Source organism: Globicephala melas, chromosome 5 (genome assembly GCF_963455315.2).
Source record: "Globicephala melas chromosome 5, mGloMel1.2, whole genome shotgun sequence".
NCBI lineage: Eukaryota > Metazoa > Chordata > Mammalia > Artiodactyla > Delphinidae > Globicephala > Globicephala melas.
In genome coordinates, this window is record NC_083318.1 from 28,463,475 (window position 1) to 28,535,563 (window position 72,089).

The following is a 72,089-nucleotide window of genomic DNA, read 5'->3' on the forward strand; positions in this document are numbered from 1 at the left end:
TCAAGTGATTAGAAGTTTGGAACTTTTAGTCCCACTCCCTAACTTCTGGGGAGGGAGAGTGGCTGAAGGTCGAATTAATTGCCAGTGGCCAGTGATTTAATAAATATGTCTATGTAATGAAGTCTCCATAGAAACTCGGAAGGTTGGGGTTTGGAGAGCTTTCTAGGTTGATGAACATGTGGGGATTGGAGGAGAGTGACATGCTCTGTGCTTCTTCCCACATACCTTGCCCTATGTATCTCTTCATCTGGCTGTTGCTTTGTATCCTTTAATATCCTTTGTAATGAGTAACTAATCTAGTAGTAAACTGGTTTCCTGAGTTCTGTGAGCTGCTCTGGCAGATTAATTGAACCCACAGAGGAGGTCCTGGGAACCTCTGATCTATAGCTGGTTTGTCAGAAGCATGATTGGCGTCTGAAGTGTGTATGGGGGAGGTGGAGGCGGGGGGCAGTACATTCTTGTAGGACTGAGCCCCTAACCTGTGGAATCTGATGCTGTCTCCGGGTAGTGACAGAATTGAGTTGAATTGTAAGACACTCAACTAGGGTCTAAGAATTGCTTGGGGGTATAGGAAAACCTTCCATATTGGAATTGTTGTGGCTAGAACCCTTACCCGCTAAACCTCACCATCCGATGCTGGATGTATTCTGTGAATGAATGCAAAAATCACATTTATTTATGAGAACTTGCGATTATTGCCACAGCATAACCTATCTAATTTAAACAAATAGAAACTCTATTACTTTATAATTATATTTAAATAAAAGTCCAGTCTGGACTCAGAATAAATATATTATGACTAAGGGCAAAAATGATTTACAACATAATGGTCAAAACATCATAGTGCCTTTTGACACTTAGCTGAGAGGTTAAGATGTTGAGTGACTGAGGCTAAATATATTCGTTTGATCTTCATTCCCCCCATCCATACACAGTGTACCCAAGATTTCACATTCTAACTAACTAATTTATAAAATTGGAAACTAGGATAATATGATATTTACTACCCTCAATGATACGAATCTTTGGAAACACCATAATGCTTTCTATAAAGCGTTCGGAAGGCAGTTCCAAATGCTGAATCCCAAAGTCATCTTTGAAATCAGCAGTGCCATTGGAATATGTGTATAGCATCTTAATAGTGTGGTGGGGAAAATATGCGTTAAGTAAATTCCAGTTGGTTTTATGACTTGTCATAACTAATGTCATATCCCATCACAAAAATATATAATGTCTACTTTGATGATATATAAAAACAATGTATTTGGTAGGAATCACTTCAAACTAACTTAAAAAGAAAGGAATTTAGTAGAATTACATGACTGCTAAGCTGTGGGCAAAAGCATGGATGTATTTGAACCTCAGAAACAGCTATAACAGAATATAATCTGGATGCTGACAAAACTTTCTCATCTTTACTTTTCTTTGGGCACTTATTTTCATCTCCTTTCTTACTATTGATTTGTTTTCTCCCGGTAGGAAACGAGCATTGGTAGTAAAAACTATGGATTTTGCAACTATCAGTCTTACATGATTATAGATAGACCAAGTCAACATTTTTTAAAAATCCCAGGAAAAGAGCTCATTGGCCCAGCTGGCGAAAGGGACCTGTACCCTCTCCTATCAGCTATAGATTTTCAAATTGGTTTTGCTTCTGTGTTTTGAGGCTCTTGTTTGCCCACTTATGTTTGAAAATGAAAGAAAAAGTAATTATTTCAGATAGCTCATGTGTGTTTTCTCTCTTTTGGGTAGGTGGGTGTGTTGCTAATGGACTCACCCATAAATGAGAGGTTGGTCTGGGAATTCTGGATACTCAGGTAGAATTGGCTGGCTGACTGGCTTCATGTTACGGTATTCAGTGGGAGAGCAGAATTGTTGACTGAGAGTCTCTTAAAAAAGGCAGAATTATCAAGGTTTTCTTGAGGCACCAACATCCCCACTTGGATCTCCTCAGGCTGATGTCTCAGTTATTCAATTGAGAAGACCACTAGTTTTTGTTTTTCAATAAAGCTACGTGGGTAGGAGTGGGTACAAAGAAGGCAACTGATATAACTGTTTCATAAATAGATCTTCATTTAAGCCCCATGGTTCAGCCTCTGTTCTTACACATTTTTTTTCAGTAATTCTTTCTCTTTTTTCTTTTTTTTTTAATTGTCAAGATGGAAGAATCTCTCCAAGATTCTTCTTGAAAGAATAGCTTCTACTTTCACTGCAAGTTCCTTATTCAAGTGGTCTGGGTTGAAGTTTCCTTCAATCTGTTTTGTCCTTCAACACAATTACATCTACTTTTCATTTTTTTAGACATGTGTTAATATCTTAACTCGTATCTACTGACCATGAATTTGATCTTCGGTTTATATTCAAAATATTTAAAACCCATATGGCATAGGGAAAATGAGACAAGGAACTGATACCAGTACTTGTAGACCAGTACTTGTATGACAGTGGACTGAATGACAGCCTTGTTTTATTCCTTTTTGTTCTATGCTGTTACTTTTGTAAAGGAGTCTTGGGAGAGAGGAAGTATGCTAAAGGCATACCAATTTAGCTTTAGAATAATTTATACATTGTTTCTCAGTCACCTGCTTCATATTTGCATTGTGTGAGGCCAAAAAAGCAACTCAAAGTTAGAGATGGGATTCTAAAATGTAAGTTTCTGACTGTTTATCCTATTTTCCCATTAGTTCTTTCTAAACTTTAAAATTTTATAGATCTGATTTTATTTTATAAAAGCATACTATTAGACTAACATGGCTTTAATAAAATTAAAATTTAGACATGGCTTAAACTGAGGGAGGACATCGCATCATAAACTGTAAGCTGTGAAGCTCATTTTTTTCAGTAAGTATGCATTTTATGGGGAAATAAGTACATGTGTTTCCAATTCATTTATCTTTAAATCATTAAATTAGTCTTATTCAGAAGCTCTTAGATGCGTCACATATATATTTCCCCTCTTTTATTCTGTCCCTCATGAGAGACAGCAATGTCTTCATACAAAGGGTTCACGTTCAGGAAGCAATTCCAAATATACACATTTGGGTTAAGACACAAATCCAATGAAAGTTATGTCTTTTCATCTCCATATTGTATTTTATCAAAATAGAATCAGTTTTTGCTTTATATTATAATGACTTTTCTTCTTTCAATTTATATTCTCAGTTGGTATAAGTTTATATTCTTAAAATATCAGGTACTCCAGGTCCCAAATCATGCAATTAATCGAAGAATGGAATTTTAATACATTCTTTTTTTTTAAGAATAAATTAATACTATATTGACTTGCTCATAGAAGACTATACAGTGATTATACTAACCACAGAAGTAAAGGAAAGGAATATTCCTTGGCACTCCATGTGCTACTGAAGTGGCAAAGAAATCAGTGCATTGACTATTTCTCTCAAAAATCCAGTTTTATTAAGTACCCTTAGGTTCTATGCCTTTACCTACTCTTTTACACTCATATTTTTGTTTACTCTAAGGATATTTTTGAAAACTTGCTTACCTCATTACACAGTATCTTTTTTTTTTTTTTTTTTTTTAGTACGCGGGCCTCTCACTGTTGTGGCCTCTCCCGTTGCGGAGCACAGGCTCCGGACGCACAGGCTCAGCGGCCATGGCTCACGGGCCCAGCCGCCCCGCGGCATGTGGGATCTTCCCGGACCGGGGCATGAACGCGTGTCCCCTGCATCGGCAGGCGGACCCTTAACCACTGCGCCACCAGGGAAGCCCCAGTATCTTTTTAATGAAGATGTAGAAAGTTTTATTTTTTAATCTTTATGCTGTGGGTAGTTGGGTTTCTGAGAAGCATTTCTTTTTTTAACTTTATGGCAACTGAGTCATGGGATTCATTAGGTTCCCACTTTGAAATGACTGTTGACAAATCCACATCTAAATTTGTTGGTTATTCCTCAGTAGACATTTAATATACTATCCTAATTCTGGCTTCATCTTAGTTGTCTTTAGTGTATTTTCCCTTTGCTCACGTTTTCTCATTTACTTTTTTTTTTTTTTAATTTTCATCCAATCTCTTCTTCTTTTTTTAAAATTATTTTTTTGGCTGCATTGGGTCTTCGTTGCTGCACACGTGCTTTCTCTAGTTGCGGCCAGAGGGGGCTACTCTTTGTTGCGATGCGTGGGCTTCTCATTTCAGTGGCTTCTCTTGTTGCGGAGCACGGGCTCTAGGCGCACGGGCTTCAGTAGTTGTGGTTCGTGGGCTCCAGAGTGCAGGCTCAGTAGTTGTGGTGCATGGACTTAGCTGCTCTGCGGCGCGTGGGATCTTCCCGGGCCAGGGCTCAAACCTGTGTCCCCTGCTTTGGCAGGTGGATTCTTAACCACTGTGCCACCAGGGAAGCCCCTCATTTACTTTTATTTATAGAATAATAATTAGCTAGGCTTTAGTATTTTCAAGTTGCGCATAATCCTTTCCAGGCAAAGTAGGTACTAAGGTGCTATTTTTATTGAAGCCCATTAGAACAATTTTTCTTGCTGCTTATCATTATAAAGATGAACTGCTTGGGAGTTACTTTTTAACTTATTATATTAGCAGCTGTACCTAGCGTTTTTCCTTGTGGAGAGAAATGTTTTTATTTCAGAAAAGACATTCTCTAGTCTGAATGGGTAGATGTCAGTCCCAGAAACAAGAAGAATGTTTTCATACACAAAACATCAGAATTCAGGGATCAATTAAACATGAGTTACAGAGAAGACTTGCTTTGTTTGTAGAAGAGAGGAAGAGTGAGAAGGGAGTAGAAGGGGAAAGAAAAGAGAATAACCATAAAAGTGGTGGAAAGCTGCATGCCCTGTGATAAGACTTCACTGTGTGCCCCTCTAAAATCTTCAGTAATATCAAAAGGGATTGCTTTCTTGTGCACACTAACAGGGGGATGACTTTCATGTCAAGGTCTATGCAGTGGCAGACAAAACAGCTGGTGGGAATGAGCAAGGCAAAAAGCAGGTGGAGCAGGGGGCAGAAGTCCCCTAGCAATTAGCTGAAGTCTGGAAAAGGACTTAAAACTTCCAGAGATCAAAGAAAACTGACAAAGCGCTACCAGAGGTCCCTGGCTCATATACCAGCCGCACTTGTTTATTCAACAATTAAATGCAGGGCTTCCCTGGTGGCGCAGCGGTTGAGAGTCCACCTGCCGATGCAGGGGACACGGGTTCGTGCCCCGGTCTGGGAAGATCCCACATGCCGCGGAGCGGCTGGGCCCGTGAGCCATGGCCGCTGGGCCTGCGCGTCCAGAGACTGTGCTCCGCAACGAGAGAGGCCACAACAACAACAACAACAAAAACACAATTAAATGCAAATACTTTTGAAGTTTACTGTATAAGTATCTTAAAGTCCCTGAGATCAGGTTATGTTGTGGGTGGATCAATATAATACGTTTTGTTTTTAGTCATCTCTAGTTGTTCCAATTTATTTATTAGGTACGTTGAGTTTTAAAAACTTTTATTTTTGTCTTCCTCAAATTTTACAACCTTTCATTAAACACATGAAGTATACAGAGAGATGTTAACATCTGGGAATATGTAACCTGTTGTGGATTATTTTATCTACTTGTTATTAAGGAAATTTATACTATCTAATAAAAATGTAGATTCTTCGTTATTTTTCTTTAACAAATCAATAGATAACCATGATTTTTATAGGGGTTAAATAAATGAATTAAATCATATTTTACTTTTTCTCAAGTTTTATTCTAATATTAATAATTCTAGTCAACCCCCCCCAATATCATACTACAAACCAAACACAGATGATATTCAATGATATGTGATAGAGATAGAGATGTACATGTTCCACAAGTATTTATTGGGTGTCTCTATGTTCCTGGCACTTTCTAAGCACTAATAAAGCAGCAAATAGAACAGACCTACATGCCCATCCTCATGGAGCTTATAGCCTACTGAGGGGAGACAGGCAATAAACATAGTTAATAATAAAATATGTAACAGATTGTAAAAAGCTCTAAGGAGAAAAGTGAAAATGGAGAAAGGGGATACAGAGGGATGTGGGGCTTAAAATTTTATTTTTTAAACTTTTATGTTGGAGAACAGTTGATTAACAATGTTGTGTTAGTTTCAGGTGTACAGCAAAGTGATTCAGTTATACATATACATGTATCTATTCTTTTTCAAATTCTTTTCCCACTTAGGTTACTACAGACTATTGAGCAGTGTTCCCTGTGCTATTCAGTAGGACCTTGTTGGTTATCTATTTTAACTATAGCAGTGTGTACATGTCAATCCCAAACTCCCATTCTATCCCTCCCCCCTCCCCACCCATCATAGAGAATGTGACATTTGGGTAGAGCCCTGAAAGAGGCAAAGGAGTGACCCACGTGGACATTTGGGATACCAGCAAACAGAGTGCAAATGCCCTGAGGGGGAGCCTGGCCACAGTGTTGGAGAAGCAGCAAAGTGACCTGTGTCACTGTAGTAAAGAGTAGTAGGAAATGATGGCCAGCTTTTGCAGTCTTGTAGACCATTATAACGGATTTGGTTGTTTATTTTTCCCTTGAGGAAGGAACACCATTGGAAAGTTTTCAGTGTAAGATTGCTGTAATCTGAAGTGTTTTAAAAAGAATCACTCTGGCTGCTCTGTTAAGAAAATATTTAAAGGGGAAAGAGTGAGAGGCTAAAGACTAATTAAGATGTGAATGCAAAAATTTTTTTAAGGACATACACTGGCTTAGACCAGAGGTGAAGAGGTGGTAAGGAGTGGTTGGATTTGAGTGTTTAGCACACAGGATCTGTTCGGGAATTGGATGTGAAATGAAAGAGAATCAACGAAGACACTGGGATGGTGTTGCTAGAAACTGGGTTAGGAATATTGCCGCAAGAGTGGTTTTGCTCAGATGATGTGCATTTCACTTTTGCTCCTTTTGAGCACCTTATCTCCACTAGAGATCCAAGTGGAGATGCCAAGCAGATTCAACATTACCCAGTGTTTTGTGTGTATGTAATTACATATTTACAAAATCCTAATGATCCAGAAACTTTGGGAAGTCCTGTTTTCAGCTGACGAAATATGTTTTCTCATCAGATGTGTCAAGCTATTTTTGCTGCTTTTGTTGTCTCCTATAGTAAGGACACTGGCTTCTACTTGATTCCCTAAAGTGCTTATTAATGCACCATTCCTACTGTAGAGATGGACGTAAGTAATCTTTCACAGAAAACAAAAATCCATGAATAACAACAAAGAGTTCCTCATATCCTCACATGATTTTCAGGAGGTCAGTAAGAAATCCAAAGAATAAAAAAAAGAGACAGGAATGTGAAATTAGCATAGGTCCACCAAAAAATAAACAACAACAAAAAAAACAAAGGAGACTTATTCTTTCGCTCAGAGTAACTGAGAGTAAATAAATGTTTGTGACTATCAAGGACCTTTTGTATTAAAGGGGATGAAAACAAGCTGGTTGTTTCTGGTGGTATTTTTAGCAGGACACTTCCTCTGAGAGTCTTGCTAGTTAAGGCTGTAAAAGGAGCAACAGATAAGCTGGAGTGCTCACAGCTTAGCAACAGCTTGGAAAGTATTGTCAATAAATGCTCCAGTCTGAAATGGGGCCAAGTGATAGGATGTGATAATATTGTACAATTGAAGCAGCACTTCAGTATCTAATCTTGGGATTAGAGAAGATCTGGGGGTTCACACCCCTGAAGCCATGTCGGGGTGGAATTTATAGCTCTTCTCCATTGATATTAATAACAGCCACAGATTAGTGGAGGCAGACTTTGATACAGTTTACTGCAACATGTCTGTGATAAAGGGTGGAAACTTGCTCTTTACACCAGGAGAAAAAAAAAAAAAAAGAACCACCTCCCAAAAGTATTGTAATAGAAACGAAAGCATCTGGTTCCCACTATCACCATGTTTTGTATAAATGTTTCCAAAGATCTAGTTCCTTGATAATGGCTCTTGGTAAATTCATTTAAGAAAAATTTGGCCCTACACCAGCATTTCCCAACACAACAATGACTTTACACGTGAGAGAGTCATTCGCCCACCCAACCTTTCATGGTTAGCATGATATTGAGATCATTTGCATTTAGTTCATAGTAGGCAAACAGGAAATCCCATGCAAGTATGTTACCACTTCACAAAGAGCTGACCAAGAAGCCAGGAGGGAAGTAAGGAGGTGACCAGGGGAGGTAGAAGAGGATGAGAGAAGAAGGGGAGCAAGGAGAGAGGTGGAGCATGAGGGAGAAGACAAATTGGAAACAGAAGCTTGAATGGGAAACTGCCATTTTAGAAAGTAATCTTTTGAATTCTGTTTCTTAAGTCGTGCCTAGAAGCTGTCCAAACTACAGCCAAATAATAAGATTAGGTCTGATTCCCCATCCTAGCACTGTCAGCCTTGGTTAGTGTGATGTCTATAATGCATTTGGTGTGGTTACTTTGTTTTGTAGCAACAGCAGGAATCGCCTACATTAGACATAAATTGTTTACAGGTTTTTTTTTGTTGTTGCCGAATTTGCGTGGAAATTTCAACGTGAACATTTATACTTTATAAATGTTTTTGGGTTTTTTTCAGCCCAACTGACAGCTATAACTACTCCAACAGAAATGAAAATCACTACACACAACCAGTAATTCTCTTTCATAAGAGTTACAGGAGACTTCATGTTTTACGGTAATTTTATATCAGCATGAGTGAAACTTTGCTCGTTTTTTCCTGCTAAAAGTATACCACTGCATTGTTTTAATAATGTTAATTAATAATAATAACCAACACCAACAAAAGAATAAGGTTGCACTTGGAAAACTTGATTTGATGCCTTCCTTGTTTTTAAAATGATTTTCTGTCCTTTTCTTCATTTTATCTCAAGAAATGTTTACTTATGGATTCAACACACATGGGTATCAGAAGAAGAAAATAGATTTATGGCTAAGGCATATGACATTGACATTAATTTTGGGGCTAAATTTCATGAACTCTTTTTAGTTTTTTTCCACTGGGGACAAAATCTTTTTATCCTTTTATTTCCTAAGAATGCTAACAGAACTAGTTAGTAAATGTTGGTGATTTCCAAATGGTCTACCCTTCAGAATGTTGCTGTTACTAGTAGTTCTAATAGTTATTGGCTTGATAGGACCATAAAGGAATGATTAGCTTATTTTATGGGCCTTATTCTTAGCAATGGGAAATTAAGTCTAAATCTTGAAAATAATTGGAGAATATAAAGTCCACACTCCTGATAGAAAAAAAGTCTTAGGTTATATGCTTTGATTTCTATCCTAGGTCCTTAAGCAATTTTTCTTTTACCATTTTTCTCTAAAAATTACACTCACATCTGGGTGTACACTCACAAACTGAGATTGCTTACACTGCCTTATGTCAGATAAGGTGCCAAATAGAAGTCATGTCAGTTATTTTTGTTGTTATCCTTACTATTGTACAAAATACATTTTGATTTAAAAAAAAAAGCAGTGAGAAAAATAAAAAGAATCAAGAGATGAAATCTTCCCGGGATTATTGTACTTGGTTACCCTCTTTAATGCAGATTTTAATTATCATCTCGAGTGTTCTGGCAGGATTTTGTAATGAATGAGCTTCGAACATTTCACTCTTCTCAAACAAAGACTCTTGGAACTTCAGTCTTCTAGCCCTGTAAATCTGCAGTGTTTCTTCTTTTGTCAACAGGCATGCAGAAAACCTTAAAAAGACACATTTATTTCATTTATGAGAAATTAAATCCAGATTTAAAGCTCTTCTCGCACCCACTACTGTTGGCTTCTTTTAGAACGATTCTGTGGTGGTGCTGGGCCCCAGGAAGCATTGTAACATGTGTTGGCAATCTTGCAAACCAAATTTAAAGTCCCTTAGATTCAATATCAGGATATTTATTAGGAGTAATGCTTGCCTTGAGCTCTTTCTGTGAGTTGATGTTAAGCCACTGGCAGTGCTTCTAGGGTTAGTTTTCTTGTTTATTCCTGATGATGTTTAATGCAAAGCTAATCCACTTCCTAGGACATCTCACTGAGGGCAAGTCACTCTATTAATAGATAGCAGTCTTGACTGTGATTTCCAGCTGGGATATAGAACTGGGGGGCATATCGTCTGGGCAGCTTTCGTTAATACAAATCAAAATTACCTTGGGACAATAGGAAAAAGATTAAATGTAAGAGTAGTTTTCTCTTGTTATTTTTCACATCTTGCTGCACTTTGTTTTAAATGTACTTAATTCTGAATTACCCTTTGAAACAATTCCTACTATTTTTAGCACAGAGCCAATCATGATTCAGAAACTGCAAAACAGAAGACCTTAGCTGCTTAACAATGTTGATTTACTTACTCCACTTTAATGTGCTTAACATGTTGATAAATGTTTAACAACGGGCTCTCCAGAAAAGACAAACAAACAAAAATGCAAAACATACTTTGTATTATTTACAAATTTCCAGGATATTAATTCTCCTGCCATAATCAAGTCCAACCTAACAGCCCATGTCAACTGGCTTTTAATATTCCTAAAAAATTAGCAGTAGGCTCTGGCAATGGCTGAATCCCACACACCACTGAAAAAATACTGTGTTATATATGTATCTTTTATGTTATTAAGTACAGTCCTCTAAATGACTGGGAATTATGCTAACCTTCAAGAGAGCATAACACTCTCTACAAGAATAGACTGTAATGACCAGCTCTTTGAGTTACATCATAAAATCCTGGAATTTGTGAGCTAGGAGGACTTTTGAGACCTCTGGTTTCATATATTCATGTTGAAGAAACTGAGACCCAGAAAACATAGAGTAATTTTTGCAAGGTTATAATGGTAGTAATAGGACTCATACTACATCTACTGGGCCTCAGCTCAATGTTCTTTCCATTAATTATCTTTATTGCTTAATTAATGACTCATAGAGATGATTTTGAGTTGCCTGCGTTTTCCTTGGCCTTGAGAGAGGTGGTTTACTGCCAAGTTGTTATAATCAATTGTTAAATATCAGGAGAATTAAGACATGAGTCAATAAATTATTTCTCATTTCTTTAGTGAACATAAATAATTATTGAGCAATCTATAGTAAATCCTGCAGAAAGATAATGTGCCCTTATAGCTACGTTTCTATTTTATCACTTCAGATTCCAGACAAACATGCAAATGAATGGCATATCTTTTAATCCAGAGTTTTAAATCCAAAATCCTTTCCCTAAACCCCTGATGACAAGGATCAAACATTGTTTGCTCATCAATATACTTAGTGCCACCACAGTGCCTGGTCCTAGCACATATGAAAAGTCATGAACTGTCTTGTGTACTCTCACATTCTCTGTAAGTGGGAGCTACTAAGATCCTCGCTTTACGCCTGGAGAAATAAATGCAAGTAACTTTCCCAAGGACTCATAGCGGGTTAGTAGCAATGCCTGGATTTGAACTCATCTTTTCAGATTGTACTTTAAGCACAATACAATACGACCTCATTGAATACTTTTGACAGTCCTAACCTAGTACGGAATGTTCTCCAGTGTTCTCCCTAAGTTTTCTCTCTCTAAGCCTCTGGGTGAGGTTTGATTTCAGGCACCCTAGTCCTCTCTTTAGGATCCAGATGGGCTCCGGAAGTCTTCTATGTCTTTGCTAAAACTGTTTCCCTTGCCCTCGTCATTTGAATTTCCCTTCTTTACCCTCGAAAACATCCTTTCTTTCAGGCTGTTAACCACCTTGACTTCTTCTCAGAGTGCTCTCTTTTCTTGAACTCTATACACTGCTTCGTACTTCGGATTGTCTTTTCTGCACGTCTGCCTTCCCCCCGCAGTTTGAATGGGGGCAATTCATTACACGTCTTTATATTATCCACTGTAATCTGTACAATACCATAAAAATTTTTATGTTTATTCAGTAGAAGTTGATGATAATTTTATTTGTCAATTATGCAGATCTTTGTAGGCATTTCACTTCACCTAGAAAGTGAAATACTGGGCAAGAGCATTGCATTTCAAAATGCCTTTGACAAGTTGAATGATGTCTGATAGAGACAATAAAGAATGGTTTGCCTGTGAGGAGAGAACTGTCCTAAGGACAGAGACTGAACACTTCAGAGTGAGGCAACAGTAGCAAAAAAATAATGGTATTAGAGTGGATAACAAGCTAAATGGGAATCAGCAGTGTGCCTTTATGAACCATGCATAAATAAAAGCACAGCAGGCATGAAGCCCGTGCTAATCCTCTTACTAGATTTTGCATAGGTCTGGCTTTCTTAGGAATAATTCACCCTATTCTGAATTGTTCTCTTTCCACTGAAGTCATGAGGAAGGGACTGTAACAGTAGGGATTTAGATGATATATTAGAAAGATGATAGAAGAGAAAGGAACATAAAATTCATTCAGTTTTCTGCCCTTTGAAAACCATTTAACCCATAGCCATGATTTTGCAAAGAACTGCTCTCAAACCAAACCAGAATGGGTATTAGCCTTGTCTCCAGTTTCTTGCAGTTCAAAAATCTCCTTTGTCAACACTGTTTTGGCTACATAAACCTGATGATCAGGAACTTCCACAGAAGACTGAGTCTCAAACTGTATTGCCTTACTGCATTCTCTGTCCAAAGGGTGGGTTCATCTGCAAGCAAGCGCCAGCCCTGGGAGCCTACAGAGCTCCTGGCTTGAGTCCATGTTTATATATACCTTAAGGAAATCCTTGTACTTTTGCCTTTGAATTGCTAAATCAAACGGTTTTTAGCCCCCTGAAGCTTGCGCACTTAATGAAAATGATTTAGTGTGGAATAGTGACCCTTTTAGTCCTATGAGGAATCCTGGTTGAGTTGCATGATGGTGATGATTAATATTAAGTATTTTGGATGCTTGTGAATTTCTTCAGTTTCACTTCTTCTAGTATGACTTATTCTTTAATATAGTTCTGTAATAAATATGTAACTAACCTTTATAGACATGGCAACATTAGAGGCATTTCACACTCATTCCTTCAGATAACAACCCTTTGAAATGGTATTATTATACTTATTTTAGTAGATAAGGAAACAGAATTAAGTACCTATCCTATGAGAAACAGCTAATAAATGCCTGACTTTATGCTCTTTCTAATGTGCACTTGAGCCACACATAAACTTTCTCTTTGACCAGGTCAGTGAATTTGATCATAAACGCTCAGATTTTTTCACAAGTTAAGACTTGTAGAAGAAACTTTCAGCCAAGAGATATGTGTCATGTGCTTACACTGATAAGTAGGCGTCTAAACAAGACAAAAATAAAATGAGCTACAGCGTTTCTTGTACTTCCATAAAATAGAAAATGCAAGGTGTTAATAAGCATGCTGGTAAAGTATCTCTATTACAGAGGTCTTTATTAGGGGAAAAACAGCATAAAGTTACAGTGAGGAATAGTTTTAGGAACCATATCTAGTGATTCAAATTTGTAAACCCTTTGAATTCCATAGTACCATTTTCATTTTTAGCACCATTACTACCATAGGTGGTTTTTGTTATTTACCTTGTTGTCATCATTTCCCATCTCCATTAATGCTCTGAAGTTTTCCTGAAGTGCTGATCATTTCACTCCAATAGGCCTAATGGTGGAGTAACTTTACACTAATCCTCCTTAAATGGCTATGCCTTGACATACTAATTTTTCACTGGCCCAAACTGCAGCCTGTTAAAAGTAAATGCATTCCTTCCAGGCTCCAATGGTGGATTCAAGCTCTAATGACCCTTTGACATGTTACAGGCATTGACAAGGTGCTGTCCCCTCTCTGGAAACAATCTAAACATTGATCCCAATGAACAGAGGAGAACCCCAGATAAGCAGGGAAAATGTATTTATAGACATTTTCAGGTAATTCAAGCTATATTACTCAAGGCTAAATACTTATACTTTCAGAGAGTAGGAGGTGGTGGAGGAGAGGATTTCTACCAAACCCAGTTAAATATTTTTTTAAAATCCCTTATTAGGGTTAGTCAGATGCAAAGCCTATTTGTTCTCTGTTAGGTGATGGTGAGGCTTATACTGACAGTGGTGGGATAACATTAGGTTGTACCAAATAAAATTCTCCTTTCACCTAGATATTTTGGCAATTTTTAAAGAAATAAGCATTAGTGTAAAAGATGTATCAGAGAACATAGACTGCGCTAGACGGTTGCTTCGGATTTGTTTAAAAATTCTAAGTCATTTTTGAAATAAAGGGCTATAATGATTCTTATTGTTAATACAAGGATTTGTTTAAAAATTCTAAGTCATTTTTGAAATAAAGGGCTATAATGATTCTTATTGTTAATACAAGGATTTGTTTAAAAATTCTAAATCATTTTTGAAATAAAGGGCTATAATGATTCTTATTGTTAATACAAGGATTTAATGCTTTACGCTCCTGCAGTGAGAACTATGGTCTGTTTATACATCTGGCAAGCTGCAGTTCTTACTCTCAGCCTCAGTAGGTATTTGCTTATTTTGATGGCTTTATATGTTCAAAATTCCAGGTAAAGTATAAATTTTCTAATGTAGAAAAACAATAGCTATATACATATGAACGTATGTTTGTTTTTTAGAATTTATTTTAGAGAGCTTAGCAGTAAGCCAGAAACTTTTCCTAGAATGTAACGTCCATTAGGATGAGGATTTTGGTCTCCTTTGGTCAATTTTTTTTGTCCCTAATGCCTGACATATGGTTGATGCTTAGTAAATATTTTTGAATGAATGAAAATTCAGTCAAGGAGTATTTTTTCAACACAGTGTAGGAAGGAGTATGCCTGGCCTGAGGACTTGCATGGCTAGGGAGTGGGTATAATCTTATTGTGGATATGGATACATGAGACTCTCTTAGATAGATACCATTATACAATCAAATCATGTAAGTAACATTCCACCCTCATCAAGCAAACTTTTGATTATAATTGGCTTCCCATGTTGATTGCCTACAGGTTAAAACCACCCTAATGTGAGGAAATCATTGTGTAGTGTTGTTGCTTTGAAAATCACTGTTCTTATTATAAGTTAGTGAACTGACTTTGATATTATAGTCAGCTATTTCTAGAGCTTGGTGACGTTAGTCCATCCTTGGGAGACAGTCTGTGTATAGAGTTGTGTGATATACTAAATACCTCATAAAGATACAAAAATATAGACTGCTGTTCTTCAAACAGGAAATCAGATTGAGGCACAAATGAGACTTAATCCTAAATAGACCATCTACTATAAATACATATCAGTGCATTTATGTGATACAAAATGTGCATATGTGAGCCAAGGAAGAATAGAAGTAAAGTCGAGGAAGGCTTCCTGGAAGAAGAAAATGAAAATAGACTGGCCTGTAAGAAAGAGGGGAATATCACAGGTAGTGAAAATGCTGTGGATAGAAGATGTAAACTGGAAGAAAAAGGTTACATGAAGGATAAGTCGGGTAACTTTGCTTAAACATAGCAAAGAGTCTGTGTTAGGAAAACTTAGATATGAGGTAGATATGACAGATATAATAAGAACCTATCATCAAGTAGAAGACAATGGAGAGAGAAACGTAAATAGCATCTCTGATTACAATGATTTTGAAGATTCATATGTAGTTTTATAACTACATGTAAATATTAGGTGCTCTGGTTATTTGTTGCTACATAACAAACCACTTAACCACGAGATGGTTTAAAATAGCAACATTTAATTATTTTTCATGTTTCTGTTGATTGAAGAAGGCTCAGCTGGATGACTCTTCCGCTGGTTTTCACTTGGGGTCACTCGTGTGGCTGTGACCAAATGATAGCCACGGCTACAACATCAAAGATGGCTTCTGGTGCCTTGTGGGGGATGACTGGAAAGTTGTGTTCAAATGGGAGGATCAGATGGCTAGGCCTCTTTATTTCTTTATAGAGTCTCCTTGGTCTCACTCTTTCTTTGTGGTCTTTCCACATGGTTTCTTTATATGGCTTTCTCTATCCGGTTAGCAGAACTTTACAACGTTGCTGAAAGGCTCCCAAAAGTGCATGAGAAGAAGCTGTCAGGCCTTTTTTAAGGCCTAGGTTCAATACTAGAATGGTGTGTCACTTCTACCACATTCTATTGGTTGAAGGCAGTCACAGGTCAGTCCAGTATTCAACGTGGAAGCAGATTACACAAAGGCATGAATAGGCTCATTGCTTATCGCTCATTGGGAGCCATCTCTGGAAATTAATTATTACAATAGGTGATTTCAAATCATCCTTCTCAACAACATCATAATGACTGCAACAACAACACAAATACAATATTTATTAGGCCCTTATTATGTACTAGGCACTATTCTTAATACTTAACCTGTGTTTATTTATATCTGGAGGAAAACAATATTATTATCCCAATTTTATAGATAAGAAAAATGAGACCCAGAGAGATTAAGTAACTTGCTTAAGATTATATAGCTTGAATTTGAACCCAAACAATCGTACTTCAAAACCTGTGCTAGTGAGTACAATACTGCATTGCTTCTCTTAATAGAGGTGTAGAATTCCATATATATATATATATATATATATATATATATATATATATATGGCACCTGAAAGTCTCTGCTAAATCATGAAGTGTCAGAAAACATTTAGAAATAACATGACAGCCCTGAATATTTTTACCACTATTCCCAAAATGCTTCAGTTTAGCTCAGCAGATTCAGCTTCATTTGATGTGCAAAGAATACGATACTAAATGTCAAGGTTGATTTTGCCAAAGTTGAAGGGTTCTGATGTTGCCCAGCTTCAGAAAGTGAGGCGCATTGTAGGTGATGTGAGTGAAATCCCCTGGAGATGTGAAGTGTGCCACTGACCACGTGGACCACATTATGCATGTGATCCCTGGCATTGTACAACGTGACCAGTGTGTCAAATTTACAGTGCATTACTTCAGACTTGGCATTTTAGGCTTAAGTTTACAAAATCAACATCTAGGCATCCATCTTTTTTTTTCTAGTCATTTTATTACTGATGTCTTTGCTTATACTAATACATGATATAGGAACTAGAAAGATATTTCTTCATCTAAGTATATACGTTATGCTTTGATTGATTGATCTGCTCAGGAGCTACATAGTTTAGTGTCAAGAGCTCTGGACTTTAAGCGAGAAGAAGGGGGATTAAGCCCTGGATGCATTCTGTTGTTAGTTGTGCTACTGTAAACAATCCCTTGATTCCTCTAAACTTGAATATAGCTGTGTAACTATGTCATTTGGTGCCGTCAACATGTTTCCCTATCTATAAAACAGGGATGATGATCCTTAGTTTCAGAGTTCTGTGAAGCTGAAATGAATATGCAAAGCTTTGTATGCTAAATAGTTTCATATAATTAAATTTATACAAATACAAGGTAGTATTAATGATAATTGAGAAAAAATATAGCTGAATTGATGTTTTATAGCAATTGATAGAAACCACTTCAATTATATCAACTGATTAGGGTAGTGATTCTTCTGGCATAGTATATATATTAAGGTAGCGCAAAAAGTTTCAGAAAATGGAAATTTTCTTTGAAAACAAACTTTACTCAGTTAATCTTAGCCATTCAAAATGTCTTTATTAGTTTATAATTATTTTCTTTAATTTTCATAGGGCATCCATTACACGCCAGGCATTATACTGGGCCAACACTGGCCAAGAGAGGTTTCTGTGATGACGGAAATGTTTTACATCTGCACTGGCCAGTAGAGCAGTTATCTACCACGTGCATCTATTGAGAGCTTGAGATGTGGCTTTTGCAACTGATGAACTGAATTTTTAGTTTAATTTAAATTAATTTAAATGTAAGTAGCACATGTGTCTGGCAGCTACTGTACTGAATGATTCAACACTAGACATTGCATCATTGTATCCCACCATCCTTCATATCCTGATTCTCTCTTGTGAGAGTGCACTAGGAGTCATTCATCTGTTGATAGTGATAGATCTTGTTTATCCCTCCTCTTTGACTTGGTTTCTTCTTTAGTTAAGGGTACATTTTTAAGGCTACTGACAAATGTTAGTGAGGCCATCTGACCTAAAGGAGTACTGGTAATAACTGCTCTCTCTAGGCATGTGGGTCTCATGAATTTCAGCCTGATTTTCCTCAAACGCCAGCCAATATAACAAAAAAGTAAAACACACTGAATGCTCAATCCCCTAATCATCGTTTGATAAAAAAGAAATAACATAGGATGGATAGCAAAGGGGCCACTCTGATAAGGACCCAGCATTAGAGTGGGAAGAACTCAGTGGCTTCTTGTATCTTACATGATTTAATTTTTTAGCTTTGGAAAAATTCAAAATTCATTTTGTTATGCTCTTTTCATTTAATTTTTAAACTCTAGGAAAATTCAATCCATATGTTTCTGATCAGTGTAGACATAACTCATCGAAATGTGTTTGGTAAAAGTTGTTTTGAAGAGGTTCCAGAAATCCTGTGAGCCTTTTGAATCAAGAGAAAGACTGCATCAGTTTCACATAAAACTCCCATCTGGCCAGAGGTGCTTTAGCAGGCAGTCCGGCCATCCACCAGGCCAGCTGAGCCCTGAGGCAATTCCCTCTTCCATAGCTAATATACGAATATATGAGTATTTAGGAATTTGTTATCTCTGTATATACAATATAGGGCTCAAAAGGGTCTGAAAATCACCTAGCTCTATCCTGTCAGTGTGAAAAATGAGGCAACTGTGGCTCAGAGAGCAAAAGCAACTTGTGCAAGGCCTTCAATGTGGCTTATGACAGAGCTGGAACTCTGGCCACCTGGTTGCTGACCATCGATAGTTTTCAACATAGCAAACAGTCCTTTCTTCTGTCTTTGAAAGTCAGAGTAGCAGGGGATTAAAAAACTACCTTGGTGTTATTAAGAACATCTTTGGTAATAACTATAAATGGAAAGTAACATTAAAAATGTGTATAAAATTTTTAAAAAATTAAAATAAAAAAAGAACAAAGACACTTGAATGAATTTTTGAATTTTTCCTTGAATTATACATGATTTATTAATATTTCAATTAAATATGTATATATGTCCAAGTTATTGTCAAAAGAAAAATTATATTTTAATTGACGTAAAAGTAGAGACACTTCTTGTGGTGAACATCTAATGGAAAATTCCTCTTTGGCAGCCAGCTGTTTTTCAATCAAAGGTAAATGAAAATAAGAGAAAAGATTCTGCTTAATCACTTTTCAGAGGAAAAGAAGTATAGCCATATACTATATGATTTGTTAACATAGAAGCTTATAGGGTGATATGATATAATCCAAGGGATGAATTGTGATTCAGTTCACACCTGATGCTATGAGATCTGATGGCTTTTTTGGGGTTTTGTTCTAGGGATTTTAGAGAAGAGGTGTCACTTAAACTCTTAAGTGCTATCAGTTTGTCTGGTGAATGTCTGTCTGAAGGAATCTTCCTGTCTCTAAATTCTTGTCTGTTGCTGTCATCAATTCAATAGCATTATAGCTCCCCTCTAAAAATTTATAAGCTAGCAAAAGGCTGAAGCTGGGAAGATAAAAAATGCTCATTGTGTTATCTATCATTTGCCTGCTTCGGAGATGTTTATACACGAAGGCTTTTTGTACAGCGGCTACTCAAGCTTCTGACAATTTACAAATGCCATCCTAAAGAGATTAAAAAAATTAACCTTAAGTAGATGGAGGATTTGGGGAATGGGGATGGGAGGTTTTGGGTACAGCCCTCTCTTTGTGTTTGATTCATGGGGTAAGATTCTGAGTATCAGGAGATCTTCGTTACAGTCCACAATCTTCTACTTGATCTGTGACTCTGAACAAATCATTTAATCTCCTGTGCTCATTCTAGTTTCTCAGTGTTTAAAGAGGAGAGGGAAATTCCACAAAAATTAAAGTTCTATTAAAATAATAATCAACATAACACATTAGAAACTATAACATCATTTATTAAAGATCAGATGTTGTTACAAGGAAAAGTTTTAAATTTAATCTTATGCAGGAAGACTAGATGCAAATTAAAAGATGAGGCTCCCAATATTTTCAAAATACAAAAATAGAAGGAACCAAAGACACTACAGATAGAACTAAGGTTAAAAAGAGGTCTCACAAAGGAGCAAAGGGAATAGGAAAGGCTACTATGGAGGAAAATATCTTAAAATAATAATAAAAGCAGGCACATTTTCTTTAATTAAAATTTAAAATATGTGATATTTTGGGAAAGAAGAAAAGATCAGTAGAAACAGAAATGTTATAGATATTCAGAATTGTATAAATGATCATAAATATACTAAGTAAATTTTCTCTGTGATTTCAATGAAATATAAAACTTTTAAAAGAAAAGTATTATATTTACTAATATTAATTATATAATCAAACATATAGAGATTATATTTGTAGTCTTGTGGTTGTAATAGATCATGTTAAAATTGATCAATTTAAAGATTATTGTGAGGGTTTTACATTTTTTATGATAGATGTGCCTAGTAGGCCAGCTTTAATCCAAATATATCTCCTCGTTTATACATCTTGTTGAATATTCATGTCATTTTCACATACTAGAGAACTGCCTTTTCACCTCTGGTAATTTTATTACCATGATTGGATTTGCTATAACCTCAACTCTAAGCAAGAAAATAAAGACTTCAATAATGTCAGATAAAATAGCATGCATGTGTAAGTGGCCTTGTAATGTACTATTATTGTTTCATAGTCACATTTAATGATAATTATTCTTTGGAGAACTTTGCATTGTGTGGTTTCTGTAGAGTTACATGTGATTTAGTGACAGTGGATTTCTTTTTAGTGGTTACAGATTTAAAGGATAGTGAACCCTTCAGATTTTAAAACAACAGAATATCCAAGAGGATTTTATTTTCAACTCTTGTTTACTTCCTAAATCATGCATTAATGTGATGTTTGGAAAATGAGCTAAATATTCCTGTGCTGAACTGGAGCCATCTAGAATGTGAGTTAGAAAAGTGAAAACAAATTGCCCATGTGTCTTGGAAATGATGTGTTATACAGAAATGCATTTACAAATAAAGCATACTAAAAATGGGAGTGTGATGTGGCGTGTACATCTGGTTAGGAAATATACCTGTTTTTTGCATGCAGGACGTGACCTTATATAGAGTAAAAGGGTTAATATATGTAAAATACATAGAACACTGCCAAGTACACAGTAAGAGCTAAACAATGTTTGCCACCATCACTTTCATCATCACTGTTATTCACCCTCCCTCCTCCTGGTCTCTGACCTGTAAACTAAGATTCCTGGCTCAACTATTTTAAGAACTGTCTTAAAACTATTCTTAGTTCTTTTGTCCTTTTGCTGTTCCCCGCAGGCAGGAGACAGTGCTCTCCCCGAGACAACTGAATCCTTCTCTTTCTTTAGAATCAGGGGCTGCTGAAGGAGAAAAAAACTCACCTCTGCTATTTAGAATGTCAGCTTTTGAAACTGAGCCTGCGGATTGTTCAGCAATCTCTAGTCAACTAGTTTCTCTGTCTCTCAAAGGGGACATTTCAAACGTTATTCCCTCCTTCAAATCTCTATCCCAACTTGATTTTTTCCTTTTAACAAATGACCTCATCTCAGTCTTTGCTGTAGAGGAAGCAAAATGATTAAACTTACACTGCGCGTGCAGACACACACGTTGTTAAAACCCGTCAACTTCTCTCATCAATGGCTTGAAAGAAACTCTGTCTTCCCCCAGCCCAGTATTTTTACCTTTCTTTTCTGCCTCATAACTGAGTGCTCATATTCTTTGCTGAGTTCTCCCTTGCTATGCTCTTCATCAAGGCCTGTTTCATTTCCCCCCAAATCTTGCTCTGTCACTCTCTGTCTAGGATATTCAAAAATATGTCCCTTTTCCTTTTGCTTCTTTCCTTTTAGACATTAAAAAAGAAGTCTATTCTCATCTTTAAAAAAAAAAAAAAAGAAAAATCCTTTCTCTCAAGCTAATCCAGTTCTTCACTGCCAGCTCTTTCATAAAAATTTGAATTTTTGCTTGTACTGCTTCACTTTCCATTGACCCTCACCCTCACCCTACCGTCTCCAAAAGGCTAATAATGCAGCAGAGAGTATCTAATTGCCTGATCCATGATTTCTTCTTGCTCATTACCCTGATTAATCTCTCTGCAGCGTTTGGTACTGATGGATGCTTCTGCTTTCTGGAAGTCACTTTCCTCGGGATACTGTTACTTTCTTCCTCGCTGTGTCTCCTGCCCTCTTTTTTGACTTCTCTGTTTTAATGTCCTTATCTCCTGTAGTACTTCCTTTTCTTGCATCTGTCCCTTATGTGGAGCCAGTTTCCCAAATGTCCATCTTTAGCTTTCTCTTGTTACTTCATATTCTCTCTCCATGAGAGATCTTGTTTCCTTCCTTTAATCTGGTGGCCTGAACTCACACACAGTTTTATATAGGAGATGAAAATCATGCATACATTTTACATACATTATGTATACTTACAATCTGCATCATAAATATATGTGGAAGTACTATGAACTCTAGCCATCTGTCTACCAATGACCTATCATCTCTGCATCATCTGTCATTGTTTCTCACTCTGTTCTCTGTCTGGAACTACAGACACATTACTTACTGGCAATATGACCTGAATATCTTGAAGACCTCTCTCTTGTCATTACTATTGGTATCCATTAATCCATCAAATTCTGTCAGTTCTGTTTTTAGAAGGCCTATTATATCCGTCCCTCCCAGAATCATTCATACTCCCAGTTTGAAAGTTCAAACTTCTTCCATTTCGTATTTGAACTATTTGAGTAATCTTGCTGTGTTTTAGTTTTTAATTTATTTCTGTTTTTGTTTTTTCTGGAGCCACCAACTCCAAATCATTTTCTTACCTTTCTAACTTAATTATTTTTCTAAAAAGTCAGATATGATTAATGTGGCTCTTTTGCTAAAAACCTAACCTGACTCTAATTTTTTTTCTCTGGGATAAAACCTAATTTTTTTTTAGTATGGCATCCAGAGAGTTCTCCCCAGACTGGCCTTAACCTGCATTTCCAGTTTTATCACTGTCGTTTCCCTGTGCACACAAACACTGAGTACACAGGACTATGAAGTTCCTTCCATCTGCCATCTCAACTCTGGGTAGAGTCTGATCTTTCTGCCAAAATACATTCTTTTACCCTTATCTATATATTGCATGGATAAAACAATAGAATAGTACACACAGTAATCACTTAATAAATATTGAATATTTTATTACATTTTGTTATTTTTTCCCTAGTTTTAATAAACTCAGTGCTACCTCTTCTATATTGTCTGATCTAATTCTGCCGAGCTGGAATTCATCCCTCTTAGTCTCCCATAGTACTTAATACACTTTACACTGTCTTATGGATAGTTGCTTATTTGTTTGCCTTTCTCACTGAAGAATACAGGCTGACATCAGAAGAACTCAGGTTCAAATCTTAGCTTTATCACTTTCCAGCTTGCTGACTTTTCCATCTACTTGGCTAAGACGTATACTGAGCATAATGCCTGACACCTAACTTAACGTTGAATGAATGTTAGTTCTTGTCCTTTTACCCCTCCTCCCTCTCCTTTTATTCTCTGTCATCTATCACAGTAGTGATTTTAAAGAAAATTTATAGGAGGATCAACTCAGATATCTTCTCTAGTAAGGCTTCAGGATTTAAGAAATCAGAATATTCACCTGATAGAATTTTGGAATTATTATTAGCTCCATTCTAACTAACATATGACAACTTTGCCTTGTTAATTATATTTACAGCATTATTGGGCACTGCCAGGAGCAGTGTCAAGTATTTTTATACATCATTCATTTCGGCCACACGTTAACCTTACGAAGTAGGTGCTGTGATCACATCCAGGGCCCTACGAAGAGCAAACAATACACTTGGAATGTAAAACTAGGTTGTCTGACTTGAGTTAAAACCCTTATCTACTGTATTATGTTAGCATCATCTCTGTTTCTGACTCAGTTCTCTCACTTCCTCTATATCAGTTGATTAATTGTAAAGGAAAATATTAGTGAGCTGAGATTGTATATTTTGCAGAACTGGAAATACAGATCCAGAGAGAGGAAATCTGAATATTGGAATATGTGGCTGATGATAGCCTTTGAAGGCATAATGGGATCAGTGTCAAGAAAGACTTGGGCCAACAGACTGGTAGACCAAAGAGCAAGAAAAGGTGTTCCATTGACCTGTATACACACTACTCAACACCAGTCCAGTGGAAAATTTCCTCATGTGTCTTGTGAAAAAGATGTGAATCAATGGAGTCATTTACCACTGTATACCTATATGACTTGATTCTGGTCGTTGGGTAGACCACCATGCATGATGACTCTAATCTAAAAGAAATGCATGCTTTACGTGCTATGCTTTGGGCAGAAAGATACATGTTTTCTTTCTTTATTTAACTAGTGTGTAGTTAAATAAATGTAAAATAATTTCTGAGTTTAGTGGTGGAATATTCTTCTTGCTATAACAAAAACTAAATTTCAGAATATCAAAAGTTATTTGAAGAAAGTTGAGCATAATATGGGAATGTACAAATATTTCTTTTCTGAGCCCAAAGAAAATGAGATTTTAGAAACAATATTTTTCTTTTTATGTAATCTATTTACAATGAGGATTATATGTGCCATTTTGAAAAAAAAAATAGAGTGTGCATTTAAAATAATTTTCACTCAGTTAAGTTCTTGAATGCTGTGTAATTTTCCCCTAAATGAGATGTTGGACTTAATCTACCAATAGAGTAGGTCATTCATACTCAAAAGCCCATGTCCAGATAGCAAAGTGGAGTACCTATTTAAGCACGAAAAGCATAGCTCATGGAGGATGATAGGGCAAAGGAAAGATTATGAAGGCTTTAAAATGTTTGTAGGAAGAAAATAGAGGACAAAGCTCATCTCAAATTTTCAGAAAACCGGGAAGATGCTGCTACACATAGGGTGTTTTTGTTTCTTGGTTTAAATATGAGATAATTACTTTGGATTTTAAGCATTAGTAGAGCCTTAGGATCTTTTAGTGTACTTTTCTCAAATAATGCTTTGTTCTTTGTTCTTTGTAACTCTAAGATGCCAGGTGTCAGTTCAAATTGTAAACCCTCTTTACTCCAATTTTCAAGGTTTTTTTTTTTTTCTCTTCTAACAAAGATACTGCTAATGATTATGTGCTCTTGTAATGCATGCTCACTTGGCTTTCTTTGAGAAGTAAACTGTTTATATGTGAAAGTTTTCATTGTTTATACCCCTCTTCTCCAAAAAGGGCAAACATGGCCTAAGCTGGCAGTTCACCGTCGGGAAACAGACTTAGGATGATAATCATGTTATACTAGAAAAATCAGGGAGGAATGACCACTTACCAAGAAATCTATAAGTGATGATTGTCATTCATCACTTTCTCTATTATAAACCTTTCCTATTTGGGGGAAAGCTGAAAGGCACTCTTCATATTCTCAGGCTCCTTTAAACTAGAGAGAAGTATAGTTTGGGTTTTGTTAAAACTTGGGGACCGGCTTTGCTTTAATTTGTGAAGTGTTGAAGTGAGGGTACTTCTCTACCTACGTTTGTGTGGGTACTGCAGCTACTATGTTAAGATCTAAAGATACTCGGAGATGCTTTGACCCACAAGGAAAATGAAAGTGTCCCTAGAGTTTAATGTTTCTGATACATTTGTCCAAAAGGTGTTGTAATTGAATATAGAATCACTTTTATACGATGGCATTATTCTATCTAATTTCAAAAATACCCTGCCATTGAGCAAGCTATCATTTAAAAGGGCCAACGCAGAAATTAGCAATGTTTTCTATCATGTGCTTTTTGTGAAAGAAAAAATATATCTTCTATCAGGAAATACTGATATTTGAGTTATTTATTGAAATAAAATTTATAGAGTTAATTTAAAACTGGCCATTGGTTCAGGTTTTCTAACCTGAAGGAGGAAAGCTATAATCATAATAACCTTTTGAAAAGTCAGAGTCTTATTTGAAGTTCAAAGTGATTAAAATGTTGTAAGTTTAGAATTAAGAAAAGTAAGATTTCCCCAGATTTCCTAATAAAATGTGTCTACTGTTTTCTACATCTTTGTTAGAAAAGTTTAGGAAATAGTGCACGAAGTGGATGCCATGGACAGTGAGTCCCCTTAGGAGACAGCCAGATAGCCTACCTTGTTGTCATAGCCTTCTGTACCATCATGGCCAAGGGCACCATTTTCCCTGTTTGGAATTTGTACAGTCGAATAATTCAAAATGTGTCTTTGCTGATTTTCCCCTTTAGCAAATTAAAGTTGACAGACTTTAACAGTAACATTTTAGTAAAAACCAAACAGTAGAAAATATCTGACCATATGTAATGCTGTTTAGTGCTGTTTCAAGTACATATTCATGTGAAACTATATTGACGTCTCTTTATCCAGCAACAAAGGAAGAGGTATTTCATACACTGTCATTTTCCTAACCACTCAAGCTTACCCCTTTGTGTGCCAAACCATCTTATCTATTTATTTTCTATTATTCTGAATTAAGTTTTTATAAACTGTATCGTGCATTTCCATGGTGTTTAACACACAAAGTATAGCACTATATTTAACCTTTTCCTGATTACCCATGTTCATCATTTTGAATGGCCATCCATTCCTATGTAGTAATAGATCTCAGTGTGTGCCTTTTTCTGTCACCTCTCTTAATGTCAACCTGTTAATTATCACTTCATTGCTGTCAGAGTAACTGACTCTAAATTTCTAGTCCCACCTCCCAGACCTTCATTCTATTTGCTATAATCTTTTGAGTGCTGGAGAGCCAAGTGACAAAGCTTTAAGAGATTTCTTAATAAAAAATAAATACACATGTATAATGGAAATAAGAAAAATAGTGGTACAGAGATGTAATATACGGCATAAGGCATTTGGTCAATAATATTGCAATAACTTTAGGGACAGATGGTTACTAAACTTATGGTGATCATTTTGCAATGTATGCAAATGTCAAATCACTTATGTAATACACTTGAAACATAAAACTATACTTCAATTAAAAAAAGAATAATAGTGGTAGAGATAGGAAATATTAATAGTTTTATGATTAGCATTTATCTAGTATCCTTTGATCTTTTTCCTACGCACCTAAAATTTGTTTAAAAATCAAGTTAATAAATCTCTGAATGAAGGTTGAAAGATCACAGTTCAGTGAAACTGTCACTTTGACTTGGGCCATGTTGTCAGGATTGGTCAGCAGAGCGGGCAGGCAGGGTCAGACCAAGAAAACCTTCAGTTCCATCCATGAGTGAGACCATTTTTGAACATCAGTGAGGAGTCAGTAGGAACGGGAGCAGACAAAGTTAAAGAACTTGTGCTGAATGTGGTAGTTAGGCAACGCTGGTGAGTTGGTTTGTTTTCAGAGTCAGAGCCAGAGATAAACATATCATGAATTCTGTATCAATGCTTCTTTTCTCTTAATTTTAAATACTGTATAACTTATAGTTCTTAGGATCCCTCTGTTTTGAGGGACAAAACCTGGATCCTTTATCCAGTGTGCAAAGGCACAAAAATATCCACCACCCCGGTTTATTGAGATATTGTCGCCATAGAGCACTGTGTAAGTTTAAGGTGTTCAACGTGATTATTTGGCATACTTACAGATTGTGAAATGACTACCAGAGTAGGGTTGGTTAACATCTATCACCTCACCTAATAAAAATCTCTCATGTGACAAATAAGCTGCAAATTTGTGAAAGCATAATTCTTTTGGAGAACTGTATTAACATGTCATTTTTGACAGTGCAGAACACCACTGATAAATATGGATCAGAAACAGAGTTTTAAATAATAAATGTACATTTCTGGACTTAAAGGCGACATTTAATGATGGCATTGACATTACTGTGTCTTTATTATTGTTAAATAGATAAAGTTTTTCAAGAATCAGATTATATGTCTGACAGATTCATAAAATTCTGGAGCTGGGAGTGTCATTAGAAATCTTCTAGGCCAGTATTTTCTATAGTTCCACTGATACTATTCTTTGAGATACTGCTTCTACACACACACACACACACACAAATAACTTAGGAGACATTGCAATCTGTACCTCCCATCTCAGAGATTCATGATGCATATCAGAATTGTAAAATTTATAATAAATCCTGCAATAGGCAAAATCTATTTAACAGTGTTTTAAATAAGCATTTCTCAAGTGTATTTGGACACTGGGTGCTTTGCTTTGTGTAGGATTTAAAATCTTATATGGAACAAACTTGTGGGAAATGCTGATCTCATCTTAATTGCTTATTTTGCATACAAAGAATTTGGCTCAGAGAAGGTCTGTGAGAGTTAGTAATGGCAGACCCAGAACCCAAATCTAGATTCTGTAACTACCATGCTGCTGCTCTGCACCCATCCCATCTATCTTTCCCTTCGAGTCTCTCTTCTTCTGACCTGCCTAATTCTACGCTCTTATTTTTCATTGCATCCAGATTCCTTTTTCCTCCTCTTCTGGCATCTCTACCCTTTGAAACTCCCTCCACACTCACTCTTGGGACACCTCATCCACTCACAGCTTCATATGTCACCTCTACATTTTATCTCCTCTATGCCCACCTCCAGCCCTACCTTCTCACTAAAGTGTCACTTCAGAGTCACCAGGCACCTGTTGGATTCATTTACTTGTATGTCTTGACTTTACTTTGAACTCAGCATGTCCAAAACCAAATTCATCTTTCGAGCAAACTGTTCTTTTAAACTTCTCTCTTTCTGGCAAGAAAATTCTCCCAGTCTTGAAGGTCTTCTTTCTTACAGTCAATTTAGAAGTATTTCTGTCTTTTATTATTTAGATCCTGTCAGATCTTAATTTCTCAAAGTATTTTTCCCTTAAAATCATCCTAATTCACCCTCTCTTCTGTCTCCATTCTCCATTTTCATTTATACCTGCAATACTATAAATTCTATAGTTCTTGTCTCTTAGACCAGTATCTTCCATTTTGTCATAATTTACATATGACTCCCAGGTTATTCACTCAAAAGCAAGTTTTATCTTGTTACTTCCCTGCCCAAGAGCCTTCAATCGGTTAATATTTCTTGATGTTCCTGTCTATTTTAGAGCCTCCATAACTTGGCCTCATGTAGTTTGGCCAGTAAACATGACTTCATGGGGGATACTATGGTGTTTCAGGTCCATTGCTCTCTCTGATGATGGAGCATGAACTATCAACAGGAACAGGCTGGTGAGGGGCTGATGTGGTGATATCTGGACACCTGGACTTGATTCAAGTAGAAAATTGCATTGTAGAAGTTTTATTTGATATGCTGTCATCATAGTTTCTGAGCAGTGGGAAATGGGGAAATTAATAGACTGTGGTTTATTGTCTTTCCCCTCATGGCCATGCTTCTCACATGCAGCAAAAGTGATGTATGAGCAGCCCTGAGTTACTGAATTCCTTATAGCCCGGTGAAGACCAGTTAGAAGGAAGGGGGAAAATAAAGGGAGGATATATTATGCTTATGATTTCTTTTTGAGAGATATAAGAAGATGGTGTCTGTTTGATTGACACAGAGAGGAGTTCTAGGTCAGGATTCCGTGAGAATGAAAATCATGGCAGGTCTCCATTTGGGCGTGGACTCGTGTGGTTCTCTTTCAGATCCGCTCTGCTCCAAATGACATTATAGTCATTCCCTTATGTTAGCTCACTGTATCTCATCAGTTCAATAAAATAGGTGCTTAAAGCGCCGAAGTCTTGGAGTAAAACATCTAGTTCATGTACTTTGCTGAGGTGGGGAGTGCTGTCTGAGGAAGCTGTTACCTTCCACAGGATCCCTCTCACTGAGGACCAATTTCTCTCCTTGTCTGCCGGGACCCAGGGAGCCTTGGTTTCAGAACCTCTTCTCATTTGATCTGTCATGATAGAGTGTTTGGCAGAATTTTCTTAGATACATTAAAGTGGCTTTGCATGCTTATTGAACAAAGTACTGAGGCAGGAGACAGATGGGCCCCCAGGGCAAATGGTTTGAGTTTGTTCCTTGTAGACCAATACCCTGAGACGGGAATAACAGGACAATTGAGAGAGGAGGCTGGGCCCCGCCCAGATAGAAGATAAGAGACCACATAGTTCTCATTCTTGAAGTCAGGAGACCTCCCAGACTACACATGCGCAGAAAGTCTCCTTGGAGGTCAAAAGGAAAGTGACGCTGATGCCAGCTGATGCTCACTACCCACAGGCCTCTTCAGTAGACTCCATCTTGGCTAAGAGATGCACGCACACATGGGAAGATCCTGAGATACACCAAATATGGACTCTAAATCAGGCAAATCAAAATGATTGGTCAAAGGAAACACGAAAGAAGTGCCCCGTATAAGTGATTTAAACTGCCACGAGGGCGCGACTCTCTCTCTCTGAGTCCGCCCGTGTGTCTATCCACACATACTGTACTTCTTTGTTCTCCTAATATATACTTTACTTGTTTCACTACTTTCCATCTTTGTGGGAATTCTTTTTCTGCAAAGCTGTAGGGCCAGGGCCTTGTCACTGACCACTGGTCTCGTGGCTGGGATTCAGCGATCTCATTGCCATGACTACAGCTCAATCTCTGGCCAGGAACTGAGACCCTGCTTGAAGCTGTTGCAGACCGAGGCCACCCAAGATCAGTACCAAATATTAAAAGAATGATGAAAACACGGTGTGGGCAACCTGGTGTGAATGTGTGGAAAGAAATCAGTGCCTTTTCAATATGTGAAAGAGGTGTAGAAACTAGCATGAGTTCATTTTGTTGGTTCAGAAATTGAAGAGATTCCTGAGATCCTGTTCTGAAGTATGTCCTGTTCTTCTCAGATGTAAGGACAGAGGATTATGTACTTTCAACCCCTTAAGTTTGGGGGTTCAGTCTGGCAAGATGATTAATTTTCCTTTATACAGATGATTTTCTCATTTAAAGAAGTTATCTCAGTTTATATATTTGGAGGTTTTATATTACGATATTTTTTAAAAAGTAGAGTGCTTGATAAAAAACAGATTTCTTCTTTACATAGTGGAGACAGGAAAAAAAAAAAGCATAAACATCACTCCCATGCTGGTACAGATAACAAAAATTGATGGTGGGAGTAGAGAAGACTATTTGACTCCATTTTCTGGATTTTCTGGAAAGAAGCACTTTTAAATAAATCACTTTATTGGGATTTGAGCAAAATTGTCAGTCTCTAGGCTTTGAGAATAAGAAAAGAGCACTTGTAAAGTTATTTACTAACAATTCTAGATGAAGGCAACTGAGCTCACAGTGTTTTATCCTAAGTGCCGTCCTTCTCCCCCTCTCCTCCTTTCAGACTTCACCCCCTTGCACTCTCCCCTTCCTCAGGTCCCTCATTTCCTCCTTCTCACATATGCATTTAATAGATATTAGCTTTTTTTTGTTATGCTTCATGTTTGAAGAACTCTTTGGGAAAAGTGAAAAATTATTCTCTCAAGATTCCCTCCTACATCAGTAGTACACACTCCCCATCCGGCATGCCTGCCCACCACCCACTCCACAGGAAAAAAAGGAAACAGAGAGAAACACTAGTTCCACATTTCCTGTTGTTGGGAGTTGACACTCAAATTCACAATTTCATTAAATACAGTTGCTGCATGGAGGAAAAAAAGCAAACTATCCTTTGACAACAATAATAAAAGAAAGTTGGATGCTGGTGCAAACTTTACATGTATATTTGAAACAAATAACCTGCACACATAAAGACAGAACCCTGGGTTGTTATACACCACCTGAATGTCCAATTAGGAGGAAAACAAGTTGCCCATAAAGGGTGGTAGATGCTGTGAGGGTAGGAGGGGCCGCTTGTTCCTGGTGTAGCAGTATGAGATTTTCAACCATGATAACTGCTCCTATTTTTGGCTTCTAACTGTAGCTAAGAAGGAAGCAGCTTATGTTGTTCTCTATGCATTTAGAAGGTGGGTGATACCAGATCCAATTATCCTCAGCTGCGTGACCACCAAAGCTGTTTTCATCTGTGAGTGATTCCTCACAGCCAGGAGACAGGACAACAGAGAAAACTCCTTTCTAAAAGGCAGGAGGAGATGGGGGGGGTGGGGAACTGAAGGAGAGAGCATAACAAGAGGGCTAATGTATTAAAGCAAAAGGAAACAGAATAGGAGGGCAGAGAATGAGGCTGATGGTGAGCTAGCATAGAATGAGAGGATTTCCAAGCCGACATCAATTACAAATACCTTTTATACAAGGCCACACCACAGCCTGCTGGGCTGATCAAAAGCCTTTAGTTATAAGCTAAACATTGTCATTGGTCTCAAAATAGATTTCACAAACATTTTTACATTTGTGTTTCTCAACCAGACAGCACTGGAGTCACATGAAAACTTTTCATCAATGCTGATGCTTAGGTTCCAGCCCAAATCAATTAAGTCAGACTCTTTTGATGTTTAAAAAGATCCCGGGCAATTCTCATATGCAGTCAGGATTGAGGGCCACTCAGAGAGGAGACACAAAAGATAGTTCTAAAGTCCTTAGTGTGCAGAATTTTTCAGGCATTTACATTTGCAATATTAGGCTGAAACAAATAAAGAGTCTCCTCTAGAGTAAGGTGATTTCTTACCCGTGCACTCCATTTTGCCCTGCGTTTCCCCCCAGCTTTATTGAGGTATAACTGATAAATAAAATTGATATATTTAAAGTGTACATCATGGTGATCTGATATCCGCATACATTGTGAAAGGATTCCCCATCTAGTTAATTTATACATCCATCACCTCACATATTGATCTTTTTTTTGTTTTGTTTTGTTTTTTTGGTGAGAACTTTTAAGTTCTACTCACTTATCAAATTTCAGTGATACAATATCAACTATAGTCACCATGTTTTGCACTAGATCCGCAGACCTTATTCATCTTATAGCTGAAAGTTTGTACCTTTTCCTGCAATTTATTTACTCAGAGTCTTAAACGGCTCCCACAGATCAAACCATATTCTTCTATAGTAATGTTTTCAAACATGCCAGTGAAATCAGCAGGGAGAAATGTTCGGCAGATGCTATGCTTTGGGGGAGTTTTCAGAGCCTTTACTATGTGTATTGGCATGTGTGTACTTACTATATGCTAATGTGAATTTTTTATCTCCAGGGAGGTTTTGTGTGTGTGTGTGTGTGTGTGTGTGTGTGTGTGTGTGTATATATACACACAGTGTTTCCTAAACTTTTTTGATCAAAGAGATATTTTGCAAAGAGAGAGAGAGTGTCTGTATAGTTTGTGTTCCACAAAACATACTTTGGAGGATATCTGTTTAGTCTCCACCACCCTACCCCCAACACACTCCCTCCCACGTTCCTATCCTGTAGCTTCTGACATTGACTGGCAAGAGTTAAGCTGGTTCTCATTATAATTCTGAATATCAGTAAAACATTGCCACAGTAAGATTTATGTAAATATATATTCTTCACTGCTTCTAAGTGGGCATAGTCTTTGCCCAGTGGGCTTTTGATAGCCCTCTACAGCCATCGAGTACATACCTAGGTTTCTTAATAAGTCCCCAAAAGTCACAAAATTTGCCTACTGCTAGCTCTTTAGCCAATATTCCTTTACGATGAAGTTTTTTGGGTGTCAGAAATTTCCATCAGTATACTATTGTACCCTGGTTTCTGTTGAGGAAGTCTGCAATGCATTGCACCCATCCCACAGATGTCAACTTGGGACCTGGGAATGGGCAAATGTACATGTGGGCTCTCAGATCATTTTATTTACTCTTTTCTCAGGTGGAGTATAGTACAGCAAGGAGAGTGTTCAGTTATGTACAGGGAGGTCAAAATTGCTCATCGTAGTAGAGCTTAAATTCTATGATGACAAATACCTATCGACAGAGATAATACTCACTTGGCTTATTTCTTGGTCAATCTCTGCCTTTTTTGTTTCCTCAGATCCTTACCAACTATTTCTGCATTTCTCTTTTTCTTTGTTTACTGTTCTTCTTGTTTTTTTTTCCTTTATAGTTGCCAAATCATTCTCTCTCTTTTTTTTTTTTTATGATTTAGTTCCATTTCATGATCTAACAAGTTACATATGCCTAATGGTCAAATAGTCGCCTATTAATTTAGCCGTACTCACTGAGAGAGGTTATCTGAAACAAAACTGTAAGGGTTTAAAGTTATTTAAGCTCAAATTTTGCAAATATGAAAACCATCATTTTTGCAAAATTACTTAGGAACTTTAGTACATTGTAATTATATTTTAATTATTAAGATTTTTGGTTATTTTAATGCAGAACAAAGCTGTAAAAATAATGACATCATAATTGTGAACTAATTTTTCTCAAGTAAAGTTGTAGAGAGATAATAAAAAACAGTGGAGTTTAAAAATCTATTTAGACATTTTCCTTGGACACTATTTAGGGTTTTCTTTGAGATTACAGATACTTTCCATCTACCAAGCCTGATAAGACAGCTTCTTGAGGCCCCCAAAAAATGGGTAAGTTTTATTACCCTTCAGGGTCTTTTTATCCTTTCATCTTCATAAGGTGAATAAATGGTTTTCTATGCGGCTTTCAATCTGTAGATCTTTTCTCTGGAGACTCAAATCTTCTTTTGCTCTTTGTAGCCATATTTTAAAAATCCTATGATATTTTCCAGAAGAGTGGGCTTTGAATATAGCCTCAATGGACTCAAATGTTAGGAATCTAAGTAAAAATCAGAAAAGTTAAGAATCTTTGCTTATCTCATTGGTGAATGGTTTGGTGGGATATTAATGTACTCCCTTGAATTTATAAAGTCCTTTATATTCTTAAAAGGAATTTTAGATCAATCATCTTATGAGAATCTGACTTTGTGCCCAGGACATATCTAGTTCTGGCACCCATTATTTCTGAAGAAGGAAAATGTCATGTTTATGAGGGTTACCTCCATTCATGGAAAGGATCATGAGAGAATCACAGCCAGAATCCATGTCTTGAATACTAGTTTTTTGTATTCAGTTGCATAGTCACTCTTATGACTCGCTTAAGGAACAATAATGGGAAAGAACAGGAAGGACTAATAGAAGTAAGGAATGAAAAGAGAGGGGCTAGCATCCTTATATCTTAGACTTTGGGTGACTGAAAGGTTTTGGAAAATGGAAAATGAAACGGTCTTGATAATGAGTCAAAGAAATATTCTAAGATAAAAAAATAATATAAAGAAGTTCATAATGAAATCTTGTTCAGTGATGCTGTCATCAACAAGTTTCTTCAGATCCATAATATCAATGCTTTCTTTCCCTCTCTTTCCTTTCGCTTCCTTTCACAATCTTCCCACCCCTTCTCTTCTTCCTTTCCCCCTTAATTTTTCATAATGTTTATGGTGTGAAGTTGGTCAAGATGGAAAGTTTAAAATTGCTATGTCTATGGAGTATTAATAATATTTTAAGCTAAACTTAGAAGTATCAGATGGCTATTAACGTTATGCTAATCTTACAAAGAGACCAGGAAATATTTTTTCCTCTTATATGTAATATTCCACAATGCCAGAAATAAGTCCATTAAACAATAGCTATTGTCAGAAAATAATTCAAGAAGAAATTGATTAGTGCCTAATAATTTCCCTGGATAGCAAATCCCATCTTCCCATTTTGCCATCCTGGTCGAAACAATTTTTCAAGTTGCAGAACAAGCAAGGTAAAGAGAAAATGCGTACATTTCACTCACATAGATTGTAACATGCTCTATGGCTCTTTATTTCGATTATACTTTGTAAAGGGCTTTGGATGAAAGATGTGACCTCTATCAGCCATTAGGTGTTAAAAAAAATTTGAATGTAATCTCAGGGAATTTTCCCCTGCCCTGACATACTATTTCTCCATCACTCCTCCCTTCGTCCCCTCCTTCCCATTCTGGCTCATTAAATGTATTAACGGGAAGGCTGTATTAATCCAGTATGTACATTTTCCATGATATCAGAAGTCCTTGGAGTTACTTCGTTTATATTAGAAAATGTATATCCAGAAACAGAGTTGTTCTGTTGCTATTGGTGTGTCCTCTGATTTTCACTTCAGTGATGAAACAAGCTTAGGTGTTTCACTTGCATGAATAAATTAGAAAGGATAGATTTAATAAGGTTATGGGCATAACATTTGGCAAATACAGTATCTGGGATAACCTCTTTACCTCTTTAAGCAGAAAACACAGTGATTTTTTCATAACTTACCACAGCTGGATGATTCTATTTATCATGTGTATGGTAGGGATTTTGAATTACACAAGGTAGGCATACATTTTGTGTGTAGAGAGAAAGCTGTATGTCAAGATTCGAAGATTCATAGACTTAAAGAATCTCATGTTTGGGATGTTTAAAGGCCCTTACTTCAACCTGCTATTTAATGCTCAAATCAACTCAAATTCCAATAGCTACCATCTGTCAGGCTCTGTAATATGTGCGTTAGACACATGCTCACATTTAACCTTCCTATCAGGTATGGATTGTTGAAATAGAAATTGCATTTCAAGGAAGTGAAATAATTTTTCCAAAGATACGGAGCTAAGAGTTGAATTCAAGATTTGAACTTCTACTTGTATGATTCCATAAATGATGTTCTTTACATTGCTGCCAGGTTATCTGAGGCTATGAAACAACTTACACTGAAGAATCTGAGAAGACTATGCTTTCTGGTTGGCCAAATTCAGATTAATCTGTTCCCTGACTGTAGTCGGAAGCAGTTTCTCTCTTAGTTCCTCAGACATCAAGCCCAAGCCTCCATAAATATTTTCTAGATGACACTGATGGCGCTAAGACTTACATTTGTAGATCCAAATCCATTTTTCTTCTCTCCCACTAAAGAGGGGAACCATCTCTATAGAGGATAATATTACCAGAAGGAGGAGAAATATCGAATTGTCTTCAAAACACGGACAACTTGAGATACAGTATTTATCTCTCATCAAAAGAAGAAAAAATTCATACTTCGGAAACAACCCACAGTTGGTCTGTACCAGTTCTTAATAGTTTATGGGACTCTGTATTCATAGTGCCTCAGGTACTATGTCCCAACAATTAATTGCTCTGAACATCAATTTCTTCACTAGTGTAACTGAACTAGAACACATCTCACATATCTTAAAAATTGCTTTGAAAAGCTTAGTATTAATCTACAGGGATTTGTTATTAGATTGCAAATCTTGGCTCTTTCCATCTTAAAGCTTGTATTTAGTATTTATTGAGTAAGCACTTGTTAAATGCTGGGAACTGCTCTAAGCATCTTACATGTCTTATCTCACTTGACCCTTATAATAACCCTATCACATATGTACTATTTTTACCTTTATTTTATAGATAAGGAACCTGTTATAGAGAGAAATTAAATACTTTGCTCTTGCTAGTAAATGGGAGAGCCAGGATTCAAACTTGAGCAGTCAGAAACCAGACAAAAACCAAAGAGGTACGCAGGAGGTAGAATGTGAGTAGTACAGGAGAAGTCGTTTGCATAGATATTAATGGTCCTTCCACTTGGCACTAGACTGGGGGAAAGATCCCAAAGCAGAAACAGTAACCAAAAGAAAAAATAATTTTGGAAAGAGTTAGCATGAATACAGTCATCCAGCCCTTTCCCCTAAAGGGATGTCTCTCCCATGTAGACTGTGGAGTTTTCCACCTTGTCTTACCCCCAAAGTTCCAACTAAAAAATCTATATGACTAATGACAATGCAAGAGGCAAAGAGCAGCTTTATTTTCAGATTCCAGATGGAGTTTATGATGTTGTCAGAGAGAAAATCATGACTCACAGCCTCAACAGAGTCAGTATGGATGCTTTTCTGAGACATAATATATGTGGAATGCTACAGCATAATTTGGGTTTTAAATATACTACTGTGTTTTTAAAAGTTAGCAGAACTTTTGAGATGGAAAACTGTAATAATAAACACGTCTTAATTATATGATAAAATCATAATGATAAAATCAAGAGCTCTGGAATCAGACCTGGGTTTAAATCCTGGTTTAGGCTCTTGGATTTGGGCATTTTTTTAAAAAAAACGTTTTGTACCTCAGTTGCTTTATCTGGAAAAGGAGGATAATAACCTTTAGGGTCATTTGGAATTAAATGAATGACTACAAGTTAAGCATTTAAAACAATGCTCAGTACACAGGAAGTAATTCAATCAAGTTAGCTCTTAAAATTCCACTTCAAATTCCTTTGGGTGATGTTAGATTGGATAAAGATAAATATTTTGACTCTGCACCCCTCTTTAGTTTTTGCTTAATTTATTGTGACTCTAAGTTTTTCCCATTAACTTATCTAATACCTGTTATATTTAGTTATACATCTTTGTCCTCTATGCCACTTCATGCTTAATATCAGACTCATTCATGAGATGGTTCCTTTTGTTGCATAAAGGAATACTCCTTTCAAGGGATAGAACGTTTTCTGCAAATAATATGTTCAAAATACCAAATTGAGTATTTTCTAACAGGGTTAACTTTAAGGGACATTTCTGGGAAAAAATTCTTTCCCCATTCCTTTCAATAGTAATTGGATGTGGGAAGCTTACAAGGCAAACTCTAGTGTCAGAGTGACTGAGTTTTATCCTTGCTTACTCACAATGAGTTTGTCTTTGGGAAAATTTCTTAACCACCGTTACCAAATCTTAATTCCCCATCTGAATAATCTGTACCTACTTTATATATACATCAAGTATAAACCTTTATTTAAAGTTGATTGTGATAATGATTATATAATTTCATGTATTTTTGTCTTAATTCTTAATCAGTTGATATTTCAACTGTTAGAAAGAGCTAAGAGTAATGAGAAGGGTGTAATAGTGAGATTAAATTCTTGCCCTACAATTTACAATATAGTAAGAACGATGAAGTTTGAAAAGTATTGTAAAATATATAGATTTTTTAATATAAATTTCAAAAAGTACAGTCACAAGTGCCCAAACAGACACAGATGTGCCTCTCTGTATTCTTATCTCCGTAGGCAAGAAAAGTATAGCATTTTGCATCTAACAGTATGAATTTATGACAGTTAGTAGGGACTACAAATACGAGATTGTACCATTTGCTTTCAGGAAGACATGCAGACAGATGGCTGTGTACAACGCAAGGATTATGAGTTAAATGTAAGGAACTCTTTTATATAGCCTTCTGCTCCTTTTTTCCGTAAATTCAAACCTTAAGATTTCTTTTGATTGAGTGCCACTGTCTCAAAGAGGGGAAAATATAACAACGATAAGACTAGTTAAGAGCAAGGGCTTTGACGCCAGAAAGAAGAGGCTTTTCAGCCTTTTCACTGACCAGCTGTGTGACCTTTGTCAGTTTTCTTACTTCCCCGAGCCTAGATTTTCTCACCTGTGAGTCAGGATTTCTAATAGTACTCAGCTCATTGACTTGTAGTGAGGACTACAGGAGATGATGCATTTAAAAGCATAGAACCCATGACTAACTGTAATGATTTGAATCTTTGCCTATTAAATAATCCTTGTATATAAAACACAAAAAAGATAGTCTGTATAATGTACGGTTTATCCAGTAGGATCAGGCTGGTCTGAGGCATGCTCTTATAAGGCACTGAAAGCAACTCAAAATCTTAGGGCCATTGACAGCCCAGTGTGTAGGGCCTATTCCCGCCCCACCTTCTTGCAGATCAAACAAAGTAGAAAGAACAATTGGAACAGCCTTTCAGGTAATAACCTCAGGTGCAGACAAAAGGCTTTTCAGATTCAGTGCTCCCCAAGGACGTAAGCTAGAGCGGAGGCTTCTCCATGAAGCTGGTGAATGGGCGTAGATGGGGGATAGAGATTACTCTAGGTGGAGGCCAACAGGTAGTGGTGGGGGGGATATGAGGAGAAAGGTGTTGAGAATTGCCACAAGCTAGGGCCTCTGGTTAACAGGACTCTCCCAAAGTTTCTGAGCAGCCAAAAGGCCCTTCTTGGAAAATAGTGGAACAGATTCCACTCAGGTACACAACCTGCTCTATCTTGCTTAGCTCAGATAAAGAAGAGATGGCATAATTGTGGGACAGGGTAAGTTAGGAGGGGACCACCTGTGAGTCATCTTTGTACCTTCAAGATAATACCTTACACTAGGAGAGTTTCTGACACAGAATAGTCAGAAATTATAACATTGTTTGGAATGGGTTAATTCTTGCCTCAGCTCTGCTGCTACTGGCTGTATAGATTTAGAGGTATTTAACTTTTAGTTTCCTTATGGCAAAAATAGGACTGACAATAGATTGCACCTTGAAATCTTCCTTTGGTGATAAAATGACATAATACATGTGAATTCTCTTAGCAAACTAAGTTGCTATCAAATATTAGAATGAAAGAAAAGAGCTGTTTTCATACTGCTATTGCTCAAGTAATTTCAGGCACTAAGATTTTAGTGTTAATCTCAGTTTTCTCAGTGGCACTTTTCTAGTAAATGAAATGTAACTTTTAAAGATAAGCATTTTCCTCATGTAATTCAGCCAATATCATTTCTTCATTTAAAAAAATGTGGCTCACAAACATTTTTGTTCTTACTGAACTGGATCTCATGCAGAAAAGTTTGTTTATTTGCTGTAAGGTTTATTGCCTCTTGGTTGCCTAATTTATGAATTTAATCCTTTTATGCAGACTTCTATGTGGGCTATGTCTACAGGTCACAAGGTAAAGAGTATGAATTTCTGTTGTGTCTGTGTTGGGGTTGGCTAATTGCTGTAACAAAAAATACCAAAAGTTTTGGAGCTTCACATAATAAAACATATTTTTCCCTCCTTTAACAGTCCATCATGGATGTTCCCAGTCAGAAAGTTTTTCTGGTGGCTTTCCTCCAAGTGGTGATTCAGGGACTAAGGCTTCTTCCATCATGTGGCTCTAATATCTCTTAAGGCCTTGGAGTCATCTCCAAGGAAATAGAGCATGGGCGTTTGCTGGTGAGAGGGTTTATTGGCTAGACCTGGGAGTGGCGTGGCATATATCACTTCCACCCATATCCCGTTGGTCAAAACTTGGTCATGTGGTTCCACCTAACAGAAATGAGTCTTGAAAATGTGGTTTAACTGCATGTTCAAGAGAAAAAGCAAAAGGGATATATTTGTCTCTGCCACAAAGGTATTTCTAAATTTCCATATGTACATCTTAATGAATCTTACAATTGCATCTCTCTATAATGTTAATTTAAAAAGTGTGACAATAAGATGAATGATCACACACTCTGAATCTCCTTTTTGTTCATATGTGTGACAAATAAACCTGGCTAAACAGTGTTTTAATACACAAAAATTGCTTCCAGAAAAACTTTTCTTAGCGAAATTTCCTTATGTTTTGTAATTCTTAAGATGTATATCTATATACATAATATAATATATATTTATTTTTAATCTATTTTAAAAGAAACCTTTGTTAGATATGAAAATATATATTTCTTTTTCAAACGGAATCACTTTTCTTCAACTTTCCTAAGACATGAAAAATGTAATCTTGCATGCAAAATATAATCTTGAAAGTTATCACTTCCCCCCCAAGTAATTTTCAATAAACTTAGTTGTGAATTTTAATTCAAGTGTTAAGTTTAAATACTGAAATTTATCATTTGGTAAGCTGACTTTGCACAGTATTTTGGAAGCTAAAATAGTCTAAAGCATGGGATACCATATGTTCCTTGAAGGCACACTAGACCTCAGGGGATAATCATACTAAGAAGTGCCTTGAATAAAAAGAATTAGGTAATAAATGATTATTATTTTTGTAAATATTTAAACAAAACGCTCCCTCGTATTCAGCGCTTCATGTTCATCATATCCAGAGATGCATTGATTCTTAAAGAGCTTCCTGTTAGTGTAACAGATTAGAGTAGACCTAAGATTTGTACCAAAAAAAAAGAGAAAGAAATATGATACATATACTAAGTTCTGAAAGACATTTAGAAAAAATAGGAGAGTTCAGAGAAAGCACTGGTTGCTTCTGGTTGTGAGGGAAATCAGGGGCTGCTTCAAAGAAGAAATGGCATTTTAATTAGTTCTTGAAGATACACTTGATGACAAAAATAAGGAAAGATCATTTTCTCCAGAGGAATAATTTATATACAAAATTAGAGAGGAAAAATGTTGAGAATCAATGGTACACAAGAAACGATGTTAAATCTGTCCCCCACGTAGAGGGCAGAGGAGATTATGAACTAATAGGGTTGTGCAAGCAGATAGGGATGGGTGAGCTTGAAATCATTGGCAAAATCACCGTAAGCATAATTCAGTGAGAAAAGATGTTGTATTCTTGCCACGCATTATTTTAGGAAAGAGAGATGGAGATAGATGGTAGATAGATAATTGATAGACGAGAGAGAGAGAGAGAGAGAGACAGAGAAGGCGAAAGAGTATTGAACGCCTTTAGATTAAGTTTGAACTCTAGTGTTCACCTGTACAGGTATACTTTGCTTTCCAAAACTTTGCCTTACACCACTTTGCTTTTACAAAAGACCTACATTAGTGCCTGTATTCTATAATGGAAAGAAATCGGAAGAGGATTTTTGCTTTCAAGAAAAAAAGGTAAAAAGAGAAAATCGTGCCTGCCAAGCAGTGAGGGTAGCACTGCCAAGCTCTTTCTCCTGGAACTATATTCAGTATCTTAGCATCAGGGCTCCATAGCTTTGAACTGAGTCTGTGAGCATCTGTGCTTTATATCAATTTATTTTGTGCGTCCCTTAGGAAGATGTGTCCTAAGGTAACTGCTTTTTCGATTTGTACCATTTTAGCTTACTAAAGGTTTCATAGAAACACTCTACTTTCAAATAGTGGGGAAAACCTGTATTATCGAATATTTGTTGCAATCTTGGTCCCTTTAGTACTTGAAGGTAGTGAGCCCTACCTTATATTACTGTGTGCTAAAAAAGAGCAAGAATGTTATTTATTTGAAAACATGACCAATACATCAATCACAAACTGAGAATCTGGAAAAGAAGATGAGGAAAAGCTTCAGAAAGATTTGTCAGTAAAAAAACCACAAAACTTAGTGAGGTTAAAAATCCATAAACCGTCAACAGTGTTATTCACAATAAAAAATTTCAACATTTTCTATAAAGTCTTCTTCTGCCTGGGATAGATTAACTGTGTTTTAGCTTTATTTTTACTCATGTATTCCAGTAGCATTTTAGAAAAGAATATGATAAATGTCATAACAATGTTATCTATTGTGAAACGAAAGTGTAAGTTAAAGAGGACAGTGCGCTGCTTCATCCCCAGGACCTGGGACCGTGCCTAACTCATAAGAGCTACTGAACATTTATTTGTCTGATGAACGAATAAGTGTTCAATCTGAATCAAAAGTACATACAGTTTAATTTCTTTTCTGCATTCTAGAAGTGTGAATAAATGTTTATGAAATTAAACTTTTCTGAACATTTGGAGTTTCAGTATTACTCTTCTTGTATTGTTGAAAACTTTTAAAAGAAATATAGGTGTTATAAGTTTCAAGCTAAAAATTTGAATTTTATGGCTGTTACATACTTGCCTTTATTCTTTAAAATTTTACTGGCATCAAAAGAAGTAAATATATACATGAAACTAGACACCTTTCATAAGGTCATTGTGAACATGTAACTAATACTCATTCATCTTCAGCCCATGTTTACCTCTCCCCTGCCCAAGCCCCAGCTCCCAACACAGACATATAGTACTAATCTTCAAAATTAGATTAATGATCAATATGTTTAATAGTCTATATTAACACAAACACAAGGACACAACTCAATAAACTTTCCTCTTTTATGTTGTATCATTCCTGATGGGCTTGGTCAAGTTAAATGTTCATGTTACAGAGCAGACCAGAAGGAAAAGTTCCTTATTTTTCAGTGAAGTTGAACAATAAGTTTTTGTTTCTTGCTATGGAGGACATTAATATCCTACTAACTTTTCCTATAGATGGACCCTTTGAGTAATCATTGGATCATGACAAAATATTAATGAAGGAAATATTTTTCAGCCTTCTTATACTTTCAAATCACAGTGCAATAGTGCTTTTCTACATGGGATTTAAATATAATGGGAGAGTTAAATGAGAAGTGGTTTCCTAAGTGGACTTCATAAATATCTTATTTGCAAGTGATTACATAGTATTATAACACATAATATTGTAATACAATATTATATGGGATATCTAGAGATTTGTTGCTTCCCAGTAGAAATAATGAATAATTTCTTATGTATGTATAATTAATATTGATATATTTACAATAAAAATGAAGGTAATTTTATTACCAATCACCCTGAATTAAAAATACCTTCTTTTGAAGTGTTCTTCAGAGGAATTAAAAAGCAAGCAGAAATTGAAATGATTTTCAGTAAGTGGGAATTTATTAACCATATCATTTAGTCAGTACAAACCCTGACCCCCAAACCCTTTTAAATGGATTCTTTCACCCACTGTAAAACTGTTTTACATTAGAATGATATACCAGCATTACTGTCATATGAATGTCATAGTTTACACAGTGCATATTAAGATTCTGGCATATAGGAGTTATGGAGAAATTATTGTGACAACTCAGTAATGTTACAAATTTTAGAGGAGTGGGATTTTCCACAGAAATTTGATTTTTCAAATTCAAACTTCATGAAAAAAATGTAAAGCGAATACTTATTTTTTAATCAAAAGAAATTATAATTAGTTTTGTTCAGAAAAATCTGCTACACCGTTTATGATGTCGGGTAATAACACACATTAAGATCAAGTTTGGAATTCAGTGCTTGCAAATTTCCTTTTGAAATCCAAACTTTTAACCAGCGAATCCAGCAGAGGGCACCGTGCCTAATTTCCAACCTTGAAGTCTTTCTTCTCCAGCCTGTGTTTGGTTTCCTTAAGTCATGCAGGGGCTCCCTCTGCTGTCCTTTTAGACCAGAGAACAGAAAGATGTCAATGCACTGACCCCAAACCTTTTATAGTTGCACAAATTTTGTGCAACTATATTCCAAAGAATAACATTGCGTAATGTTGTAGTTGTAGATCTAGTCAACTTCACTACCCACAGGCTTACAAGAAAAGATAGCAAACAAGTTGAGTAAGACTTAGTTAAATACTTCGGTAAATAAATGCTGACAAATGTTTCTTCTAAGATGACTAGGTAGGTGAATAAAAAATGCAGATAATACTTGCATATTATATAGTAAGAGGGGAGAATGACATGTAGACATTGAACCTTGATTAATTGTGATGAATTAAAACATCAGAATACCTGGGTAAATGTCTCTGTGAGGGCATAAATGTGTATGTATGTAAGTGCAGTGTGTATGTGTATGGAGGTGTATGCATGGTGTGCATGGGTGTGTGTGTTTATGCACGTGCGTGCGTGTGTGTGTGCATGTGCATGCACTAGCTGAAGAAGAGAAGGACAGGGGAAAGGGATACTACGTACTTGAACTCTGTAACTACTTTTGATCCAAGTTATTTTTCATTAGTTTTTTGATTTGTATTTTCATTTTAAATGAAGCCAGAGAATAGATTTTGGCAAACTCTTAGTTTGTCCACTTACCTAACAGGATAAAAATAAATAAGGTCGTTTGATTCTGCACATGCAAAAAGAATACATATTGAAGCAACTGTCTTGATAATTTTTTTTAAATCATTTCCAAGCTAATTGCAGGATAATTGCCAAAAAAGTCTTTCTTTTCTTGCTACCTACTGAATTCTGTCCAATTTCTGTAGCAAAGCAATTAACAAATTAATGAAATAACATCAATTTTAATTTCAAGCAAGAATTCTAATTCTTTGCTTCCTATCTGGAAGATTATATATTAATAAATGAAATTTATGAATTAATAAATGAAATAGTGTAGGCCTTTTATACCTCAAGCTAAACACAGGTAACAGTTTCAAGCAAAATTATGGATATTCTGTTAAAATTCACCAGCTTCTTTTTAGTTATAAATCTTAAGAAATGGAATATTCAGGCTTTCATGTCACAATAATGATAGAGCTCTAATTGTCCAGGTGAGTTTTTAAATTGTTAATAATAAATATTATCTATGGTGTATTAATTGAATGGATAAATGATAAGAGTAAAGGGAAATGATTTTCTGCAACATAGTAAGAAACATAGGTTGTCACATCTGCTGACATTTCTCTTGTGAGGTTGCTGTAACATGTGTAATGCTGTCTGGCTACGTGACATTACTATCTTGAAGATAGGTATTCTCTGCTCCATTGACACTACTATATTTGTGCAGTGGTTCTGAGATCACAATTTAGGAAAACTCAAGCAGCCATCACCACTAAAATAGTTTCGTTTCATTTTTATGATCACATAACTCTATTATTCCATAGACAGAGAACATTTCCAAACAAACACAATGAGACCATAATGTAATAGGAAATGGAGCTTACAATTTGGATAATTAACATTTTAGTTAAGTTAGTCCATTTGCCTCATGATTGTTTCAGGTTTGGGGGACTGGTTGAAGTGCAGAAGGTAAAATGTTAAACTTTAATGAGTGATGCAATTTTAGGTGGAGCAAAAACGAATCCTTTTTGATATTTTAGAGTAGATCTTTGGGTGTGGTATATTTCAAGGGGTAGATTTTACTCTTCCAATTTGGAACAATTTTAGCTAGAAAATTATATTTTTGAAAATTAATTTTCCTTATTCCATACTTATTTTAGTCCCAAAGTATTGTGGAAAATTTAGATCATTATCTCACCTTTAACATCACCCTAGTTGCTCTTAAAATTGATGGGAAAACCTTCTCACCTTGGTTGTGTAATTCCTATCTCCTGTCCTTACCTATTGCTTGTCAGCAATTGACAGTGCTAAAATTTCATGCCAAATTAAGTATCTTACTTAATATTATGACTAAAATTACATTTTGTTCGGAAATAAGAAACACTATGTTTTACTCAGAGTCCAATAAAGCATTACTATAGAACAGATCATTCTAATTAGGTATAAATAATTTTCAGGTGATTTTATATTAAAAGGCTTGCCCAGATATACTTATCATAAAGGTAGAATTTGGCATGTTTATGTATGTCTGAATTTTTTTCTTTAGAATTGCTACCATTAAAAAAAAATGACTCAGCTTCACACAACAGGCTTCTTTGCTGTAACTAATCCCTCCAGATCAGACTGAGCCGTTCAGGCTGTTCTTCCTGCCTGAACCCGCCGAGGTGAACTGAGGCAGAACAAAAACAAAATAAAAATTCGGCAAAAATTCATTTCATTATTTTTTAGGAATTCCAGAACTTGTCAAATTATTTAAACTTCCAAGTAGTTCCTTGTCTCTCTATCACTGTCTATGTATAAAACCCTACTCATTGTCTGCATAAAAGAGGGCACAGATCTTTTCAGGGAGCTTTTCAAGTAACCTCTGCATATTGCAGCAATAAGAAGGCACGAAGGCACTGCGGCCATGTAAAGCCAGAGCAAGTCAAACTCTTTCTCCTTGAAATAAGAATTCCTACAGAAATATGACATCTCGGGATTTTTTTTTTTTTTTTAGGAAAGCCTATAAAATAATCTGCTTCAAATATGAGGGTTTTTTCCATTCCCTATTTTTTAAAGATAAGGGGAATTAGAACTACAGATAAGTCATATGGATCAAAGTGGTTGGTTTGGTTATCTGTTGTAAGGTTTTATTTGAATCTTTTACAAAAAGATTATAGGTTAAGTTTTGTTGGGTCTCTGTTCTGCAACTCTAAGCTCTGTGTTATTTATAATATTTTAAAAGAGATTAGTGGAAGGGAGGTAAAGTGATAAACTTCCACATTTAAATAGTTTTTCTGGCAAATTTTAGTTAAAGTATCACAGACTATATTTGCACAGATGGAACACACTGATAGAACATCAGTCTACCAGTGACTCAAGTCCAGATCTCTCTTGTGGACATTTGTCCTTGGAAGATATTTCACAACAGGAAACCTTCTAGACAATGTGCCCCTCTGATCTGTTTATATTCCTAGTTCTCACATAGACCTCCCTGATTTCACTACTGGTATAATAAGAATTTTTAGAAAGTTGGACTAAAAAATGTTCAAGAATTATGGGACTCCACCATTTTGTAATTCTAAAACCCCTGGAAGATATCCTCAACCAACACATTCTTCAGGGCAATATGTTACCTTTAAAGACTGTCAATCTGGAAAGATGGACTATAGAAATTTCCTCCTTACTATAACATGATTTTCAGTCCTATAATAAACACATGCACTTTGCCCAAAAGAAATTCATTCTATATACATTTCAGTTTTTTTTTTCTCCAAGATGACCCCTCTCTGACAAAAGTTTCTGAGTCATTGTGTTTTTCCTTTACTTTTCCACTCTAGCTACATTTGGGTGGTGCTCACATCAGCTAACTTCTAGTAGAAATTTAAGTCTTATTTTCCTATCTTTAGAAGCTGAAACCATTGTGAGGGAATTCTTTCTGTGAGTACTTCATGCTGGGTGTTTTTGTTTCCCGTAGAAGAATGTAATCTGTTGCTCAACTGGTAGACTCTGATTTAGGAGAATAGCAGAGCTCATGAGTATAACGAGGATCACATAATCACATAGGACTCTTCATACTATCCACTGGTTATCTATATATCCATATACATGGCTTTTAGATTATTTTTCAATTATACTCCATCCAGACATCAACCCATGCATCTCTGTATTATTTATGTTCGACCTTGTTCCACATGTTACATTCTATGGTTGACAACAAATATGGACATCTCAAAAAATATATGCAAATACATATACATATCAGTGTCTCAGGGACTAAGGAAAAATGGAAAACAAGAGTGTAACATCCTGGAGATGAAGGACTAAGCACACAAAATGTGCCCAATAATTTGTTGAAGAAATGAATGAATAGGAAAATTATAAATGTGAGGGCAAGATTAAAAGGCAAAAATGTATAGTTTGTATTTTGGTATCTGAGTAGCCTAACACACACACAGTGATAAACCTAATAAAATCAGATTTTTGTTTTTCAAAGTTTTTTCTCTCTAAACAAGAAGCATGGTAGTTAAGGGGAGATTATGAAGTAAGTTGTTCCACCTTGTTTTGGGGGTGTATTTTCTTTTAATTCCTAAAAAGGTGCATGGATAGTATTCTCTAGAATTCAAGTGAGAGAATATACTATTAAGGGAAATGAAAAAAAAAATTTCTTATCAGTTTTCTAATGGCCCAGTTTGTCAAATAAAGTACCAGTTGTGAAGTTTTTAATAATAACTTCTTAAAATAAAATTAAACATTGAGAACCTGGAAAATATTTCTTTTCTAGATAGAAAAAAGAAATGGAAAATCCCTGACTTACATGTCACTTTAGATCAATGTAAGAACTGTCATAGAAAGTCTACCAGCCCCACTTTCTTCCAGGAAAGTAGAGCAAAAGACTATTTATCTTCCTTGATATCAACCACGAAAAGTTAGAAATAGAAAAAAGACACCCTAGTTTCTATGACTAACCTTTTGTTACTCTGCTGTCTATGAATTCATATAAACTTTAAAATTTTCATTTTCAGGATATTTTCAAGCCCTAAAATATGATTACGATATTCCCATTTATGCCCGTATATTCACTCCTGCATCCACACATAACACAATATAGATGGAGTGTATCTCTGGGTGCTTATATATACATATATGTCTATATAGTCACATATTATTATGCCTTTTTCATATCCAGGGTAACTGAACATATTTATGCATGAAAACTCACAAGTGTATGTTATTGCAGACACACCCACACGCTCTCCCAGTTGTCATCTTCGGCCTTGCACATTACTGTTTCCCAACCTTCATGGCCTCAAGCATAAACATACCTTTCCTCCCCTGTTTACTGATTTACTCTTCATCAGTTAAACACAGTCTTGTGACCGTGACCTGCCCTGTTATCCTATCTTTCTTTTCCAACTAAAGGAGCTGTGACTACCCGAGATCCCTATCAGGGGAAAATATCATTTATCAGTGGTAAAGTTTGGGACTCACACGAGGGAAACTGACACTTCTGTGCAGTCCAGTGAATCTCTGGAGCCAGCAGATGTTACTCTGCATGTTTTAAGCTTAATGACCTCTCCCACCATGTAAAGATTATAACGTTTCATTCCTCAGTAAACTTAAATGAAAACCTACTATTTGAGAAAGAATATCGTTTCTCTGGGGAAATCAAATCAATACCAGTTCTCTAGTTTCAATAGTTACAGTAAGTGCATATTTCTCATGCTTTATTCACAAAGGCATCCCTTTATACAAATAAGTTTAGATGCTTGCTAAAATCCAGCCAGGGCAGCCTGAGTCTGTAAGAACACTGACAAGTCCAGGTTTTCACACAGAGATCATGTGCACATTTTGCTTGTGCTATATTAAATTAATAATCGAGAAATATGGTTGAAAAAATATATACCATTGGCAACCACAGATGTCTATATTACACAGTATGTGGTTGGGCTAAAAGCTATTGCATGCAAAGAATGCCCGGCACCAACTTGCTCTTCTGAACGCCGTGACAGTATGAATTGTCATATATTAGAGCAAAAAATAAGACCGTTAAATCAAAAGGGCTAAATGTAACCTTTGCAGTCTAAGAAAGGTCTGACATTTTGAGTTTTATATCATTGACTAGAAAAAATACCTTAACTATTGGCATTAACCATGTTTCAAACCTTCCTCACTAGCAGGATGTCTTTTTCCTTGGTTGGAGTTAATTGTTCAGTACACTACTTTACACGCCTTTCTTTGAGTCTCCCCATTTTTAGCATGAATTTCTAGTATAACAACCCCACTACTCTCCAAAGTTTCTGGCTTTTATACTAAAATGTTTTTTGTGCTCTAATTATTGGTACTTGCAACACCACCATAGGGAAAATATTTCAATATCAACTTCTTCAGCACCAGAGTCTCAAAATGAGTTAGATAGTTCATTTTTATACATGTACCACAAATAGTGGCAAACCAAGGGAAGGTCACAGGAATTTCTTTTACATAGCACACCCGTTAGTTGTCCATGTTATTAGTTTCTGTATTACATAGTAAAGCACCCCAAGTGGATTCCGAATGTGCAGCAAATTTGTACAAACCTACCACGTTTTTTTTCCAGGCTGTGCTCACCACTTCTTTCCCTTCCTGCCTGACAATATGTTGCCATGCTGTAAAAGCCCTAATGCCCATTTTCAACGATTAGCTGTACATCAGCATTACCACCACAAATCCACAAGTTTCACATCAAGCATTAAATGGGATGAATATTGATCTGCTAAAGAGGATTTATTTATTTCTAACTCTATCCAAAGATCAACTGCTAGCAGCTTTTGGGGGATCTGTGAAGCTCTCACAGCACAAAGCTACTGCATACATGACACTGGACTTGACATTTCAGTTCTGGAAGAAAACCAAACAGTAAATTCAGTGCAATAATCCTAGATAAATGAGATGATCACTGGAAAAGCTGAGATAGTTAAGTGGTCTATCAGAGAAGTCCAACGGACGGTATTGAACAGTTGCTACGTAGAATCCTCACTCATGTCAATATGGTCCAAAGCACCATCATATCAGATGCCCATATAATCACATTAAAACAATCTCTGCCTCCTGCTTTGATTTCTCTGCCTGTGTATTTTGCTGGATTTACAAGTGATTGTAGATAATACACAATGTGACAAAAGCTGTAGCCTAACGGGTATGAACAACAATTGTTCTGAATATGTGTAAGCTGCATTATAATGTAGCATGACGTATATGAAATGCATTAAATCGAATTATGCTATCTAGCATGTGGGATGCAGCGCCACATTCTTACTGATAGCACAAGGGATGAAGGAGCAGATCTGAGTAACTTCAAGCCCATCAGTTGTAAAAAAACAAGAAAGAATCAAATTCTGTCATAAATATTGACTTGTGGAGTTCCCTCTTTCCCCCTAATTTGGAATAACTGTTCTCCTATATACCATTCAAGTACTATAATCACTTTAAAACTCACAAGCTAATATTGGCTGAACCAAATAAATATTCGGCTTTTGCATAAATTCAGTGTTGCTGAGAGCCGTGTCCTTTAACTTTAGGGTAATCAAAACTTTACTTCTATCCATATGAGTATTTAAACCACCCCCCGCCCCTTAAATCTTTGATTACCAGAAAGTGTGGACATTTGCATTCATTCAGTTTATTTAATAGAATTAAGCTAAACAACCGTTTATTTACATTTTTTCTCATCAAAAATGCAGAAAATTAAATAAATCAAAACAAACTTCTTTGTCTATAAACATGAAAAATGCTTCCATTAATTAATTATCTTGGTCCAAATCATTACAAATTCAGTAAGCTCAATGCTATACATAAAAAAATAATTTGTAATTTAGGTGGATGTATGTGTCATTTTATACCACTTCATTCATTTAAAACACATCAACTGGAACACGGTCCATTTTACTTGGTCTTGTAGAGACACTACCTTAAAAAGAAGTGTTTTTTATAAGACCACAGAGCTTGAGGGGAAAAAAAAGAGAAAAAACATCTTAACTTTTCTTGAACCTCTATGATAAAGTTTTGCTGCTTGATTGTTTACATTTGTTTTAATTATTAAACTTGTCAAACCGTACAGTGAGAGAGTCTAAACACTTCAAGAAATGAAAAAAAAAAATTAAAAAAAGAAAGAAAGTAAGAAATGGAATGGGTCGAGGTTTTGTGGTTCAAAATTACCGGAAGCAGTATCTCAATTTGTAACTTTACCCTTTTGGAAAAAAATACTTCTATATTAATCATAATGTTTCTGGAAGCTGAAAAATCATGCTTTGTTGTGGATATTTGAAACTTTTGGTAGCAGATGTTCTTGGAAAAGGTACCACTTAGCTTAATTAGGGTTTGCCTGCAGACCTGAGGGTCTAGGTAGCCCCGGCCAAGTGATGTTTATCAGTTTAAACAATGTCATTGGAAGACAGAGAAACTGGGATAAACATTGCATACTCATTCTTTTCACTCTGATTGTGCAGTTCATTGCAATTCATGTTAGTCACCCAGAAAATAGGGATTATATACAGTAATTTGTTTTAAAGATTAAAAATATATGCAAATTGCATGAAACAATAATTTGGGATAAGTTTCTGAGATTTTTCAATTACTCATTTTGAAGATCTTTTAAAAACTGAAAATTTTGTGTTTTAGTTTTTTTTTAAAGGAAAATAGAGTATTTAGTAACAGTATTATGTAACAGCTAATAATTCAGGAGATGAATTTTCCACATTTCTGAATCACATACCTTTCGGGGAAGAAAATATGCCCCCTTAAAGGAAAACTGGTGGGAGAGGTTATGACACAAAATTGTCTCTATATGTCGGGCATTTCTCAAACCATTGATCCTAGAAACTGGAAAAGTCTTGGGAGTTTCAAGGCATCCATGAATTCATAAGCTATGGAACTGCATTGTCAGTACAACCTATGAGTCATACTTTCCTTAGTTCCCCACATATGAGAACAGCTGGTTCTCTTGGGTCCCTTTACCTGTCCTCCTCAGTGTCTCATCTTCCTTCTCAGCACCTCCTCTTTGGAAGCTTTTGTGGGATAGTACTCAGTATACATTAAAAATATCTATACAACTCAGACTTGCATGATTAAGAATCTCTAATGTCAACTAGCCATTTATCTCTGTTATGCTTAAAAGTTATCAGTAGACACACAGTGGCCATCCAACAAATGTTTTTCTTTTGTGTGTGTTAAACTAAATTGAAAACCCTTTTCAGGGTTTTCTTAAACATGACTCCAGTTGAATCTGTCTTATAATTATTATTACTGAATTAATTAAGAGGAAGTCAAGCTGTTTAAAAAATTAGGAAATGTACTCATGGATGGCTTAAACAAAAATTTAAAAATTATATGCATTTAATAATCCACATACTTGGGATTCTAAAATCATTTTATATGTGTCTCAGTAGATATGATTCTAGTATTCCTAGAGCAGTCATACGAAAGCTGAGACTGCAGAATATTTGCTTCATTCTTCTTGGACATAATGCTGTTACTGAACAATAACTCCTTTCTTCAGAAACACTTCATAACATATGCCACACTGAAGTGGACTGCAATGCTTGCGGTCAGAGGAACATGGCAAGATTTCAGATAGGAAAGAAAGCATCGCTCTCTCCTCCGACTTCTAAAAAATATGATCAGTCACACCTTTTCCCTTTCTGTTGGATGTGTAAGACAATGTCTATTCTCTTTCCATGTGTCTGTTGCTGTAGATACACCAAGGCCATTTAGGTAATGTGCTGCTTTTGTCTTGATTGTTTATGCCCGCTGAGAGCAAACATATAAGAAAGGTGCTAAAGCCAAGCTTTCAAGTCATTATACAGAGACCTGGACTAGAAATTCAAGTTGAATTACTTAGTTAATCAAATGTCCCAGTGTAAAAAGCGTGTGGAAGCACTGTTTTGTAGTAGCTTATTTCAGAGACAGATCTTCTTAGATCTCTGCTACCGTTTTTCCAATTTCCTACCAAGAGTAAATTGGTTTTGCTCACATTATTGCTCTTTCTCATGTTTCACTTTGTCTTACCAGAAAAAATGGCTCAATGCTGCAGCAGTGATTTGGAAAATACCAATCCCTTGATTTAGACAACAGGTTTTTACTTCTTATCTATTCTTCTGGATGCTTTTTCTTATAGACGGACTAGAACAAAGACCTATTGTTCTTAACATGCACTGCATGTGCTAGTAACATATATGGAAAAACATAACAGGAAGGGTTTTCTTTTCCAGTAACATATTCTACTACTGCCTAACAAAAGTGCTAGCGGCATGAATGATGCAATAAACCTCTCTAACAGTAGCTGATTTGTATGCAACAATGACCATAAGGGTAACTCTTCAGCAAACCTGAATCTCATATATAATGCATAGCAGTTAATAAATCATAGTAAAATCAGATGGCTGAGAGCCAACAATACCTAACTAGTAATGGAAAGGGGTGGAAAGATTTATAGAGAGAAAGATTCTGTCTGGATTTTGCTTTTAAGATGCTCACCAACTGCAGTGGAGTATCTTACGTGGCTTCTAACTAGACGAGTATTCTGTTGATTCATTCCATCTTTGCCCCCCCCCTCCTCCGAGGGTCTTTTGCAGAAAGCAGCTACCCTTTTCCTTCTACCACCAGGTGGAATGTTTTTTACTAAACTTTTAAGGTTTTAACACTTCAGAACCAATACAAATCTTATGGGGCGTCTTTTGACGCCTTTTGAACATCTAGTTATCTACATAAGTTTTTAGTAAGGTGTTTCCCTCAATCAAATACATGCAGGTAAGTATACCTTGAAACCTCTGTTCAAAAATCTTTTTCTTTAAATAGCATTTCACATTACCTTGACAGAGAAGCAGGGTGTTGCTTTATAGTTTCTGAACAGTGTTCTTAGATGTGCTCATTGTATCTCACTGCCAGTGTTTTGCTGGCTGTAGCATGTGAATCTTAAAAACGCAGAATCTGCAAATTTGTCACATGTCAAGAGAAGGAATATTGAAGACAACATGTGCCCTACAGATCTGAGAGAAGCATTCGCTTCAAATCTGTTTCTGGTTATTAGTAGGTCTTGGCCAATTTCCGGCGCTGACATGGGCTATTGAGATGTGTGGCGAACATGTCACCTTAGAGTTAGAAACATTTGAACCTACTGAATTATGACCTTTTACAAATTCTTCACATTAAAAAAAATGAAGATAAATTGCTGACGGAGTGGGTTGTAGAAATTATTAATGCCTCTGTTTGATTGCCTACATAATTTTCTGTCCTGTGCAGACTCACGTTTTAATTTTAGATTGTTTTACATTTACTGCTGGACTTTGATGAATTGTGGAAAAGAGATCATCTTCCTGAATGTTATAATACTAACGTAAATACTTTCACTATTGAACAGTGTACATTATAGTGCCTTTTTGGTGATGTCTATTGGAGGTAAAAATGGATGAAAAATAGAGCATAAAACAACCTAGTTTGGTTTGTTTGTTTTTTGTCCAGTGCATTAGAATTATTTGCCTTCAATTATGATAGCCACAAGATGGCAGTAATTCCTTATTAAATGGTCAGTTGCCTCTGCCCTGGGGTACAGTGTCTTCTTAGAGAGAGGTAGGAAAATTAAGAGAAGGACCTCCTACGGTTAAGGGTGAAAACAAAATGGTGCAAGCATTAGAGATAAGGGTAGAGGTCTAAAGTAGAGTGAAATATGTTTTATCCTGATGTGCTTCGGTTTTCAGGTGGCAGAAGTTGCAGGCGAAATTCAGATGAAATGGTGTAACGTACATCAGAATGATCCTCTTGAAGGCAATATTATAAATGACTACTTTGGAATAGTTTTATTTCTAGTTTTATTTCTCTATGCAGTAATTAATTTCCCAGTGACTATAGAGATTTAGGCTTGTTCTGACAGCTTTAATGCTTAGCTCTCATGTGATAGTGCTGCAGAAATACACAGTGATTGTCGGCAATAGAGATGTTTCACTGTAAAAACATCCATATGTCACTGAGATAAAATACTGGTTCAAAACAAAATAACTGGAGACAAAAATACATAAAGTGACCAATGCCTGCCCCAGAACACTCTGTACTTCAGGAATTCAGGACAGCCCATATTTCACAGTGGTAGTGGTATGATCAGGAGTGTAGACAGTAAAACAAATTTGGAAATAGTACATTTTTCTGTTTATTCTCTACAAAGGGTTCCAATTGGTGAAGAGGGTGAGGTTTATTTTTGTAAATGTTAGCCAACATGGATAAGGTACTTAGAAATTGGAGATTTGGAAAAAATATAATCAATAAGAATATTTAAAAATTACGTAAATCAGATACAACTGCATAATAGTTAGCAAAAAAGCTAGGGGAAGCAATGTGTCAGAAAGCTATTTGTCACAGAGATCTGAAAGGCTACATGTGGCAAAGGTCTGAAAAATACAACATAAAATTACTATTTTTAACATCCAACGAATTAGATTAAGTTTTACACATTTAATGGAAAGGAATTTTATTCATTTTCATCAGTGGTGTGCAAAGCCTATTTCAACTCTATTTTGTGTAAATAATCTCTGATTTTCTGCTCTATATCATAAATCCGATTATAGCGTTTCAGGATTGTGATGGGTTTCCTTCATGTCTGTGCATGGAAAGAGAAGAATCAAGAGGGTTATATGGATACATCAACCTTAAAATGTTGTTACTGGTAATATCTGAATGATTAGAACAAAAGCATGTTTAGAAAAATAATACAAAATATAATACAAAATATAATAATACAAAAAATATAAAATAATACAAAAATATAATACAAAATAATACAAAATATAATAATACAAAAAATAATACAAACTCAGTTTATTTGTATTATGTATTTTACTGGCATAGATCCATTGACTGAGAAGAATACCCGTTTCTGTTCTTCCGTGTTCTGAATTATCTGAAATAGCCATTTGTAAGAGCAGTTTAATGAATTCCGTTGAATTTCTTATTTTAAATATATTTAGACAGAGTTAAATTTAGTAACTATAAATATATGATATTTAATGTCTGTTTACCACTGTCTCCATGAATATTGAAGCCGTCAGAATATTGCCTCATTTAAGCCAGGGTTGAAGCAGATGTATAATTATCATAGTAGGACGACTGGGGATTTTTGTCACATTTTATTCAAGTAGAGAGAAGTGTTTGTGTTTGAAGTAGAGAGACCATATTTAGAGAAAGAAAGAGAGGAAGAGCGTGGTTGAGCAAATTGATGTATCTTTTATCTGTCTGTTTATAAGCTTTGACTTATTCATGATATAACAATATTGTAGAAGATAACTTTGAAAATTCTGTACTAGAAAAATAAATTTCTCCTGAGAAGTGGACACTTCTGAAGCTGTGAAACTTTTAAACAGGAGAGAATAAAGACATATAATCCAGATTTTTTTCTCAAAAATCCTTCTAAGTTATAATTATCAAAGCCTTTAAAAATATGATTAGATTTAACCTGGCAGACTATGGATATTCCCTAGTCAGCTAGTAAATTATGTTCAAAACTATTACTTATTATGACATAAAGAAACTTAATAGCATATATATTTGTGTAGCCAACACTTTCACTTGAGTTAGTAACAAAATGAAATCTTGTTAAGCAATCATTTTTTGATATAAAATAGGCAGGATTATAGCTGAATGAGACATCTCTTGTTTGTGTCTCATCTCCCAACAACAATTTGGCATCCATCTACAGACACAAGAGCCTTTTGGGGAGCTGTATGGTCCATCATCATATGCTGAGGATTCTTGCTCACCCTTGTGTTCAGTAATAGGTATACAGACCTTGATCCCAGCTGTGGGCCCTGCAGTGACTCATGAACTAGCTCTGTCCTCTCTGGGCTGCAGTCTGGAAGCTGCTGGAAAAGACTGTCTTAGACAGCCACCCACAGATGAGAGAGCCTTTGTGGAAGTTCAGGTTTCCAGCTCAGAAATTGCAGCACACTGTTAGAGCAAGAAAAAGAATGAGTTTAGATGCATTGGAGAGAGCAGTTAGTAATGACCAGAGGAGATGACTGCTACTTCAAATACAAAGACAGCAACACAAAACATCAAGGAACATGAAAAATCAAGGAAACACGACACCACCAAAGGAACACAATAATCTTCCAGTAACTGATCCAAAAGACGTGGAGAGCTGTGATTTACCTGTTAAAGAATTCAAAATAGTTGTTTTATGAAAACTCAATTAGAGGACTTCCCTGGCGGTCCAGTGGTTAAGACTTCGCCTTCCAATGCAGGGGGTGTGGGTTTGATCCCTGGTCAGGGAACTAAGATCCCACATGCGTCGTGGCCAAAAAACCAAAACATAAAACAGAAGCAATATTGTAACAAATTCAATAAAGACTTTAAAAATGGTCCACATCAAAAAGTCTTTAAAAAAAAAAAACTCAATGAGCTACAGGAAAATATAGAAATCTCATCAAAAAAAAAAAAAAAACGCTAAATGTGTGACAGCTGGATGTATTAATTAACTAGATGGGAGAGTTCTTTCACATTGTATACATATATTAAATCATCATGATGTACACTTTAAATATTTTACAATTTTATATGTCAATTATACATTAATAAAGCTGATTTTTTAAATTAAAATACAGAAAAACAATTCAACAAAATCAGGAAAACAATGCACAGATAAAATGAGAAAGTTTAACAAAGAGATAGAAATCAAAAAAGGAATCAAACAAATTCTAGAGCTGAAGAACACAGTGAATGAAATGAAACATACAAGAGAGGGCATCAAAGGTAGAATGAATTGATCAGAAGAAAGGATCTGTTAGTTAGAAGACAGGAACTTTGAAATTATCCAGTCAGAGAACAAAGAAAAAGAATGAAAAAGAATGAAGAAAGCCTATATGATGCATGTAATACCAGAAAAAGAAACCATTTGCAAATTATTGGAGTTCTAGAAGGAGAAAAGAGGGAGAAGAAATATAAAGAAATAATGACTTATTTATTATTTCTTTAAATAAATTCTCAATTATAAGAAGAATAAATCCTGAGGATCTGATGTATAGTGTGGTGACTACAGTTAATAATACAGTATTGTATACTTGAAAGTTGCTGAGAGTAGATCTTAAGCATTCTCACCACACGCACACACATACACAAGAATTAACTATGTTAACTGTGTGAGGTGATGGATGTGTTAATTATCTTTTTTTAATCCCATTTATTTGTTTATTATTTTTAATTAATTTTTATTGGAGTATAGTTGCTTTACAATGTTGTGTTAACTTCTGTGTACAACAAAGTGAATCAGTTATATGTAGACATATATCCCCTCTTTTTAGATTTCCTTCCCATTTAGGTCACCACAGAGCATTGAGTAGAGTTCCCTGTGCTATACCGTAGGTTCTCATTAGCTGTCTGTTGTGTACATAGTAGTGTATATATGTCAATTCCAATCTCCCAATTCATCCTAACCCCCCTTCTCACCTTGGTATCCATAAGTTTGTTCTCTACATCTGTTTCTATTTCTGCTTTGCAAATAAGTTCATCTGTACCATTTTTCTACGTTCCACATATAAGTGATATTATATTTTTCTCTTCCTGACTTACTTTACTCTGTATGACAGTCTCTAGGTCTATCCATGTCTCTACAAATGGCACTATTTTGTTCCTTTTTATGGCTGAGTAATATTCTATTATATATATATACCACATCTTTATCCATTCCTCTGTTTAATTATCTTGATCTTGGTAATCATTCTACAATGAATATGTATATCAAATCATCACATTGTATACTTTAAACATATATAATTATATTTGTCAGTTATTCCACAATAAAAGTTTTTTTAAAGTATATTTTTCTGGCCATGAAATTTAACAAATCTAACAAATTTCAATTAAAGTGAATATTATTACATATTTCCTAAGATTTTCCAAAAATACATTATTAGAGAAAATATGTATTTGGGGAATTTTCTCATGGGAAACTATTTTTTCTAAGCTGAGAAAAATTTTCAAATTATTAGATATTTTGCTGAAATTATTTACTTTTTCTCTGTTGAATTATATGTCCATATACATATATGCTGATCCCAAGATATATACTCATACCTATACACATATGATATGAGAATAAACTTTCTGTGATGTCCTTATTTACATGGCATGCATTTTCAGAAATTCTTATCCAAAAGAAGGGATGAAATATAAACAAGCAAACAAAATTATTCTTATACTTTGACTCATCTATGTTTTTTTTTTCCCCTTAGTTCTCTAACCTGTCCTTGGAACAGGAAAATCATCACCACTTGAAGTACACACATGCGTATACATACATACACATTCACACAAACCTGAAGAGAATTATGTGGATTAGATAATAGCACTTGCTTAATTTTAGTGTCTTGTATGAAGAGTTATTTTCAGTTTATAGAATAAACTCAGTAAAATTAACTATCTGTTTTATGGTAAGATACTGGTTTGAAGGATTTAATTACAGCTAGTTAAAATAATATTTTCAGGCAAGTTCCATCTTTTATTTATTCATTCACTCTCATCGCCTGTCTTCATTAATCTCCAAATTAGTAGGCATTGAGTGTGAAATCCTGGAAAGACAATCAACCAGGTATTGAGGATGTGAGGTATACCAGACAGATCTCTCCCCCTCCTCATTTATTCATTCAATAAATATTTATCAAGCACAATCTATATATACACTCATCTAGAAACTTAGGGTATACCAGTGAACAAAATACAAAAGGTTACTGACTTTGTAGAGCATTCATTCTAATTATAGAGAACAAACAGTAAGTAATAGACATGATTAATAAGTAAATTATATAGAATGATATTAGGTGGTAAGAGCTAAGAGGAAAAATAAAAAAATAGAGCACGGTAAGGGGCATTGGAAATATGGGCATAAGAGTGCAGCCTGCAGTATTAAATAAGATGTCAGGGTAGGCTTTATTAGTTCAGGAATTAGTGGGGAAAGCATTAACATAATTGTAGAAATAATAATCATTATAGTAACTACTCAGGAGGCAAAGCACAGGGCACTGTGAGAGTGTTCATAGTCTGGAAGGTCAGGGAAAGCTTCCCTAAGTAATTGACATTTAAGCTGAGACTTGAAGGATGAGACCTGAGGTGACCTTGAGTTTTATTGTTTAGCAATCTGGTGCTCCACCCCTGTCTTGGAATACTCTGTGGCAGTAAGTAGTGGTTACTGAAAGTATCACCTGACTGCTTGCTACTTGGAAGAAGTCAGCATTATAGTTTTAGTTTTGTAACACAGAAGAGAAAAAACAAATGAAATCCCGAATCTTCCAATGCTGTTCCCCAGAAGCCATGTAGTATAGTCTGGATAACTTTGAGGCTTGGATTTGTGTTGGATTATTGCCAGGCAAATGTGGGAGAAGTTTTCTGCTTGCCATATAAAGGCTGCTTTATCCCTGTTCTCACTGGGCTGACATCAAGGGAGGGATTTGTAGGTGCTACATAGGTTCCTGAAGGGAAGGTCAAGAAGGAAGGAAGCTGGTGAACTAAGGGAATCTTTACTAACATGAATCATTCTTTTCCCTCAAACTCTGGCTTTTATCAGAGACTAATGATCAAGCAGATCATCATTCCAACTTTGCTGTAACCCATTCTCACCCTCAAACTTCCCCTCTGTATGGCAAGATGTTTAAAAAACAGAAATTGAAACAATAGTCTACACCAGGAAACAGGGCTCATATCATTTCCTTGAAGATAATGGGTAGGATAGGTGTGATGAATTCTCAAGGTTGCAGGTTCCATGTATAAATAAAAATCTTTGGAAATGAGCGTTTCAACAGAAATAGATACAGATTTCCAGACTAAATAAGAGAGGAAACCATCTAGAAGTGTGGTAAAAAGGTCCAGGAAGCACTATGAATTTGACAGGGATCTAATATGGAAGTGCTCATGAGTAGGGTCACCAAAATAAAGATGGAGAAGGAGGTTGGAGAAAACCAGCAAGGGGTTTGCGTGGAAGAAGGCGAAGCTTTTTTTTTTTTTTTCTTTTTGACAATGCCACACGGCCTGTGGGATTTTAGTTCCTCGACCAGGGACCGAACCTGCGCCCCCTGCATTGGAAGTGCAGAGTCTTAACCACTGGACTGCCAGGGAAGTCCAAAGAAGGAGATTCTTTAATCCCCCCAGGAGCAGTCTGATATCAAATGCTTCTTTCTTCTTCTGTTCATTCTATTATCCTTTTCTCCTCACTGTCCTTCTCTTCTTTTCTTTTGTCCTTTTCTAGTAGGAAAGAGTTAGAAGAAGCTAAAAGCTGTCAGCTGATGATTTAAGTGGGTTAAATGGAAGAGACCAGGTACATCAGGATAGGGTGACATTGGCTGCCATCTAACACATCTGCTTTCCATCCAGAAGGCTGATGACCTGCAGAAGCCACAGGAGAGACAGGGGGCAGACTATCCACCTAGTTAGTAGCAGTTCTAGCCACCTGGGTAATAGTGCGAAACACTTCCCCCTCAGCCTCAAATGCATTCTTTTCTGAATCTCTCTTTTATACCCTATATCCTCTTTTCTAAATTTTCATGTTCTCAATATACTTTCTGTTTTGAATGATAGGGTGACCATTCACTGTCTCTGTGACCTTGGATATATTATTTCATTTCTCTGGATCTCTGTTTCCTCACTTTAAAATGAAAGTAATGACAGCATTGTGGGAATTAAATAAAATAACCTAAATAACACCCTTTCATGGTACTAAATGCTTCAAAACTGTTAACTGCTATTATTACTATTATTATTATTTATTCATGTTGCATTTTGTCTGTATGAAATTCAAAGCATGCACTTAACTGTGTATCAGGAATAGTGTTAGACATATATATAGAATCTAAAAAAAAAAAAAGGTTCTGAAGAACCTAGGGGCAGGACAGGAATAAAGAGGCAGACGTAGAGAATGGACATGAGGTTACGGGGAGGGAGAAGGGTAAGCTGAGACGAAGTGAGAGAGTGGCATGGACATATATACACTACCAAATGTAAGGTAGATAGCTAGTGGGAAGCAGCCACATAGCACAGGGAGATCAGCTCGGTGCTTTGTGACCACCTAGAGGGGTGGGATAGGGAGGGTGGGAGGGAGACGCAAGAGGGAGGGGATATGGGGATATACGTATACGGATAGCTGATTCACTTTGTTATACAGCAGAAACTAACACACCATTGTCAAGCAGTTACACTCCAATAAAGATGTTTAAAAAAAAAAAAGGAATAGTGTTAGAGGATGCAGAGGTGACCAAGAAACAACCCCTAGCTTCAAAAATATCTTAGTGTAATACAGGAAAGCTGTGACAGAATGTAGTAATTTCTTGAATAGATGCAGTCACAGGGCATTAGGAATACAGAGTAAGAACTCCTAAATAGCCCTAATTCACTCCATACCCATCTTGTTCACCTATCCAGTCTCTTCTTATACTGTTCTCCAAGATATTACGTTTTTGCTACTTCTCACCTGGGACCTTTAAATGGCTCTCACTATTATTGGAATCCCTCTTCCTTATCTCCACAACTCCCTTACCTCCCCACACACAGACATTGCAAACTCATCTCACAACTCAAATTCCCAAGTAGGGATTTCCTCATCTCCAGTCGACAGCAGTTGATCATTTTCTTATTTGCACCACAGTTAGTAATATGTCTGCTATTATTCTATCTTACAAATTAGATTGCAATTATTTGTTTACCTCCTTGTGTCCCCCCCCCACTAGATGGAAAGCTTAAAAATGGATCTTAGGCCTTATTTATTCTTGCATACTTAGAATATAGCACAAAACCTGTTACGTGGTAAGCTTTCAATGATGCTTCAAAATTAACTAAAAGTTGAAATTACTCTCCCTTGAAATACAGCATACTTTATAAGTGACTTATTCTTATCTTTCTCTACTCCACATTCAGAACCCCCATTTATTGGTAATGAGCTCTCATTTCATTAATTGTGACTATGTATTAATGACTAACAAGATTTCTCATTATAGCATATGCAGATATTGAAACCCAATCCCTTTGTGAAAAATGTGTTCAGAGATTGGGAACCTATATGCCATTGTTTCAGATGAGAACTCGCAATGCATTTAAAGCCCTAAAACACTCAACTTCTTACATAATAATATCTCATAGTTTTCTGCATAATATAAAACATATAAAAGACCTATTACCAAAATTATTTAACACTTAATAAACTCATTAATGCATATGTTTTGTGTAATATACAGTAAAGCTATATAGTATTAGATGTGAATTATGTTTTACTTCTGCCTTGCAATAAACAAGGAATCAAATAAATAATTGAATCACCATTTTCAAATAACTTTTTTTATTTCCAACTTATATAAAATACAGTCATTTCTGGATTTCTTAAGTGAACTGAATTTGTTTTCAGCTACAGTGAGTGCTATATTTGTGCTCTGCCCAGATCCCCTCTGCTAGTGGGAATATCTGCTGCTGACAGTCGTGACTGTACCACTCCCTGGGAATTGCCAGAGGTCACAGGGGACCAGTCGACCAATCTCTTACCAGGTTATACCCTTTCCAGAGTTCAGCCTGCATCTAGTCACTGGCTGATATGGGAATAAGAAAGTCTGGACCACTTTGTTCAATTTGAGACAACTCTGAATGATCATCTCAGCTCCAGCACTTAATGCTTTAAGTGCATTGCGAGTTCTCATTTAAAACAATGGCATGTAGGTTCCCAGTCTCTGAACACATTTTTCACAAATGGATTGGGTTTCAATCATCTCAGTTGCAGGATTGGTTGAAACCTGTTTTTTGAAACACTACGTACTTTAGTCCACCATTGGTGGTGAACCAAGATGGAATACCGAGAAGGACATTGCACTAGCTGGTGAGGTCTGAGAAAAATGGTAATTATTATTAGGAATATGAGGCTACAAGGATGTTGTAGAGAACTGAGAGGGATAATGATAGGCTGGGGCTGATTAATCACCTATTTGTAAAAGGCAAAGGACTTCCTTGGCAGCTCTGAAGGAAACTTGCATCTTTTGTGGCTAAGGGCAGAAAGAATGAAGGACCAGGCTAAGGATTTAATTCTGAGAGTAATGGAGCTTCAGGAAATGTTGAATTCTTAGCCTCAGCATGCCTCATATGCCAAGCACAGGGCCCTCATAAGGAAGGAATGGAATCTTGAGACTTTAAAGCGGGGATTCTGGGTAGATGCAGTTAAGAACTTTGAACTCCCAATACCCTTAAATCTGCTGTGCCTGTGGAGTGACCCCTCTGTAAGAATCCCTTATTTGAAGACCAGAGAAGAGGCCTCAACTGAAGCTGATGCCTTATAAGACAACACTTGGCCCTCCCTTCCTGACCACCAAGGAAGCAACAAGAATCCCGGCTCAGCATAGCTCAGCTGGGGATGTGCTGGGCCTAGTAAAGGAGGAATGGGACTCTTCAAAGGAGCAGCAATGTGTGGTTAACATATATCAGCAGGAATCAGGGGACTTGGTCCTGAGGGTGCCCTGGATCAAGGCCAGAGACATAAAGTTGAATACGGGAGAGTTTATCCATATGGAAACACGGTCCTGTGGAGGAGAATTTAACACCTAGGTATGAGTATGGTGTTAACAAGTAGCTAAAATGGCTCTTGGAAGGTTGGGGTGGATTGGGGAGGGGAGCCTCAAACAAACAATGGTCCACACTAACTGAAGTAGAAAGACTGGATGGCAGAGGATAGGATCAATAGACTCATAGGAGTGGGCATGTTATAGTGGGTCTACCATGTAAGACTGGAACTTCCCTCTAGCTGGATATATTGTGTGAAAGAGCCCAGAAGGCACTTTCTAACATAAGTGGTAAGGAATGTGCTGGTGAGAGTGGTACCACCATCATTGATAAGCTCAGTGGTTACTGACTGTGCTCTGTAGCCAGGGCTGATGGTAGGAGTTGTTGTATAACTGAGTTCTTTGATAGCAACGGAGATAATGGTATCTTGAAATCAGAGAATTCATGGCAGTGAATGAGGCGGTGGTGCTCAACCATCAGAAACAAGGTGGGTGCTATTATCTCAATGAGAGGTAAGATTGGAGTGTTAGCCATAGAATTATAGAAACAGTTAAGAGAGTGCAGTGCCTCTAGAGGCAAGGTATATGGGCAGCTAAAAAAATGAATTAGCTTAATTTATTCACTCAGAAGAAATCAAGAATGGATGATCCGGAGGCTGAAGGCAGTCACCTCAACAAAAAGTTCCCTGCCAGGTTTCTCTACTTGAGCCAGTTCTCAGACCTAGAACCCACTGACTGAAGGAACATTTCCTTTGAAGAAGGGTCCAGCAAGAGGTATTGTAGAGGCGAAAGCCATGTGGAAATGGAACCATCCATCCGCGGTCATCAGTCAAAAACAATACTGCATCCTGTGGGGAAAGGACAGATTCATGCTACCTCAAAAATTAAAGAATCTCAAACTTAAACAGGGTGGTGATCTCTGTTCTGTCTCTAAGTTAATCAGTCTGGTACTTATTTCTCAACTGGGATCATGGTGGATGACAGTGGACTAACACAAATCCAGTCAGGTAGTAGCTGCAATTGTTGCTGCTGTGCCTAATGTGGTATTTTTGCCCAATCAGACTAGCATAGTTTCTGGCATGTAGTATGTCACCATTTATTTGGCAAATGCTTTCTTTGTTATATTTATTTAGAGGAGAATCGAAAGGAATTTGCACGCACATGGAATGAACAGAAGTAATTTACATTAAGATCTTGCCCCAGGGCTCTGTTAACTCTGAAATCCTCTATCATATAGTGCAAAGGGCATTGGATCATCTGGAAATTTTGAAGAATCAAACATTGGTCCACAATATTTATGACACTTTACTAATTTAATCAAAAAAGCAAGAAATGACAAGTATGTTGGAGATCTTAGTAAGAAACAAGTTCTTCAGAGCATGGAAGATAACTCCACAAAGATTCAGAGACCTGCATTAATGAAGTTTTTAACGACCAATGATCTTGTGAATACCAGGCTATCCTCTACAAAATAAAGGACAAACTATCATACGTTTTTCCTTTCACCATTACACAAGTACTTAACATTCCTTTCTAGATTTGAGGAATAATATTCTGCACTTGGGAATACTGCTCCAAGCCACATACTGTGGGCCACAAAAATTTGTCAAATTCGGGTGGGGATGAGAGTACAAAAGTGTTCTGTAGTAGGTTCAGAATGCAATGCAAGCAGCCCTACAACTTGGACCACATAACTTGTAAGAGCCTATGGTAGTTAAAGTATCTATAGAGGAAAAATACATCATGTAGAATTTATGGCAAGCCTCAATATGAGAATTACAATGTACACTTGCAGACTCTAAACGAAGGCCATACCATCTGCAACAGAACTAAAAATCATTTGAAAAATAACTCCTGGAATTTGTCCATGGTATATCAAGGGACCATGTAGTCATAATTGCTCATTGTAAACTGGGTTTGTTCAGGCTTACCAAGTCATTAGAAATCCATTGTAAGATAGGAATGGTACAGGATGAAGCATGAGCCTGGTCAGCAGCACAAGTAATTTGCATGACCAAGTGGCTCCAACTGCCATGCCATTTTCCACTGTCCCATCAGCACCTCTCTTAGCCTCCACCTATGGGCGCAACTTTCTTTTTGACCAGCTGATAGAGGAGGAAAATGGCTGAGCATGTTTCCTAACTGGCTGGACTTTGTCTGTCAGTGAGCTAATGGTACAATGCAAGCCTACTCAAAGGTACTACCCAAAGGGAATGCAATAAGAGGAAATTTTCCCAACGGTCAGAACTTTGGGCTGTGTATCTTGTTGTCTATTTGGTGGAGAAGTGACCTGAGGTAAAAATATACGTGGCCTTATAGACAGTTGTGAGTGGCCTGGCTGACTGGTAAGTCTTAAAGGGGAAAGATTCAGAGATTATGCTCAAGGAAGTGTGGTATGTTGATATATATATGGGAATAGATAATGTATGTGAAGATTTTCGTATTATCCCAGAGATTATCCAAAAGAATGCTTCAGCAAGTTTTATTTTTTTTGAAGTACAGTTGATTTACAATAGTATATTAGTTTCAGAGGTACAGCATAGTGATTCAATATTTTTATAGATTATACTACATTTAAAGTTATTACAAAATAATGGCTCTATTTCCCTATGCTGTACAATATGTTCTTGTTGCTTATCTATTTTATACATAGTAATTTGTATCTTTTAATCCCATACCACTATCTTGCCCCTCCCTCCTCCCTCTCCCCACTGGTATCCACTAGTTTGTTTTCTATATCAGTAAGTCTGTTTCTATTTCGTTATACACATTCTTTTTATTTTTCAGATTCTGCATATAAGTGATATCACACAGTATTTGTGTTTCTCTGTCTGACTTATTTCACTAAGCATAATACTCTCTAAGTCCATCCATGTTGTTACAAATGGTAGAATTTCATTCTTTTTATGGCTGAGTAATATTCCATGATTTATATATATACACACAGCCCACATCTTCTTTATCCATTCATCTGCTAATGGACACTTGGTTTGATTCCAGTTTTGGCGATTGTAAATAGTGCTGCTATGAACATTGGGGTGCATGTGTCTTTTCAAATTAGAGTTTTTATTTATTTCATATATATACCCAGGAGTGGAATTGCTGCGTCAGATGGTAGTTCAAGTTTTAGTTTTTTGAGGAACCTCCATACCTTTTTCCATAGTGGCTGCACCAATGTACACTCCCATGAACAGTGTACCAGTGTTCCCTTTTCTCCACATCCTTGACAACATTTGTTACTTGTAGACTTTTTATGCAAAAAACTAATCCCATTTAAAATTGCATCAAAAAAAATAAAATACCTAGGAATAAACTTAACTAAGAAGGTGAAAGACCTATACTCTGAAACCTATAAAACATTGGATGAAGGAAATAGAAGATGATACAAAGGAGTGGAAAGATACCCTATTTTCTTGCACTGGAAGAATTAATATTGTTAAAATGTGCATAAGGACCAAAGCAATCCACTGATTTAATACAATCTCTATGAAACTACCCATGGTATTTTTCACAGAACTAGAATGAATAATCCTAAAATTTATATGGAACCAGAAAAGACTCCAAACTGTCAAAGCAATCTTAAGAAAAAAGAACAAAGATGGAGATGTCACACTCTCTGACTTCAGACTATACTACAAAGCCACAGTAATCAAAACAGCATGGTATTGGCATAAGAACAGACACATAGATCAATGGAATGGAATAGAGAGCCCAGAAATAAACCCACACACCTATGGTCAATTGATCTGTGACAGAGGAGGCAAGAGTATGCAATGAAGAAAAGACAATCTCTTCAATATGTGGGAAAACTGGACAGTTACATGTAAAATAATGAGATTAGAACATTTTCTCACACCGTATACAAAAATAAACTCAAAATGGATTAAAGGCCTAACTGTAAGACCTGAAACCATAAAACTCCTAGAAGACAATACAGGCAGAACACTCTTTGACATAAATTGTATTTTTTTTTTTTTTTGGAACAGTGTTCTAAGTCAAAAGAAACAAAAGCAAAAATAAACAAGTGGGACCTATTTAAACTTTAAAACTTTTTCACAGCAAAATAAACCATTGACAAAACAAAAACAGCCTACAGAATGGGAGAAAATTTTTGCAAATTATATGACCTATAAAGAGTTAATACCCAAAATATATAAACAGCTTATACAACTCAATATCAAAAAAAACACAATCTGATTTTAAAATGGGCAGAAGACCTGAATAGACATTTTTCCAAAGAAGACATGCAGATGACTAACAGGCACATGAAAAGATGCTAAACATCACTAATTATTAGAGAAATACAAATCAAAACCACAGTGATATATCAAATCACCTGTAAGAATGGTTATCATCAAAAAGTCTACAAATAACAAGTTTTTATGTTATTGTCCTCTCCAGTGTTGGAACACAGGTACATGAATGAGGTAGCCATGTGGCAAGGAGGGAGACTATATATGCACACAATATTCTGGGCTTCCACTAAGACCAATTAAACCACTTCCACTGTCAAATATCTAATCTGTCAACAACAGAGATTAATAGTGTGACCCTGAAATGGCACTATCCCCCCAAGAAAGCCAACCAGCCACTTGTGGCTAGTTGTGTGTTAACATTGGATCCTTTTGACTTTAGAATGGGTAGCAATTTATCTTGGCTGAAACTGACACATATTCTGGGTATGCGATTGTTTGTCATGACCATGAAGTGTTGACCAGCAACGTTACTGGAGGATTTATAGAGTGTTTGATCTACTAACTTGAGACTTCACATATTACCATCTCAGACCATAAGGAACCAATTATAACATGGTATGATAAATACAAGACTGAAATATATGTGGAGAGCCCTATTATTCTCTTCTCCTATCTGTCCATTAAATGTTAGGATTATCTAGAGTTTGCTCTTCTGTTTCATTTCTTATCCTCCCATTCTGCTTAGATATTTTTATCTTCCACTGTGGATTCAAATTCTACCCTTTTATTTTCATATGACTCCCAAATGCATATATCTAATTCTGACTTCACCTCTGAAAGCTAGAATCATATTCACAACTGCCACCTCGATGTATTTACCAACAGGCTACTTACATAATTGACGTATTCAAACTCTTTTTCCCTTTGAATCAGTCCTGTCTGTATCCCCCTGGGCAAATAGCAGAGCCATCTCCAGCTGGCCAGACCAGATACCTAAAGATTCCAATTCTCTAACAGTCTGTGCACTTTTTTTTTTGCCTTAAGGAAATTTAACAAGCATAAAAAGGTGCCCCCCACCCCTGACCAACAATGTTTCAGTATATCTCAGATAATTCTAGGCCTTCACTTGAATATCATAAATACGCATGCAGATAATTTGCTCAGTAGCATTATTTGTATATATTTCTAATAACAGGAATATTTCTTCCCCTTTTGATTATGTAAAAAACAGATAAGAATTGATTAAATTTCTTAGGTATTTTCTATAAAACTAGCCACAATTTACCATTCTACCATAGATGAAAATACTCATATTTATATTCTATTTTCCAGTTATCTTACTAAAATATCGAGAGACCACTCCTAGACACAATCTCAGCTCTATGCAATTTTCCTGTGCTGTCCCTTTTTATTCTTTATATTAGCAACTAACCACTGATGACCATTGTATGAAAATGATATCACAGCAAATTTCATTAGTGGGTTTTAAAGTAAATCACAAGTGACACAGGATAAAGTCAGAAATATTTCTAATGCTGAGTTGAATGTTATTACAGATATTGTTTCTCTATACTTCTATACCCAATAGTCCTACATAGATATAAATTTAATTGATCTAACATAACTTGTTCTTTATATTGTCACTTTATTTATCATCTATATTTATCATCTTTTATGCATGGCTTTTAATTTTGGTTAGTTTGTTCCAGTATCTTTCCAGATCTAAAAATCAAGCTGACTGACACATTACCTTTTGTTGTCTTGCCCATTAAGAAATGGAAAATGATATAAAAATGCTTTGTGTCTAGTAGACTGACTTCTACCTCCCTAAACAAATATCAGTAATATTTAAATATTACTTTATAAGTTGTACATCCTTGAGATGAGAGAAAACAGTAATTATTGCAATCCCTATGGATTATCCTATTCTAAAACCCTTGTAGAGTTTATTGAATGAGACTATGTTCACTGCCTGTCTACTTCTGTGGTCTATAGTTACTTTTGAACTGTTACTAATGCCTTTCCCATCATTGCAGCAATTGACCTGCATTCTTCATTACCATGTCATGAAATGTGGCTTCTGGTC